This window comes from Scyliorhinus canicula, chromosome 31, assembly GCF_902713615.1.
Source record: "Scyliorhinus canicula chromosome 31, sScyCan1.1, whole genome shotgun sequence".
Taxonomy (NCBI): Eukaryota; Metazoa; Chordata; class Chondrichthyes; order Carcharhiniformes; family Scyliorhinidae; genus Scyliorhinus; species Scyliorhinus canicula.
Genome location: NC_052176.1, coordinates 9,570,558 through 9,632,283, shown reverse-complemented (window position 1 = coordinate 9,632,283; position 61,726 = coordinate 9,570,558). Strand labels below are relative to the sequence as shown.

The 61,726-nt window shown below is 55.5% G+C and overlaps 2 protein-coding genes across 2 annotated transcripts; one reads left to right on the top strand and one right to left on the bottom strand.

The window, feature by feature from the left end:
• Positions 1-1,427: 1,427 nt before the first annotated feature.
• Positions 1,428-4,865, bottom strand: LOC119958856 (acidic phospholipase A2 2-like). Its single transcript, XM_038787359.1, has 2 exons — positions 4,729-4,865; positions 1,428-1,618 (listed from the first exon to the last, which is right to left on the bottom strand). The coding sequence occupies exons 1-2, from the start codon at positions 4,808-4,810 to the stop codon at positions 1,428-1,430; spliced, it is 273 nt and encodes a 90-aa protein (XP_038643287.1). The 5' UTR covers positions 4,811-4,865.
• Positions 4,866-33,135: 28,270 nt separating this feature from the next.
• On the top strand, positions 33,136-55,572 carry LOC119958970 (acidic phospholipase A2 E-like). Its single transcript, XM_038787499.1, has 4 exons — positions 33,136-33,265; positions 44,956-45,121; positions 49,464-49,570; positions 55,188-55,572. The coding sequence occupies exons 1-4, from the start codon at positions 33,184-33,186 to the stop codon at positions 55,337-55,339; spliced, it is 507 nt and encodes a 168-aa protein (XP_038643427.1). The 5' UTR covers positions 33,136-33,183; the 3' UTR covers positions 55,340-55,572.
• The last annotated feature ends 6,154 nt before the right edge of the window (positions 55,573-61,726 follow it).

The window sequence follows — 61,726 nt, the reverse complement described above, 5'->3', positions numbered from 1 at the left end:
ACTTGGGAGTCCTTGTTCACGATTCTCTTAAGGTTTATGTGCAGGTTCAGTCGGCAGTTACGAAGGCAAATGCAACATTCGCATTCATGTCAAGAGGGCTAGAATACAAGACCAGGAATGTACTTCTCAGGCTGTATAAGGCTCTGGTCAGACCCCATTTGGAGCATTGTGAGCAGTTTTGGGCCCGTACCTAAGGAAGGATGTGCTGGCCTTGGAAAGGGTCCAGAGGAGGTTCACAAGACTGATCCTTAGTCTGAAGAGCTTGTCGTATGAGGAATGCTTGAGGACTCTGCGTCTGTACTCATTGGAGTTAGAAGGATGAGGGGGATCTTATTGAAACTTAAAGGATACTGCGAGGCCTGGATAGAGTGGACGTGGAGAGGATGTTTCCACTGTAGGGAGAACTAGAACCAGAGGACATAATCTCAGACTAAATGGATGATCCTTTAAAACAGAGATGAGGAGGAAATTCTTCAGCCAGAGGGTGGTGAATCTGTGGAACTTTGCCGCAGAAGGCTGTGGAGGCCAATTCACTGAGTGTCTTTAAGACAGTGATAGATAGGTTCTTGATTAATACGGGAATCAGGGTTTATGGGGAAAAGGCAGGAGAATGGGGATGAGAAAATATCAGCCATGATTGAATTTTGGAGCAGAGTCGATGGGCCGAGTGGCCTAATTCTCCGATACCTCATGGTCTAATGGTCTATAATTACACCAGTAACTTCTATAAATTACCCCGATTAACCCCAATTAATTATCCTCAGTAACTCCTATGAATTACCTCCAATAACTCCGATAAATTACCCCCAGTAACTCCTGTAAATTACCCCCAGAAAGACCTAAAAATTACCCCGTAACTCTGACTGTGGGCGGCACGGTAGCACAGTGGCTTCCTCCCACAAATACCGAAAGTCGTGCTTGTATGGTGAATTGGACATTCTGAATTATCCCTCAGCGTACCCGAACAGGCGCCGGAGTGTGGTGACTAGGGGATTTTCACAGCAACTTCATTGCAGTATTAGTGTAAACCTACTTGTAACACTAATAAAGATTATAAGTTACCCCCAGTAGCTCCTGTAAATTACCCCCAGTAGCTCCCCTAAATTACCCCAGTAACTTTGAGAAATAACCCTTAGCAGCTCAGCTTGACTGAGCTGGAACTCAGGGTGTCTGTGACAAACAGCACGAGGTGTATTTATCCCTGAACCAACATCAGCAAAATAGATCAACCTGGTCATTATATCATAGCTATTGTGGGATCTTGCTGTTTACAAATTGGCTTCTACATGGAGGCAGTGATAAGGACTATAGAGAAGCAAGTTCTGTCATTCTGAGGAATGGATTCTCTCTGCTTTGTACCAGAGTAAAACCTTGCTGATTCTCAGCCAGCACAAACATCCACAGCTTGGCTTCACGGAGAGAGTTTTTTACACAAGTATAGACTCATTATACCTGTCAAAGCCATCCACTGGCTGGTTTCCATTTCCTCCAATCCTGCAGAAACAGCCGTAGTTCCTGTAGTCCTGGTACTGGAGAGTTGGATTGATGCAGTCAAAAATCATTTGGAATTTTATTATATTTTGCCGATATGTGAATCCCTGAGCAGGGATCCAAATTGCTACAAGAGGAAAATAAAATAAATCACTGTGTCAGAAAGCCCTGGTACAGAGCGAGCAGGGAGACAATTTAACAACACGCCGATTTAGAAAGCAGTAAAAGCTGCAGAAGAATATTTGTGAATTCAGTGGAAATTGTGGGCTGGATTCTCCGATTTTGAGGCTATGTCCGGCGCGTGTGTCTAGTTTCCCAATGAAAAAGTTGGCACCGCCCCCGCAGTGATGCTCCGCCCAGTGGGAGGGGCTAGCAGCCACGCCACATAAAGCCCCCGGCTTCCCCTGCAGGTACGGATGGAGGATTGCCGGGTTCGTGGCCGCGGACGCGCCGCACAACATGGCGCCGGCCACTCGCGGACCTGGCCATTCCAGATAGTGCCCCACTGTAACCCCCTCCCCACCCCCAGTCCACACCCCACCAGTCCCCCCCAGCCCCCGCCGAAGCCCCCCCTCCCCGGCCAGCGGATTGGCTCCCCCTCTCCCCTCCCCGACTGGCGGCGCTGGTCACAGTCCGTAGACACCACGCGAGGTCCCAGAAAACTGTGAGCACACGCGACCGACGCCATCGGGAAGTCCGCCTATCGGGCGGGGGGGGGCTTCGGGTGACATCCCGAGGCTGTCCCAATGGCGTGCGCCGTACTCAGCAATTAAGCCCTTTTTGAGGGGGCGGAGCATCAGAAAAACGGCCTTCGCCGTCAAAACAAATTCTCCAGCAAATCGGCAAACGCGATTTCAGCGTCGGCAATCGGAGAATTCAGCCTGCGTCTCGGAAACAGGCCATTCGACCCAACAATTTTGGGGGCAGCATGGTAACACAAGTGGGTAGCACTGTGGCTTCACAGCGCCAGGGTCCCAGGTTCGATTCCTCGCTGGGTCACTGGCTGTGCAGAGTCTGCACCTTCTCCCCGTGTCTGCGTTGGTTTCCTCCGGCTGCTCCAGTTTCCTCCCACAGTCCAAAGACATGCAGGTTCGGTAGATTGGCCATGATAAATTGCCCCATTGTGTCCAAAACGTTTAGGAGGGGTCATTGGGCTACGGGGATAGGGTGGAAGTGAGGGCTTAAGTGGGTCGGTGCAGACTCGATGGGCTGAACGGCCTCCTTCTGCACTGTATGTTCTATTTTCTATGTTCGAATTCCATGGACCTGCTTCTCCATCACCCGCCACCAATAGCGGAGAATCGAGCGCTGGGCTAAAAGCGAGATCAGCGCACAATGGGCGGGATTCTCCGATTGCAGACGCCGAAATCGCATTTGCCGATTGGCCAGAGAATGGCATTTGATGTTGAAATCGGGGCTCCGCCTGTTTTCAGATGCCTCGCCCCCTACAAAATGGCGTTGCCGGTGAATGCGCCGCACGCCATTAGGACGGCCTTTGGACGTCACCTGAAGGCCGTCCTCCAATGCTCCGCCCCCGATGGGCCGACCTTCCGACGGCGTGGATCACTTGTGACTGTGTCCAGCGCCGCCACAGTCCGGTGGGGGGTGGGAGCCGCTTGCAGAAGAAAGTAGAACCAGAGGACACCATCTCAGACTAAAGGGACGATCCTTTAAAACAGGGATGAGGAGGAATTTCTTCAGCCAGAGGGTGGTGAATCTGTGGAACTCTTTGCCGCAGAAGGCTGTGGAGGCCAATTCACTGAGTGTCTTTAAGACAGAGATAGATGGGTTCTTGATCAATAAGGGGATCAGGGGTTATGGGGAAAAGGCAGGAGAATGAGGATGAGAAATATCAGCCATGATTGAATGATTGAATGGCGGAGCAGACTCAATGGGCTGAGAAGCCTAATTCTGCTCCTTTGTCTTATGGTCTTATACTGAGGTGGAGGGACTCGGAGCCCCCAAAGTCGGGGTGTGGGTTAGCGACATGGCAGTATTTCTCAGACTCCAAAAATTAGATTCGCCTCAAGGGGTTTCCAGGGGTTTGCTCGGAGGGAGCAGCCGCTCATTGATTTCTTCGCAAAAAATTAAGCTGTCAGTAGGGAGGAGAGGGGGGGGTGGAAGTGGTGAAGGGGAGGTATGGGAGGTGATTGGGGAAGGTCATGATGTGGAGATGCCGGCGTTGGACTGGGGTGAGCACAGTAAGAATTCTTACAACACCAGGTTAAAGTCCAACAGGTTTGATTCAAACACGAGCTTTCGGAGCGCAGCTGGGGAAAGTGGCACTGTTTGTGGAAGCCAAGTTGGCTGGGGTTTGTGCCCGAGGGGGTCTGTTTGGTATAATTTTGTGGTTTTGTTGTTATTGAAATTTGATGTTTAAAATTGTTAAAATGATAAATGCCTCAATAAAATAATTTTCAAAAAAAACATACCATTCCTTCCTCCCTCATGTACTTACTGAGCTACCCCTCAAAGCCATCAATAATATCCACATCAAACATTCCCTGTGGTAGTGAGTTTCACAGTCTGACCATCAAACACTCCCAGGACAGTTACAGTACTGGCTTAGATACAGAGTAAAGCTCCCTCTACACCGTCCCCATCAAACATTCCCAGGACAGGTACAGCACGGGGTTAGATACAGAGTAAAGCTTCCTCTACACCGTCCCCATCAAACACTCCCAGGACAGGTACAGCACGGGGTTAGATACAGAGTAAAGCTCCCTCTACACCGTCCCCATCAAACATTCCCAGGACAGTTACAGTACTGGCTTAGATACAGAGTAAAGCTCCCTCTACACTGTCCCCATCACACACTCCCAGGACAGGTACAGCACGGGGTTAGATACAGAGTACAGCTCCCTCTACACTGCCCCATCAAACACTCCCAGGACAGGTACAGCACAGGGTTAGATACAGAGTAAAGCTCCCTCTACACTATCCCTATTAAATACTCCCAGGACAGGTACAGCACGGGTTAGATACAGAGTAAAGCTCCCTCTACACTGTCCCCATCACACACTCCCAGGACAGGTACAGCACTGGGTTAGATACAGAGTAAAGCTCCCTCTACACTGTCCCCATCAAACACTCCCAGGACAGGTATTCACATTTCTTTTAGCTTCTTTCTCATTGACAACTTCTCTGTTCTGAATTCCCCCCAGTGTTGCTGCTGCCTCACTTGCTGTTCCCCCCACTCCTACAGCACATCCCTGAGGTCTCCAGTTGATCACTTACCTCCGAGCACGATGAGGATCGCAGTGAGTTTCGGGGACTCCATGACTTCTCGTTTCCTCCGAGTGATCGATGTTTCTCTCATCGTGGCTCTGCCTCTTTTATTCAGATCTCGGGATGGTTACCACCCAGATTAGCTCAGCAAATGCAAATAGAATGACGGATCCTCGGCTGATTCAAATATTTTGCTGTTGTCCAACGTGTCAGAGGTTTGAGGAACCCGGGGCTGGATTCTCCGATAATGGTGTTGACTCCGCTGTGAAAACCGTGGGTGTAGAGAATGGGGTCTCAGACCTGCCATCGGCTCCGACGCTAGAACACGATTCTCCGGTGACGGTGAATCGCCGCCAGTCGCGCCCACGCTGTTACCGCGTCACCGGTTGGGGGCCGTTGAACAGCTCCCGCGGCGATTCTCCATGGTCGACCGGCCGAGTTCCCGCCGAGTTCCGTCGGCGTGGTTCCCGTATGCTTTCACACGGCGGGCGCACGGACTCAAGGCCGCGGTAGCCGTCCTGGTGGGGGGCGCGCGTCAGTCTCCGGGGGGGTGGGGCCTCCATGACGGCCAGGCCCGTAATCGGGAGTTACCGCTCGGTGGGTGCTTGCGATCCGGGGGTGTCCTACCTTCTTCCGCGCCTGCCCGCTGTGCGGCTCCGCCTTGTTGCACGGGGCCGGCAAGAAAAACGGCCACCGCGCAAATACGCGGACCCGTGGCCGGTAGTGAAGGGCCCCGGATCGGTAACAGGAGCTGCGCGGCACACGCCGGGGCCCTGCCATCCCTCTTGAAGTCAGAATCACTTGGACATTTTGAAAAATATCTGGAGTGATTCCCGCCCGCTTCCCGGCGGGCGTGAGGGCCCAGACCTATTTCCGGGGAATACCGGCCGTGGAGTTCACGGCGGCGTCATCGGGCCCCCAGGTGCAGCTGTTCACCGGCCCACAAAGGGCTAGCATGGGCGTGATGGGAAGGGCCCGAGGGAGCGGAGGCTGAAAAACTTTCTCCCCCCCCCCCACACAGCCGTCGCAGGCAAGATGGCCGCCAGACGAGCAGCCCCGAGATTTAGGGACAGTGAATTGGACACCTTCCTGGCTGCAGTGGAGGAGGGGAGGCTGGTTCTGTACCCCGGGCTGGGTTGCAGGGCATCAGGCGGCATCGTTCGGCGTGCGTGGGGAGAGGTGGCAGCTGCCGTCAGCGCCATTGGGCTGGTGGCCAGGACCGTTGACCAGTGCAGGAAGAAGCTGCACAACCTCCTCAGGGCAGCCAGGGTGAGTACCCAGCACGGTGCCCCTGGCACCAACCCCCTACCCCCCACACACCGTCACTGCAACCCCGCCACCACCCAGCCAAGGGGCGGTTCCACCCCACCCTAACCCACATGGCTGCACCCTCCCATGCCAGCCGCAATGGCTGTGTACCCTGTGCAATGAGATAGGAGCGGAGTTTGGCGATGCAGAGGTCGGAGGCGCGCCACAAGTGAGATCTCCCAGTGTGCATTCGGGCCCCTCACAACATATGTGTGTCCATCCCACCCCCTCACCCTCACCCCCACCCCCTCACCCCCACCGTATAACCCAACCCCCCCCCCACCCCCAACCCCTCACCCCACGCACACCCCAACCCATTCCTCACCCCCACCCACTCACACCACCCCTCACCCTAACCCCCCACCCCCTCACCCAACCCCACCATCCCCCACCCTGACCCGGACCCCCCCCATCACCAACACCCTCCACCCCCTCATATCACCCCATCCCCCTTCCCCCCATCCCCTTCCCCCTCACCCCATCCCCACCACACCCTTGCTCCTCCCAGTCACCACAAACCTCCCTACACCCTCACCCCAATCCCCTTCCCCCATCTCACCCCACTCCTCAGCCTCGCCCCCGTCAGTCTGTTGTGGTTTATCCGTGGTTAGAACCACGTCGGGACTTCAGGCCATCCGGGCAGCAGAATCGCGCAGGCCCCGGAGATCACGGTCATCGGGGGTCACCTCCCGCGATTCTCCGCGCCGCGATTCCTACATTTTGGGGGTGCTGAGAATCGCAAATCGGCGCCAAAACTGCGTCAGAGGCGATTTCGGCGTCGGAGTCGATTCTCCGGACGATCGCGGAGCTTCGGAGAATCCAGCCCCTGTTGTTCTGGTGCGGGGCTTGTCGGCTGGATTCTCTGAGCAGAATACTGAGAAGTGAGGACATGGAGACAAGTGTTCACTTTATAGGTTGCACTCAGCTATCAGCACTCAGACCGAGTCACTCAGCTGTAAGTCCAGCACAATTCCCACTCCAATTTATTCAGTCACAATGATCAGATTAATGATGTCCCTCATCTATCGGAGTGTGAATTTACTGACCGAGTTGTATCGCTCTGCATCCAGTAACTGTGTCCCAGGAAAGGTCCCTATTTTACTGGAGTGAGATTATTGTGAAAACATGAGTCGGGTTGTTGGATTTGGGCCGCTTGTGACAGGTTGGCTTCCGGTGGCGTTATGTAGGGGGGAGGTTGTAGTTATGTAGAGGGGAGCACGATGACAAACAATTAGCACTGCGCCTCACAGCGCCAGGGACCCGGGTTCAGTCCAGGACTTGGGTGACAGCCTGTGTGGAGTCTGCACGTTCTCCCCATGTCTGCGTGGGTTTCCTCCCACAGTCCAAAGACGTGCAGGTTAGGTGGATTGGCCATGCTAAATTGCCGCTTAGTGTCCAGGGATGTAGGGGATAGGTGGGTTATGGAGTTATGGGGACAGGAAACGGGCAGTGGGCCTAGGTAGGTGCCTCTTTTAGAGGGTTGGTGCTGACTCGATGGGCTGAATGGCTCCTTCTGCACTGAGGAATTCTCTGGTTCTAAGACATGTACGAGGTGGCTCCACTCGGGTTCTGGTTCTATTAGTTATTTTCGTTTAGATTCAGGGGGTATCTGTTTAAAACCCACTGGTCTAATGGAATAAGGAACCTACACAGGTGAAATGCCCAGAAATCCCAGGGGGAAAGGCTGAAAGTAGAAGTTCAGCGACTGAATCGGACCCTCCCGGGGCTCGGCGGTGGATAAAAGGCGGAGGCAGCCTCTGTGACTCCGGTCACTCCACTAACGGCCGAGATGCTTCCTCGCACCTTGGCAGCAAATGTAGACAAACACTGGCGGTTTGTGTCGGGGAACCTCCACAAATCGATGGAAGAGGCCTTGGCTCCCATTTGTTTGTAGTTGGAGAGGAACAATGAAACGGTAAAGGCGCACGGTGACACAGTGCGAGGTACGGAGGCAGCCATTTCGAAAGCTCAGCGACCAGATCTCGGGCGGGATTCTCCGACCCCACGCAGGGTCGGAGAATGGGCCGGCAGCGGCGTTATTTCCGCTCCCGCAGGTTTTGAAATCCCCACCGGCCAAAAACCGGCGTTGTGCAAATCCCGCCGGCAGCCTCTGGAAAACAGCTGGCGCCGGCGGGATTTCATTTATTTTTAGATTCCACAAATCTCCGGCCCGGATGGGCCGAAGTGCCGCCGACGTGGCCACGGGTCACGTCGGCGAAAATCAAAGTTGCTTTAAAAACGGCGCAACCATTGATTGATGGTTGACGCCGTTCAGTGTGGGGAGGGGGTTGCAGCATGGGGGGGGGGTGGTTGCGGCATCGGGGGGGGTGTTGCAGCATAGGGGGGGTGTGGTTGCGGCATCGGGGGGTGGGTTGCGGCATCGGGGGGTTGCGGCATCGGGGGGGTGGGTTGCGGCATCGGGGGGTGGGTTGCGGCATCGGGGGTGGGTTGCAGCATTCGGGGGTGGGTTGCGGCATCGGGGGGGGGTGGGTTGCAGCATCCGGGGGTGGGTTGCGGCATCAGGGGGGTGGGTTGCAGCATCCGGGGGGTGGGTTGCGGCATCGGGGGTTGGTTGCGGCATCGGGGGGTGGTGGGTTGCGGCATCGGGGGGGGGGTGGGTTGCGGCATCGGGGGGTGGGTTGCGGCATCGAGGGGGGTGGGTTGCGGCATCGGGGGGTGGGGTTGCGGCATCGGTGGGTGTGGGTTGCGGCATTCAGGGGAGTGGGTTGCGGCATCGGGGGGGTTGTGGCATCGGGGGGGGCATCGGGGGGGGGGGGGTGGGTTTGCGGCATCGGGGGGTGGGTTGCGGCATCCGGGGGGTTGTGGCATCGGGGGGGCATCGTGGGGGGGGGGTTTGGGGCAGCGGCGTGCAGAGAGGGGGGGGCTACGGATGCCCTGGGCCAACGCACAGTCGCCCCCCCTCTGTCCGCCGCTGCCCCCTACCCCAACCACCCCCCTCACCACCACTACCTCCCGCCAACGCCCCTACCCCCTCCCCACCACCCACTACCCCCCTCCCCACCACCCCTACCCCCCCTCCCCACCACCCTACCCCCTCCAACGCCGCCCCCCCCATCTCTCGCAACGCCGCAACCCCCCCTTAACGCCGGGCCCCCCCCTCAACGCCGGGTCCCCCCCCTTCAACGCCGGGTCCCGCCCCCTCAACGCTGGGTCCCCCCCCCTCAATGCCGGGTCCCCCCCCTCAACGCCGGTACCCACACCCCGTCCCCCTCCCTCTGAAGGCCGGTACCCACACCCCCTCCTCTCTCCTCCTCCCCCCCTTCCTTCCTCCGTTAGTGGGGGGGGGTGCGGCGTTAGTGGGGGGTGGGGGGTGGGGGGGGTGCGGCGTTGGAGGGGGGTAGGGGTGGTGAGGGGGGGTTGGGGTAGGGGCAGCGGCGTGCAGAGGAGGGGGCGACGGATGCCCGGGGCCAACGCACCGTCGCTCTGCACGCAGCTGCCCCTACCCCAACCCCCTCCCTCACCACCCCTACCCCTTCACCACCCCTACCCCCTCCAACGCCGCACCCCCCCCCCCACCCCCACCCCCCCCTAATCCCGCACCCCCCCCACACTAACGGAGGAAAGAAGGGGGGAGGAGGAAGGAAGGGGTGGAGGAGGAAGAGGGGGAGGAGGAAGGAGGGGGGAGGAGGAAGGAGGGGGGAGGGGGAGGATGAAGGAGGGGGGGAGAAGGAAGGAGTGGGGAGGAGGAAGGAAGGGGGGGAGGAGGAAGAGGGGGGGAGGAGGAAGGAGGGGGGGGAGAGAAGGAGGGGGGGAGGAGGAAGGAGGGGGGAGAAGGAAGGAAAAGGGGGAGGAGGAGAGGGGGGGGGTGTGTGGGTACCGGCCTTCAGAGGGAGGGGGACGGGGTGGGGTACCGGCGTTGAGGGGGGGGGGACCCGGCCGTTGAGAGGGGGGTGTTGCGGCGATGAGGGGGTGTTGCAGAGTTGAGGTGGGGGGTTGCGGCTTGAGGGTGGGGGGTTGCGGCGTTGCGAGAGATGGGGGCGGCGTTGGAGGGGGGTAGGGTGGTGGGGAGGGAGGTAGAGGGTGGTGGAGAGGGAGGTAGGGGGCGTCGTTGGAGGGAGGTAGGGTGGTGGGGAGGGAGGTAGGGGTGGTGGGGAGGGAGGAGGGGTGGTGGGGGGGAGGGTAGGGGGTGGGGGAGGGGGGTAGGGGTGGTGGGGAGGGGGGTGTGGGTGGTGGGAGGGGGCTAGGGGTGGTGGGAGGTGGTGGGGAGGGAGGTAGGGTGGGAGGGCGGGTGTGGTTGGGGTAGGGCGGCAGCGGCGGTCAGAGGGGGGGGGCGACGGTGCGTTGGCACCCGGGCCATCCGTTCGCCCCCCTCTCTGCACGCCGCGCCCCACAACCCCCCCCCCACAAATGACGGGAAGAACCCCCCCCCAAATGCCAGGAAACCACCCCCCCCCAAATGCCGGACACCCCCCCAAATGCCGGACACCCCCCCCAAATGCGGAAACCCACCCCCCAAATGCCGGACCCCCCCCACCCCAAACCCCAATGCCGGAAACCCCCCCAAAGCCGGAACCCCCCCCCAAATGCCGGAACCCCCCCGGAGATGCCGGGGGGGAAAACCCCCCCCCAAATGCCGGAAACCCCCCCCCCCCAATGCCGGAATCCCCCCCAAATACCGGAACCCCCCCCCCCAAATGCCGGACCCCCCCCCCCCAAATGCCGGGTCTGTCTCTCTCCTCCTCCTCCAAAACACGCCGGGTCTCACCACTTCCGCAGCTGGAGAAACTGACGCGTATCGCGTCAGTCAGCTGCTGGCCCCTCCGGGAACGGAGAATAGCCGCCTAAAAGAAGGCCCCGACGCCGGAGTGATTAACACCGATTTTTCTCGCCGGAAACCCGCGTTACGACGGGCAACGGAGAATCCCGCCCCTCCTCTCTGGAAGCGGAAACGTCTCTGACGGCCGATGTGAATAAAGCGCTGAAGGACAAGGTGAATGATTTGGAGAATCGTTCAGGAGGAAAATGCCCGAATTGTGGGGTTGCCAGAGTGGGTGGAAGGCTCAACACCCATTTATTATTAAGATGGTGAGAGGGCAGAACCATACGCGCCAATCCCCCCCCCCCCACACACCCTCACCCCCCCCCCCCCCCCCCCCCCCCCCCGCCCTGGAGCTGGACCGTGCCCACCGGACTCTCCGACAGAAGCCTCATCCCGGTGAACCACCGCGATCAGTAATCGGGAAGTTTCACAGCTTCCGAGAAAAAGAGCGGGTTCCTGAGATGGGCAAAGGATTATCTTCCCCGTGTTCCTTGTGGAGTCCGAGCTCCCTCGCTAAGGGGGTGGGGGAAACTCAATCTATGTTGTATATAAGGTCGGCCAGTTCAGCACCGACCTGTTAAGTCCTGGCTGGGACTTACCGGGAGCTGTGTATTATAGCCTGTGTATCATTGTCTCCTGAGGTTTAATGCAGCCTCTTTGACTAGGCCTCAATTCAAGACCTGAGGCAGGATTCTCCTGTGCTGGGACCAGGTCCCCTCGCCGGCGGGAAAACCAGCGCAATACCACTCCGGCGTCACCAGCCTCCGAAAGTATGGAATTCTCCGCACTTCCGGGGGCCAGGTGGACGCTGCCGGGGTTGGCACGCACCAGACGGTGCCAAAGGGACTGTGCGAGTTTAACGCATGCACCGAAGGGCGGGGTGATCTCGCGCATGCACGGAAGGGCGGGGTGATCTCGCGCATGCACGGAAGGGCGGGGTGATCTCACGCATGCACCGAAGGGCGGGGTGATCTCGCGCATGCACCGAAGGGCGGGGTGATCTCATGCATGCACCGAAGGGCGGGGTGATCTCGCGCATGCACGGAAGGGCGGGGTGATCTCACGCATGCACCGAAGGGCGGGGTGATCTCGCGCATGCACCGAAGGGCGGGGTGATCTCACGCATGCACCGAAGGGCGGGGTGATCTCGCGCATGCACCGAAGGGCGGGGTGATCTCATGCATGCACCGAAGGGCGGGGTGATCTCGCGCATGCACCGAAGGGCGGGGTGATCTCGCGCATGCACTGAAGGGCGGGGTGATCTCGCGCATGCACCGAAGGGCGGGGTGATCTTGCGCATGCGCTGAAGGGCGGGGTGATCTCGCGCATGCGCTGAAGGGCGGGGTGATCTCATGCATGCACCGAAGGGCAGGGTGATCTCGCGCATGCACCAAAGGGCGGGGTGATCTCGCGCATGCACCGAAGGGCGGGGTGATCTCGCGCATGCACCGAAGGGCGGGGTGATCTTGCGCATGCGCTAAAGGGCGGGGTGATCTCGCGCATGCGCTGAAGGGCGGGGTGATCTCGCGCATGCGCTGAAGGGCGGGGTGATCTCGCGCATGCACTGAAGGGCGGGGTGATCTTGCGCATGCACGGAAGGGCGGGGTGATCTCGCGCATACACCGAAGGGCGGGGTGATCTCGCGCAAGCACCGAAGGGCGGGGTGATCTCGCGCATGCACTGAAGGGCGGGGTGATCTTGCGCATGCACGGAAGGGCGGGGTGATCTCGCGCATGCACCGAAGGGCGGGGTGATCTCATGCATGCACCGAAGGGCGGGGTGATCTCGCGCAAGCACCGAAGGGCGGGGTGATCTCGCGCATTCACCGGAGGGCGGGGTGATCTCGCGCATGCACCGAAGGGCGGGGTGATCTCGCGCATTCACCGGAGGGCGGGGTGATCTCGCGCATGCACTGAAGGGTGGGGTGATCTCATGCATGCACCGAAGGGCAGGGTGATCGCGCGCATGCACTGAAGGGCGGGGTGATCTCATGCATGCACCGAAGGGCAGGGTGATCTCGCGCATGCACCGAAGGGCGGGGTGATCTCATGCATGCACCGAAGGGCGAGGTGATCTCGCGCATGCACCGAAGGGCGGGGTGATCTCGCGTATGCACTGAAGGGCGGGGTGATCTCATGCATGCACCGAAGGGCGGGGTGATCTCGCGTATGCACTGAAGGGCGGGGTGATCTCGCGCATTCACCGGAGGGCGGGTTGATCTCGCGCATGCGCTGACCGGCCGGCGTTTTCTCGCGCATGCGCAGGGGGTTGGCAGGGGGTTGTCTTCTACACTCTGGCCATGACGGAGCCCTACAGGGGCCGGCATTGAAGGAAGGAGTGCCCCCATGGCACAGGCCCGCCGGTAGATCGGTGAGCCCCGATCGCGGGCCAGGCCACCATTGCCCCCCCCCCACCACGGGGCCCCCCGAGGACCGCACCAGCTGCCTTAACTGCCAGGTCCCGCGTGTGGGACAATGTCTAATCCACGCCTGCGGACTGGCCAGAAACGGTCAACCCCTCGGCCCATCGGTTTCCGGTGAATTGTCGCGGGGGGGGGGGCGCTGCAAACAGCCCCCGACCGGCGTGGCGTGAACCCCGTGCCCGGCCAATAACTGGCGCCGGTGAATACGGAAGCCGGCGTCGGGGCGATATTCGCGCCACCCCCCGGGGATTCTCCGACCCGGCGGGGAGGGGGGGTCGGTTAATCCCGTCCCTGATCCCATGAATTTGAAGACAGAGAGAGTGAGAGAGGGAGGGGGACAGGAGTGTGAATGAGAACATTTAAAAACTAAATGAATGGATTGACTTGTAAAGTAAGTGGGAGAAGTTACCGGAGGCTGAACTTAAAGTTGTTTAACACCAGGCTGCATTCTGGATTAATGCGGCTGGTTTCCACACTGCGGTGAATTGAAGCTTCAGTCAAATGCACAGCAATCATTTTGAATTGAGTTTTAGTGAGGTGCTAACTTTGCATTTGTCCTTTGTTCTCTCTCTGTCTCTCTCTTTACCGATCTCTCTCTCTGTCTCCCATTCAGCCTATCTCTCACTGCCTATGTCTCGTTCTGTCTCTTTCTCTCTCTCTCTCTCTCTCTCTCTCTCTCCCTGTCTCTCTCTCTCTGTCAGCCTCTCTCTCTCACTGTCAGCTTCTCTCTGTCTCTCTGTCTCTGTCTCTCTTTTTCTCTCTCTCTCTGTCTCTCTCTCTCTATCCTATCCCCGCCGCATGGAACTCTAGGTATCGTAAGTTCGTCCCTGGCGAGTACAGTGGCAGCCTCATCCCATCCCATCCCCCCCCCCCCCCCCCCCCCCCCCCCCCCCCCCGGCCCAGTCCGGCTCCCCACACCCCCGATGTGATGGAACCATCAATTCACTAGACACGTGGTTTAAGATATGAACAGTGGTTTTAATCTACTTACAACAGAGCCAGCCTGTTGTGCGTTGAACTCTCGATGAACTGAACGACTGGCTCTGAGCATTGGTATTTATACAGCAGTCCAGGAGGAGGAGTCGTGGGCGGAGCCAAGGGTGGAGCCCTGTACAAACTCCTAAGCATTCCCAGCGCTACTCCCCCTAGTGTTCGACAACGCAACTGTGCTTATCAATGGATGGTCTCATGTATGTACAATACAGTGTGATTTATGGAGTTACATTCACCACACGATGCACTGACCATAAAATATTCCCTCTTCCCTACGTTCTACTTGGAACCGGAGAAGGCACCGAAGTTCTGCAAAATACCCAGAATATTCCCGAAAGACGACCCGGGTCCTCAACGTCCAGCAGCAAATTCTCTGCAGATAACACCCTGGGGGGGGGGGGGGCGGGGGCGATTCTCCGAGCCCCGCGCAGGCCGAAGAATCGGAGCTACCTCGCCACAACACCCCAACGCCGGTGCGCTATTCTCCGAGGTGAGGAGAATCGGTGCCATTTGCGCCGACCCGTTTGGTGCAGCGCCGGCCGCGGACCGCTGGAATTGGCTTGGCCGCCGATTCTCCGGCCCGGATGGGCCGAGCGGCCGCTCCGACGTGACAGAGCCCTGCCGGCACCGTTCACCCCTGGTCGCTGCCGGTGGGAACTCTGCGGGAAGGCTCGGGGGGTGGCCTGTGGGGGGGGGAGGAGCCTCCTTCACTGGCGGGGGGCCTCCGAAGGGGTCTGGCCTGCGATCGGGGCTCACCAATCGGTGGGCCGGCCTCTCCCCCACCCCGGGCCTAAATTCCGCTGCAGCCGGCCCTGAACACCGACCCCATGTTGGGTCGGGGCCGGCGCGCGTAAGAAGTTCCCTGCGCATGGGCAGGATGGCGCGGCCCAACTGCGCGTGTGCAGGATGGCGCAGCCCAACTGCGCGTGTGCAGGATGGCGCAGCCCAACTGCGCGTGTGCAGGATGGCGCAGCCCAACTGCGCATTTGCAGGATGGCGTGGCCCAACTTCGCATATGCAGGATGGCGTGGCCCAACTTCGCATATGCAGGATGGCGTGGCCCAACTGCGCGTGTGCAGGATGGCGCGGCCCAACTGCGCTTGGGCAGGCTGGCACGGCCCAACTGCGCATGGGCAGGATGGCGCAACCCAACTGCGCGTGTGCAGGATGGCGAGGCCCAACTGCGCATGGGCAGGATGGCGCGGCCCAACTTCGCATATGCAGGATGGCGTGGCCCAACTGCGCATATGCAGGATGGCAAGGCCCAACTGCGCGTGTGCAGGATGGCGCGGCCCAACTGCGCATGGGCAGGATGGCGCAGCCCAACTGCGCGTGTGCAGGATGGCGAGGCCCAACTGCGCGTGTGCAGGATGGCGCGGCCCAACTGCGCATGGGCAGGATGGCGCAGCCCAACTGCGCATGGGCAGGATGGCGCAGCCCAACTGCGCATGGGCAGGATGGCGAGGCCCAACTGCGCGTGTGCAGGATGGCGCGGCCCAACTGCGCATGGGCAGGATGGCGCAGCCCAACTGCGCATGGGCAGGATGGCGAGGCCCAACTGCGCGTGTGCAGGATGGCGCGGCCCAACTGCGCATGTGCAGGATGGCGCGGCCCAACTGCGCGTGTGCAGGATGGCGCGGCCCAACTGCGCGTGTGCAGGATGGTGCGGCCCAACTGCACGTGTGCAGGATGGCGCGGCCCAACTGCGCGTGTGCAGGATGGCACGGCCCAACTGCGCATGGGCAGGATGGCACGGCGCCCATTTGGTGCCACATACGGAGGCTGGAGTGGCGGGAACCACTCCAGCGCTGTGCTGGCCCCCTGTGGGGGCCAGAATAGGGCGTGCCCGGGCCCTGTCACGACGGCGCGGACACTTGGCCGCCATATCGGTGACTCGCCCCCCCTCTGTTCCTCCCCGTTTCTAATGATCCCACTCCACACATTTGGGGCCCGGTTAGAATTTTATGTTTCTATGTGGTCCCCTCTCAATCTTCTAAACTTTAATGAATAAAATTCTAACCGATTCAGTCTCTCCTCATATGACAGTCCGGCCCTCCCAGGAATCAGCCTGGTAAACCTTCGCTGTCCTCCCTCCATAGCAACAACATCCTTCCTCAGATACAGACACCAAAACTGCCCACAATATTCCAGCTGTGACCTCACCAATGCCGATACAATTGTGGTAAAATATCCCTATTCCTATTCTCAAACCCTCTCGCCATGAAGGCCAACATCCCATTTGCCTTCTTTACTGCCGGCTGTACCTCCGCGCTTACTTTCAGCGACTGATGCACGAGGACACCAAGGTCTCGCTGAGTATCCGCCTCTCTCAATTTACACCTAATTGTGTTTCCATCTCCATTTGACCTGCCCAAGCCTCCCTTCTGCCATTGAATCTCTCCTGCACTCACCCCTTTCAGAGATACCCATTTGTTCTTTTCTCCCTCGCCTCTCCCTGCCTCTGTACTTGCTTAAAACCTATTACATCCCAAATCTTTCCCAGTTCTGGTGAATGGTCATCAACCTGAAATGTTGACTGTCTCCCCCCCCCCCCTCAGATGCTGCCAGATCTGCTGAGGATTTGCAGCATCTTGTTTTATTTCAGCTTTCAAACATTGTTTTGATATTAGTGTTAATTGGTAATTATTAATGACACTGGCTGCAGGGTGTGATTGGAGTACGACAAATTCACAAAAGTCGTTTGCATTATCAAGGATAAAAATGGAGAGATAACAGGATGTATGACCTGAAACAAAGGTTGGATTTACAGCTGAGGTCCTGGCCCAATATCCGCTCAACCTGCTTCACCCAAAAGTGATACTTGGCCATGACTCTCTCGGGTGAAATCCCACAGGGGAAACAATCAAACAATGAATATAGAAACTTCGACTTTTTCAAAGAAGTTAGACATTCCACTTGTTTGAATCTTGAAGATAACATATGGCAACACTGTATGTGCAAGAAAACACAAAATGGTCAATTACCCCAAATGCTGGACTCTGCAAAAACCGGTCTGCAAAACAACCTGCTCGTTCTTTTTCAGTCAAAACAGTAGGAAAATTTCACACACCCATCGTACACTTTACTGACATCATTCAATATGTTCACATTGTAACTTCGATCTATTTTCTACGAAGCTGAATTTCTTCCTAACCACTCAATTCAATAGTTGAGAATATACCCAGAAGTTCTTTTAAAAATCAAACTCGATTCCAGTTCTTTGGTTCCCTGAGCAATCATGTCACAAATGCCAGCTGGTGTTGGGTGCCCTGTCCGTCCGTCCCCTGTGTGTGGGTGCCCTGTCCGTCCGTCCCCTGTGTGTGGGTGCCCTGTCTGTCTGTCCCCGTGTGTGGGTGCCCTGTCCGTCCCCTGTGTGTGGGTGCCCTGTCCTGTCCGTCCCCTGTGTGTGGGTGCCCTGTCTGTCCGTCCCCTGTGTGTGGGTGCCCTGTCCGTCCCCTGTGTGTGGGTGCCCTGTACGTCCATCCCCTGTGTGTGGGTGTCCTGTCTCTCCGTCCCCTGTGTGTGGGTGCCCTGTCCGTCCGTCCCCTGTGTTTGGGTGTCCTGTCTGTCCGTCCCCTGTGTGTGGGTGTCCTGTCCGTCCCCTGTGTGTGGGTGCCCTGTCCTGTCCGTCCCCTGTGTGTGGGTGTCCTGTCCGTCCCCTGTGTGTGGGAGCCCTGTCCGTCCGTCCCCTGTGTGTGGGTGCCCTGTCCGTCCGTCCCCTGTGTGTGGGTGCCCTGTCCGTCCGTCCCCTGTGTGTGGGTGCCCTGTCTGTCCGTCCCCTGTGTGTGGGTGTCCTGTCTGTCCGTCCCCTGTGTGTGGGTGCCCTGTCTGTCTGTCCCCGTGTGTGGGTGCCCTGTCCGTCCCCTGTGTGTGGGTGCCCTGTCCTGTCCGTCCCCTGTGTGTGGGTGCCCTGTCTGTCCGTCCCCTGTGTGTGGGTGCCCTGTCCGTCCCCTGTGTGTGGGTGCCCTGTACGTCCATCCCCTGTGTGTGGGTGTCCTGTCTCTCCGTCCCCTGTGTGTGGGTGCCCTGTCCGTCCGTCCCCTGTGTGTGGGTGTCCTGTCTGTCCGTCCCCTGTGTGTGGGTGTCCTGTCCGTCCCCTGTGTGTGGGTGCCCTGTCCTGTCCGTCCCCTGTGTGTGGGTGTCCTGTCCGTCCCCTGTGTGTGGGAGCCCTGTCCGTCCGTCCTCTGTGTGTGGGTGCCCTGTCCGTCCGTCCCCTGTGTGTGGGTGCCCTGTCCGTCCGTCCCCTGTGTGTGGGTGCCCTGTCTGTCCGTCCCCTGTGTGTGGGTGTCCTGTCTGTCCGTCCCCTGTGTGTGGGTGCCCTGTCTGTCCGTCCCCTGTGTGTGGGTGCCCTGTCCGTCCGTCCCCTGTGTGTGGGTGCCCTGTCTGTCCGTCCCCTGTGTGTGGGTGCCCTGTCTGTCCGCCCCCTGTGTGTGGGTGCCCTGTCCGTCCATCCCCTGTGTGTGGGTGTCCTGTCCGCCGGCCCCTGTGTGTGGATGCCCTGTCCGTCCCCTGTGTGTGGGTGCCCTGTCTGTCCGTCCCCTGTGTGTGGGTGCCCTGTCCGTCCACTGTGTGTGGGTGTCCTGTCTGTCCATCCCCTGTGTGTGGGTGTCCTGTCTGTCCGCCCCCTGTGTGTGGGTGCCCTGTCCGTCCCCTGTGTGTGGGTGCCCTGTCTGTCCCTCCCCTGTGTGTGGGTGCCCTGTCTGTCCGTCCCCTGTGTGTGGGTGTCCTGTCCGTCCCCTGTGTGTGGGTGCTCTGTCTGTCCGTCCCCTGTGTGTGGGTGCCCTGTCTGTCCGTCCCCTGTGTGTGGGTGCCCTGTCCGTCCCCTGTGTGTGGGTGTCCTGTCCGTCCCCTGTGTGTGGGTGCCCTGTCCGTCCGTCCCCTGTGTGTGGGTGCCCTGTCCGTCCGTCCCCTGTGTGTGGGTGCCCTGTCTGTCCGTCCACTGTGTGTGGGTGCCCTGTCTGTCCGTCCCCTGTGTGTGGGTGTCCTGTCTGTCTGTCCCCTGTGTGTGGGTGTCCTGTCTGTCTGTCCCCTGTGTGTGGGTGCCCTGTATGTCCGTCCCCTGTGTGTGGGTGCCCTGCCCGTCCGTCCCCTGTGTGTGGGTGACCTGTCCGTCCCCTGTGTGTGGGTGCCCTGTCTGTCCGTCCCCTGTGTGTGGGTGCCCTGTCCGTCCCCTGTGTGTGGGTGCCCTGTACGTCCATCCCCTGTGTGTGGGTGTCCTGTCTCTCCGTCCCCTGTGTGTGGGTGCCCTGTCCGTCCGTCCCCTGTGTTTGGGTGTCCTGTCTGTCCGTCCCCTGTGTGTGGGTGTCCTGTCCGTCCCCTGTGTGTGGGTGCCCTGTCCTGTCCGTCCCCTGTGTGTGGGTGTCCTGTCCGTCCCCTGTGTGTGGGAGCCCTGTCCGTCCGTCCCCTGTGTGTGGGTGCCCTGTCCGTCCGTCCCCTGTGTGTGGGTGCCCTGTCCGTCCGTCCCCTGTGTGTGGGTGCCCTGTCTGTCCGTCCCCTGTGTGTGGGTGTCCTGTCTGTCCGTCCCCTGTGTGTGGGTGCCCTGTCTGTCTGTCCCCGTGTGTGGGTGCCCTGTCCGTCCCCTGTGTGTGGGTGCCCTGTCCTGTCCGTCCCCTGTGTGTGGGTGCCCTGTCTGTCCGTCCCCTGTGTGTGGGTGCCCTGTCCGTCCCCTGTGTGTGGGTGCCCTGTACGTCCATCCCCTGTGTGTGGGTGTCCTGTCTCTCCGTCCCCTGTGTGTGGGTGCCCTGTCCGTCCGTCCCCTGTGTGTGGGTGTCCTGTCTGTCCGTCCCCTGTGTGTGGGTGTCCTGTCCGTCCCCTGTGTGTGGGTGCCCTGTCCTGTCCGTCCCCTGTGTGTGGGTGTCCTGTCCGTCCCCTGTGTGTGGGAGCCCTGTCCGTCCGTCCTCTGTGTGTGGGTGCCCTGTCCGTCCGTCCCCTGTGTGTGGGTGCCCTGTCCGTCCGTCCCCTGTGTGTGGGTGCCCTGTCTGTCCGTCCCCTGTGTGTGGGTGTCCTGTCTGTCCGTCCCCTGTGTGTGGGTGCCCTGTCTGTCCGTCCCCTGTTTGTGGGTGCCCTGTCCGTCCGTCCCCTGTGTGTGGGTGCCCTGTCTGTCCGTCCCCTGTGTGTGGGTGCCCTGTCTGTCCGCCCCCTGTGTGTGGGTGCCCTGTCCGTCCATCCCCTGTGTGTGGGTGTCCTGTCCGCCGGCCCCTGTGTGTGGATGCCCTGTCCGTCCCCTGTGTGTGGGTGCCCTGTCTGTCCGTCCCCTGTGTGTGGGTGCCCTGTCCGTCCACTGTGTGTGGGTGTCCTGTCTGTCCATCCCCTGTGTGTGGGTGTCCTGTCTGTCCGCCCCCTGTGTGTGGGTGCCCTGTCCGTCCCCTGTGTGTGGGTGCCCTGTCTGTCCCTCCCCTGTGTGTGGGTGCCCTGTCTGTCCGTCCCCTGTGTGTGGGTGTCCTGTCCGTCCCCTGTGTGTGGGTGCTCTGTCTGTCCGTCCCCTGTGTGTGGGTGCCCTGTCTGTCCGTCCCCTGTGTGTGGGTGCCCTGTCCGTCCCCTGTGTGTGGGTGTCCTGTCCGTCCCCTGTGTGTGGGTGCCCTGTCCGTCCGTCCCCTGTGTGTGGGTGCCCTGTCCGTCCGTCCCCTGTGTGTGGGTGCCCTGTCTGTCCGTCCACTGTGTGTGGGTGCCCTGTCTGTCCGTCCCCTGTGTGTGGGTGTCCTGTCTGTCCGTCCCCTGTGTGTGGGTGTCCTGTCTGTCTGTCCCCTGTGTGTGGGTGCCCTGTATGTCCGTCCCCTGTGTGTGGGTGCCCTGCCCAACCGTCCCCTGTGTGTGGGTGACCTGTCCGTCCCCTGTGTGTGGGTGCCCTGTCTGTCCGTCCCCTGTGTGTGGGTGCCCTGTCCGTCCCCTGTGTGTGGGTGTCCTGTCTGTCCATCCCCTGTGTGTGGGTGTCCTTTCCGTCCCCTGTGTGTGGGTGCCCTGTCCGTCCCCTGTGTGTGGGTGTCCTGTCTGTCCGTCCCCTGTGTGTGGGTGTCCTGTCCGTCCCCTGTGTGTGGGTGTCCTGTCCGTCCCCTGTGTGTGGGTGTCCTGTCCGTCCCCTGTGTGTGGGTGCCCTGTCTGTCCGTCCCCTGTGTGTGGGTGCCCTGTCCGTCCCCTGTGTGTGGGTGTCCTGTCCGTCCCCTGTGTGTGGGTTCCCTGTCCGTCCGTCCCCTGTGTGTGGGTGTCCTGTCTGTCCGTCCCCTGTGTGTGGGTGTCCTGTCCGTCCCCTGTGTGTGGGTGCCCTATCCGTCCGTCCCCTGTGTGTGGGTGTCCTGTCTGTCCGTCCCCTGTGTGTGTGTGTCCTGTCCGTCCCCTGTGTGTGGGTGCCCTGTCCGTCCCCTGTGTGTGTGTGTCCTGCCTGTCCGTCCCCTCTGTGTGGGTGCCCTGTCCGTCCCCTGTGTGTGGGTGTCCTGTCCGTCCCCTGTGTGTGGGTGCCCTGTCCGTCCGCTGTGTGTGGGTGCCCTGTCCGTCCCCTGTGTGTGGGTGGCCTGTCCGTCCCCTGTGTGTGGGTGCCCTGTCTGTCCGTCCCCTGTGTGTGGGTGTCCTGTCCGTCCCCTGTGTGTGTGTGTCCTGTCCATCCGTCCCCAGTCTGTGGGTGTCCTGTCCGTCCCCTGTGTGTGGGTGTCCTGTCCGTCCCCTGTGTGTGGGTGTCCTGTCCGTCCCCTGTGTGTGGGTGTCCTGTCCGTCCCCTGTGTGTGGGTGCCCTGTCCGTCCGTCCCTGTGTGTGGGTTCCCTGTCCGTCCGTCCCCTGTGTGTGGGTGCCCTGTCCGTCCCCTGTGTGTGGGTGCCCTGTCCGTCCCCTGTGTGTGGGTGCCCTGTCTGTCCGTCCCCTGTGTGTGGGTGCCCTGTCCGTCCCCTGTGTGTGTGTGTCCTGTCCGTCCGTCCCCTGTGTGTGGGTGCCCTGTCCGTCCCCTGTGTGTGGGTGTCCTGTCCGTCCGTCCCCTGTGTGTGGGTGCCCTGTCCGTCCCCTGTGTGTGTGTGTCCTGTCCGTCCGTCCCCTGTGTGTGGGTGTCCTGTCCGTCCCCTGTGTGTGGGTGCCCTGTCTGTCCGTCCCCTGTGTGTGGGTGTCCTGTCCGTCCCCTGTGTGTGTGTGTCCTGTCCGTCCGTCCCCTGTGTGTGGGTGTCCTGTCCGTCCCCTGTGTGTGTGTGTCCTGTCCGTCCCCTGTGTGTGGGTGCCCTGTCCGTCCGTCCCTGTGTGTGGGTGGCCTGTCCGTCCGTCCCCTGTATGTGGGTGCCCTGTCCGTCCCCTGTGTGTGGGTGTCCTGTCTGTCCGTCCCCTGTGTGTGGGTGCCCTGTCTGTCCGTCCCCTGTGTGTGGGTGTCCTTGGTTTGTGTGTCCTGGGTGTCGGTGTGGGTCCTCTGTATCGTGGTGTCTTGTGGTGACTGGGGCGGGGGGCTGTTGGTGTGGTTGCCCTCCCCTACGGCATGGCTGCACTGGCACTGGATGGGGGCGGTGATGACTGGTGGCCCAGGTTGGTCCATGGCTTGCTGTCGCCCTGGCATCCCCTGGGAGGGGGTGGATCGCTGTGTGGTCCTGCAATACACAATACGGCAATGAATGGTTAGACACGCAGACGGGGCTGAAGGGTGGTGGGGAAGGGGAGGAAAGGGGGCGATGAGCGGAGGGCGGCCTGTAAGGAGGGATGGGAGGTGGGGGGAAGGAGGGATGGGAGGTGGGGGGAAGGAGAGATGGGAGGAGGGTAGAGGGGGGGATGAGAGGAGGGGAGCAGGAGTGGGGGTGGCTGGAGGGGGGGCTGGCAGGGAGGAAAGGGGAATAGGCGGAGGGGGGAAGGAGTGGAGGGGGCAGGCAGGGGGGTCTCACATGGTGCTGCGCCTCCGAACTCCGTAACCTCCCGGTCCTCGGGTCCGCCAGCGAGGCCTTGGGCCCTCTCTTCATGAACGGTGAGGGGGCGCAATTCAGGTGCACCCCCTCCAGTCCCGGCACGTTTCCGGTTGCTGTTGGCACGCTTCTCCTGGGGGTGGGGGGGTGGGGGGATGCCACATGGTGTCAATGACGGCCGCGCCTCTGTGACGCCATTCTGGTTTGCGCGTGGCGATTCCCGTGACGCCCGTCCTGGACTCTTCCGTGGCGCAGAACATAGAACATAGAACAGTACAGCACAGAACAGGCCCTTCGGCCCTCGAGCCATGATCACCCCACTCAACCCACATATCCAACCTATACCCGTAACCCAACAACCCCCCCCCCCCCCAACCTTACATTTTAGGACACTATGGGCAATTTATCATGGCCAATCCACCCAACCCGCACATCTTTGGACTGTGGGAGGAAACCGGAGCACCCGGAGGAAACCCACGCACACAGGGGGAGGACGTGCAGACTCCGCACAGACAGTGACCCAGCCGGGAATCGAACCTGGGACCCTGGAGCTGTGAAACATTTATGCTAACCACCATGCTACCGTGCTGCCCACGAATATGTGCATTATTGAGGCCTCGACGCCGGAGTCGTTTGCGCCGCTATTGATGCCGGCATCAAATCCCGGCCATAAAGTGGCCAATCACACCCGGGTCAAAATTACCCCCAGTAAATATTGTTAAATCTCTCATTCATTCAGACTCCTGCCCCAAGTTATTGCAAAGTGGTTAATTCTTCAGCAATGTGAGACCAAACTGTGTTCGCTACAGGAATCTTCTTACCAGAGACACTGTCAAATATCATAAAAACATCAGAAATGGGAACAGGAGATTGAGAGGGGATTGTCAGGATATGTATATTGACTGGGATGTAAAGGGTTAACAAGTTAATGATAATGATTCAAACCACTACACAGAACCACAGAACACTCATTTATATATCCTGTGACTTTGGGATTCTGGGATCTCAATCTTCTAAACTATAATAAATATAAAAACTTCTGTTTCTTCAAAGAAGTTAGACATTCCACTTGTTTGATTCTTGAAGATAACATATGGCAACATAACTGGTGCTTGGGGAAGGTCTTCTGCTCCAAGTGTGTCTGGATCCCAGGAAAAGTCAGGAAGCCTGAAGCCCGACGTGACGGTTTTCTTCCCATTCCGAGTATTTTCTAAAAGTGCAAATGCAGACATTGCTGAGTTTGTATTTCCAGAATTGTCTGTATTTTTGGGTTGTGTGAACTCCAGCTGGCATTTGTGACATGTTTGCTCAGGGAACCAAAGAACTAGAATCAAGTTAGATTTTTAAAAGAACTTCTGGGTATATTCTCAACTAATTGAATTGAGTAGTTAGGAAGTAATTCAGCTTCGTAGAAAATAGATCGAAGTTCCAATGTGAACATATTGAATGATGTCAGTAAAGTGTACGATGGGTGTGTGAAATTTTCCTACTGTTTTGACTGAAAAAGAACGAGCAGGTTGTTTTGCAGACCGGTTTTTGCAGAGTCCAGCATTTGGGGTAATTGATCATTTTGTGTTTTTTTGCACATACAGTTTGTTAAATTGTTGCCATATGTTATCGTCAAGATTCAAACAAGTGGAATGTCTAACTTCTTTGAAAAAACAGAATTTTTAATATTTATTGTTTGATTGTTTCCCCTGTGGGATTTCCCCCGAGAGAGTCATGGCCAAGTATCAGTTTTGGGTGAAGCAGGTTGAGTGGATATTGGGCCAGGACCTCAGCTGTAATTCCAACCTTTGTTTCAGGTCATACATCCTGTTATCTCTCTATTTCTATTATAGATCTCTCTGCCCACTTTTATAATGCAAATTACTATTGTGAATTTGTTCCAGCCAGTGTCATTAATAATTACCAATTGACACTTACATCAAAGCAATGTTTGAAAGCTGAAATAAAACAAGATGCTGCAAATCCTCAGCAGATCAGGCAGCATCAGAGGGGAGTGGGTGGGGGGGGGGGGGGGGGGGGAGGGGGGGGAGACAGTCAACATTTCAGGTTGATGACCATTCACCAGAACTGGGAAAGGTTTGGGATGTAATAGGTTTTTAGCAAGTACAGAGGCAGGGAGAGGTGAGGGAGAAAAGAACAAATGGGTATCTCTGAAAGGGGTGAGTGCAGGAGAGATTCAATGGCAGAAGGGAGGCTTGGGCAGGTCAAATTGAGATGGAAACACAATTAGGTGTAAATTGAGAGAAGTGGGTACGCAGCGAGACCTTGGTGTCCTCGTGCATCAGTCGCTGAAAGTAAGCGCGCAGGTACAGCCGGCAGTAAAGAAGGCAAATGGGATGTTGGCCTTCATGGCGAGAGGGTTTGAGAATAGGAATAGGGATATTTTACCACAATTGTATCGGCATTGGTGAGGTCACAGCTGGAGTATTGTGGGCAGTTTTGGTGTCTGTATCTGAGGAAGGATGTTGTTGCTATGGAGGGAGGACAGCGAAGGTTTACCAGGCTGATTTCTGGGAGGGCGGGACTCATATGAGGAGAGACTGAATCGGATTGAGTTTTATTCATTAGAGTTTAGAAGATGAGAGGGGATCTCAGAGAAACATAAAATTCTAACAGGGCCCCAAATGTGTGGAGTGGGATCATTAGAAAAGGGGAGGAACAGAGGGTGTTGTTATCTGCAGATGATTTGCTGCTGGACGTTGGGGACCCGGGTCGTCTATAGGGAATATTATGGGTATTTTACAGAACTTCGCTGTCTTCTCCGGTTCCAAGTTGAACATCGGGAAGAGTGAATATTTTGTGGTCAGCGGGGGGTGGAGGCGGGGGGGGGGGGGGGGGGCTGCCATTGTTGTCGGCGGGGACCAGTTTTCGATACTTCGAGTTCCAGGCGGCGGGGATTAGACAGAGAGAGGGAGGGTGACAGAGAGAGACAGAGAAAGAGAGAGAGGGAGGGTGACAGAGAGAGAGAGACAGAGTAAGAGAGAGAGGGAGGGTGACAGAGAAAGAGAGAGAGACCGATAGAGAGAGAGAGAGTGAAACAGAGAGAAAGACAGAGAGAGCAAAACAGAGACAGTCAGATAGAAAGAGACAAAATGAGAGACAGAGAGGCAGAGAGAGATAGGCTGAAGGGGAGACAGAGAGAGAGATCGGTAAAGAGAGAGACAGAGAGAGAACAAAGGGCAAATGCAAAGTCAGCACCTCACTAAAACTCAATTCAAAATGATTGCTGTGCATTTGACTGAAGCCTCATTCACCGCAGTGTGGAAACCGGCCGCATTAATCCAGAATGCAGCCTGGTGTTAAACAACTTTAAGTTCAGCCTCCGGTACCTTCTCCCACTTACTTTACAAGTCAATCCATTCATTTAGTTTTTAAATGTTCTCATTCACACTCCTGTCCCCCTCCCTCTCTCACTCTCTCTGTCTTCAAATTCATGGGGCCCTGAGATTAGGGACAGGATTATCCGAACCCCCCCCCCCCCCCGCCCCGCCGGGTCGGAGAATCCCTGGGGGGGGGGGGGCGGGGGGCGGTGTGAATCCCGCCCCGTCGGGTCGGAGAATCCTGGGGGGGGGGGGGGCGGTGTGAATCCCGCCCCGCCGGGTCGGAGAATCCCTGGGGGGGGGGGGGGCGGTGTGAATCCTGCCCTGAGGCCCCGAGGCCGGCTGCCGTATTCTCCGGCGCCGGTTTTCGGCCGGGGGCGGGGTTCACGCCACACCGGTCGGGGGCCATTTGCAGCAGCCACCCCGGCATTTCTCCGATGGGTCGAGCGGCCGTCCGTTTCTGGCCAGTTCGCCGACATGGATTGGATATGGTCCCACACGTGGGACCTGGCAGGTAAGGCAGCTGGTGCGGTCCTGGGAAGGGGGGGGGGGATCCGACCACGGGGGGAGGGGCCGCGGGGGGATCCGACCACGGGTGGGGGGGGGGCGCGGGGGGATCCGACCACGGGGGGAGGGGCCGCGAGGGGATCCGAGCACGGGTGGGTGGGGGGGGGGGGGCGCGGGGGGATCCGACCACGGGGGGAGGGGCCGCGGGGGGATCCGACCACGGGTGGGGGGGGCGCGGGGGGATCCGACCACGGGTGGGGGGGGGTTCCCCTGGTGGCTTGGCTCATGATCGGGACCCACTGATCTGTGGGCGGGCCTGTGCCATGGGGGCAATCCTTCCTTCTGCAGGGCTCCCTGTAGGGCTCAGCCATGGCTGGCGCAGAGAATACAACCCCCTGCACATGCGCAGAACCATGCCGGCAGTTCTGTGCATGCACGAGATCACGCCGGCCCATCAGTGCATGCGCTAACTCGCACAGTCCCTTTGGCACCGTCTGGTGCGTGCCAACCCCGGCAGCGTCCACCTGGCCCCCGGATGGGTGGAGAATTCCATACTTTCGGAGGCTGGTGACGCCGGAGTGGTTTGCGCCGGTTTTCCCGCCGGCGAGGGGACCTGGTGCCAGCACAGGAGAATCCTGCCTCAGGTCTTGAATTGAGGCCTAGTCAGAGAGGCTGCATTAAACCTCAGGAGACAATGATACACAGGCTATAATACACAGCTCCCGGTAAGTCCCAGCCTGGACTTAACAGGTCGGTGCTGAACTGGCCGACCTTATATACAACATAGATTGAGTTTCCCCCACCCCCTAAGCGAGGGAGCTCGGACTCCACAAGGAACACGGGGAAGATAATCCTTTGCCCATCTCAGGAACCCGCTCTTTTTCTCGGAAGCTGTGAAACTTCCCGATTACTGATCGCGGTGGTTCACCGGGATGAGGCTTCTGTCGGAGAGTCCAGTGGGCACGGTCCAGCTCCAGGGTGGGGGGGGGGGGGGGGCATGTGGATCTACCTACTCATCATTTTCGTTAAAAATGGGTGTTGGGCCTTCCACCCCCTCTGCCATCCCCACAATTCGGGTATTTTGCCTCCTGGAACGATTCTCCAAATCATTCACTTTGGAGCTTGTTCAAGGAACAAATACTGCCTGTCCTTGATAGGTATGTCCCTGTCAGGCAGGGAGGAAATGACCCTGTGAGGGAACCATGGTTCACAAAAGAGGCAGAATGTTTTGTCAAGAGGAAAAAGGAAGAGTATGTAAGGATGAGAAAACAAGGTTCAGTTGGGTGGCTTGAGGGTTACAAGGTAGCAAGGAATGAGCTAAAAAAAAAAGGCTTAGGAGAGCTAGGAGGGGTCATGAGAAGTCCTTGGTGGGTCGGATCGAGGAAAACCCCAAGACTTTTTACTCTTATGTGAGAAATAAAAGAATGACGAGGTGTGAGGTTAGGGCCATTCAAAGACAGTAGTGGGAAATTGTACTTGGAGTCAGAAGAAATAGGAGAGGCGTTGAATGAATTCTTTTCTTCAGTGTCCACCAAGGAGAGGGGCCATGTTTTTGTGGATGAGAGTGTGATACAGACGGGTCGGCTGGAGGAGGTAGATGTTCTGAGGAAGGATGTATTAGGAATTTTGAAAACCCTTAGGGCCGGCAAGTCCCCTAGACCAGATGGGATATATCCAAGGATTCTTTGGGAGGCAATGGATGAGATTGCAGAGCCTTTGGCTTTGATCTTTGGGTCCTCACTGTCCACGGGGATAGTGCCAGAGGACTGGAGAGTGCCGAATGTTGTTCCTCTGTTCAAGAAAGGGAATAGAAATGACCCTGGTAATTATAGGCCAGTTAGGCTTACTTCGGTGGTCGGTAAGTTAATGGAAAAGGTCCTGAAGGATAAGATTTATGACCATTTGGAAAGATGCAGCTTTATCCGGGATAGTCAACACGGATTCGTGAAGGATAAGTCTTTCCTCACAAATCTGATTGAATTCTTTGAGGAGGTAACTAAGTGCTTAGATGAAGGTAGAGCCGTTGATGACGTATACATGGATTTTATTAAGGCGTTTGATAAGGTTCCCCATGGTCGGTTTATGAAGAAAGTAAAGAGGTGTGGGATAGAGGGAAATTTGGCCAATTAGATAAGTAACTGGCTATCACATAGAAGACAGAGTGTGGTGGTGGATGGAAAATTTTCAGACTGGAGACCAGTTACCAGCGGTGTACCACAGGGATCAGTGCTGGGTCCTCTGCTATTTGTGATTTTTATCAATGACTTGGAGGAGGGGGCTGAAGGGTGGGTCAGTAAATTTGCTGATGACACCAAGATTGGTGGAGTAGTGGATGAGGTGGAGGGCTGTTGTAGGCTGCAAAGAGACATTGATAGGATGCAGAGCTGGGCCGAAAAATGGCAGATGGAGTTTAACCCTGATAAGTGCGAGGTGATTCATTTTGGGAGAGAACATTTGAATACGGATTACAGGGTCAATGGCAGGGTTCTGAGGAATGTGAAGGAACAGAGAGATCTTGGGGTTCATGTCCACAGATCCCTGAAGGTTGCCACTCAAGTGAATAGAGCCGTGAAGAAGGCTTATAGTGTGTTAGCGTTTATTAACAGGGGGCTTGAGTTGAAGAGCCGCGGGGTTATGCTGCAACTATACATGACCCTGGTGAGACCATATTTGGAGTATTGTGTGCAGTTCTGGTTACCTCATTATAGGAAGGATCTGGAAGCATTGGAAAGGGTGCAAAGGAGATTTCATAGATATCATAGAATTTGCAGTGCAGAAGGAGGCCATTCGGCCCATCGAGTCTGCACCGGCTTTAGGAAAGAGCACCCTACCCAAGGTCAACAACTCCACCCTATCCCCATAACCCAGTAACCCCACCAAACACTAAGGGCAATTTTGGACACTAAGGGCAATTTAGCATGGCCAATCCACCTAACCTGCACATCTTTGGACTGTGGGGGGAAACCGGAGCACCCGGAGGAAACCCACGCACACACGGGGAGGATATGCAGACTCCGCACAGACAGTGACCCAAGCTGGAATCGAACATGGGACCCTGGAGCTGTGAAACAATTGTGCTATCCACAATGCTACCGTGCTGCCCTTACCAGGATGTTGCCTGGTTTGCAGGATGGGTCTCATGAGGAAAGGGTGAGGGAGCTAGGGCTTTTCACTTTGGAGTGGAGGAGGATGAGAGGTGACTTAATAGAGGTTTATAAGATGATGAGGGGGATAGATATAGTGGACATTCAGAGACTATTTCCTCGGGTGGATGGAGCTGTTATAAGAGGGCATAACTATCAGATTCAGCGCAGGAGATATAGGAGGGATATCCGAGGTAGGTTCTTTACTCAGAGAGTGGTTAGGGTGTGGAATGGACTGCCTGCTGTGATAGTGGAGTCGGACATTTTAGGAAATTTCAAGCAGTTATTGGATAGGCACATGGAGCACACCAGAATGACAGGGAGTGAGATAGCTTGATCTTTGTTTCGGACAATGCTCGGCACAACATCGAGGGCCGAAGGGCCTGTTCTGTGCTGTACTGTTCTATGTTCTATGTCCTTCAGCGCTTTAGTCACATCGGCCGTCAGAGACGTCTCTGCTTCCAGAGAGGAGATCTGATCGCTGAGCCTCGAAATGGCTGCCTCCGTGCCACGCGCTGTGTCACCGTGCGCCTTTACCGTTTCATTGTTCCTCTCCAACATCAAACAAATGGGAGCCAAGGCCTCTTCCATCGATTTGTGGAGGTTCCCTGACACAACCCGCCAGTGTTTGTCACATTCTGCTGCCAAGGTGCGAGGAAGCATCTCGGCCGTTAGTGGAGTGGCCGGAGTCACAGAGGCTGCCTCCGCCATTTTCTCCATCGCCGAGCCCCGAGAGGGTCCAATTCAGTCGCTGAACTTCTACTTTCAGCCTTTTCCCCCTGGGATTTCTGGGCATTTCACCTGTGTAGGTTCCTCATTCCATTAAACAAGTGGGTTTTTAAACAGATGCCCCCTGAAACTAAGTGAAAATAACTAATAGATCAGAACCCGAGCGGGAGCACCTCGTACACGTCTCAGAACAAGAGACTTCCTCAGTGCAGAAGGAGGCCATTCAGCCCATCGAGTCAGCACCAACCCTCTAAAAGAGCACCCTACCTATGCCCACTCCCCCTTCCTATCCCCATAACTCCATTACCCCACCTATCCTCTACATCCCTGGATAATAAGGGGCAATTCAGCGTGGCCAATCCACCTAACCTGCACGTCTTTGGACTGTGGGAGGAAACCCACGCAGACATGGGGAGAACGTGCAGACTCCACACAGGCTGTCACCCAAGTCTGGACTTGAACCCGAGTCCCTGGCGCTGTGAGGCAGCAGTGCTAATTGTTGTGCCATCGTGCTGTCCCCTACATAACATACAACCTCCCCCTACATAACGCCACCGGAAGCCAACCTCTCACAAAGCTGCCCAAATTCAACAACCCTACACATGTTTTCACAATAATCTAACTCCAATAAAATAGGGACCTTTCCTGGGACACGGTTACTGGGACGCAGAGCGATACGACTCAGTCAGTAAATTCACACTCTGATGTCCTGCGACCCAGCCCGGGGTACAGAACCAGCCTCCCCTCCTCCACTGTACCCAGGAAGGTGTCCAATTCACTGTCCCTGAATCTCGGGGCTGCTCGTCTGGCGGCCATCTTGCCTGCGACGGCTGTGTGTGTGGGGGGAGGTGGCGGGGGGGGGGAGAATGTTTTTCAGCCTCCGCTCCCTCGGGCCCTTCCCATCACGCCCATGCTAGCCCTTTATGGGCCGGTGAACAGCTGCACCTGGGGGCCCGATGACACCACCGTGAAACTCCACGGCCGGTATTCCCCGGAAATGGGTCTGGGCCCTCACGCCCGCCGGAAAACGGGCGGGAATCACTCCAGATATTTTTCAAAATGTCCAAAGTGATTCTCTGACTTCAAGAGGGATAGCAGGGCCCCAGCGTGTGCCGCGCAGCTCCTGTTACCGATCCGGGGCCCTTCACTACCGGCCACGGGTCCGCGTATTCGCGCGGTGGCCGTATTTCTTGCCGGCCCCGTGCAACAAGGCGGAGCCACACAGCGGGCAGGCGCGGAAGAAGGTAGGACACCCCCGGATCGCAAGCACCCACCGAGCGGTAACTCCCGATTACGGGCCTGGCCGTCGTGGAGGCCCCCCCCCTCGGAGACTGAACCCCCCGCGCCCCCCACCAGGACGGCCACCGCGGCCTCGAGTCCGTGCGCCCGCCGGGTGAAACCATACGGGAACCACGCCGGCAGAACTCGGCGGGAACTCGGCCGGTCGACCGCGGGAAATCGCCGCGGGAGCTGTTCAACGGCCCCCAACCGGTGACACGGGAACAGCGTGGGCGCGACTCGCGGCGATTCACCGTCGCCGGAGAATCGTGACCTGACACCGGAGCCGATTGCAGGTCTGAGACCTGGGGCGGGATTCTCCACAACCCGGCGTGACGGAGGGTCCCGGAGTATGGGAGTGGCGCCAACCACTCAGGGGTCGGGCCTCCCCGAAGGTAGGGAATTCTCCCCACCTTTGGGGGCTAGCCCCGCGCCGGAGCGGTTGGCACCGGAAGACCGGCGCAAAAAACCGGCGCCCCCGTCAGCGGGGCTGGCCGAAAGGCTTTCGCCGGTCCGCACATGCGCCGGCAGAGACGTCAGCGGCAACTGGCCGTTGACGTCACTGCCGGCGCATGCGCGATGTGGGGTTCTCTTCCGCCTCTGCCATGGTGGAGGTCGTGGCAGACGCGGAAGAACATACTGCAGCCAGGGCACTGGCCCGCAGTCTGAGCGGGGGGGCTCCCGATCGCGGGCCAGGCCACCGTGGGGGCACCCCCCAGGGTTCGATCGACCCCCCGCCCCCCAGGACCCTGGGGGCCTGCTCGTGCCGCAGTGCCTCCCGCCCGCGGCGGGAGAGGCCTCCCAGCGGCGGGACTTCGGCCCATCCGGGCCAGAGAATCACCGCAGGGGCCTCTCCGATCGGAGTGCTGAGATTCCTGCCCCCGCAACTGACCCTGCTGGGGGTCGGAGAATTTTGCCCCACATTCTCTACACCCACATTTTTCACGGCGGAGTCAACACCATTATCGGAGAATCCAGCCCCGGGTTCCTCAAACCTCTCACACGTTGGACAACAGCAAAATATTTGAACCAGCCGAGGACTCTTCACCCTATTTGCATTTGCTGAGGTAATCTGGGTTGGAACCATCCCGAGAGCTGAATAAAAGAGGCAGAGCCACGATGAGACAAACATCGATCACTCGGAGGAAACGAGAAGTCATGGAGTCGCCGAAACTCACTGCGATCCTCATCGTGCTCGGAGGTAAGTGATCATCTGGAGACCTCAGGGATGTGCTGTAGGAGTGGGGGGAACAGCAAGTGAGGCAGCAGCAACACTGGGGGGAATTCAGAACAGAGAAGTTGTCAATGAGAAAGAAGTTAAAAGAAATGTGAATAACTGTCCTGGGAGTGTTTGATGGGGACAGTGTAGAGGGAGCTTTACTCTGTATCTACACCGTGCTGTCCCTGTCCTGGGAGTGTTTGATGGGGACAGTGCAGAGGGAGCTTTACTCTGTATCTGACCCCGTGCTGTCCCTGTCCTGGGAATGTTTGATGGGGACAGTGTAGAGGGAGCTTTACTCTGTATCTAACCCCGTGCTGTACCTGTCCTGGGAATGATTGATGGGGACAGTGTAGAGGGAGCTTTACTCTGTATCTAACCCCATGCTGTACCTGTCCTGGGAGGGTTTGATGGGGACAGTGTAGAGGGAGCTTTACTCTGTACCTAACCCCATGCTGTACCTGTCCTGGGAGTGTTTGATGGGGACAGTGTAGAGGGAGCTTTACTCTGTACCTAACCCCATGCTGTACCTGTCCTGGGAGTGTTTGATGGGGACGGTGTAGAGGGAGCTTTACTCTGAATCTAACCCCGTGCTGTACCTGTTCTGGGAGTGTTTGATGGGGACAGTGTAGAGGGAGCTTTACTCTGTATCTAACCCAGTGCTGTACCTGTCCTGGGAGTGTTTGATGGGGACAGTGTAGAGGGAGCTTTACTCTGTATCTAACCCCATGCTGTACCTGTCCTGGGAGTGTTTGATGGGGACGGTGTAGAGGGAGCTTTACTCTGAATCTAACCCCGTGCTGTACCTGTTCTGGGAGTGTTTGATGGGGACAGTGTAGAGGGAGCTTTACTCTCTATCTAACCCAGTGCTGTACCTGTCCTGGGAGTGTTTGATGGGGACAGTGTAGAGGGAGCTTTACTCTGTATCTAACCCTGTGCTGTACCTGTCCTGGGAGTGTTTGATGGTCAGATTGTGAAACTCACTCCCACAGGGAATGTTTGATGTGAATATTATTGATGGCTTTGAGGGGAAGCTCGGTCAGTACATGAGGGAGCAAGGAATGGAACGTTTATTTTTAGAAATTATTTTATTGAGGCATTTATCATTTTAACAATTTTAAACATCAAAACCACAATATTATACCCAACAAACCCCCTTGAGCACAAACCCCAGCCAACACGGCTCCCACAAACAGTGCCACCTTCCCCAACCACCTCCCATGCCTCCCCTTCCCCCCTTCCTCCACACCCCCCTCCCCTCCCTGCTGACAGCTTAATGTTCCTCGCAGTAATTGTTGAACGGCTGCTCTCTCCGAGCAAACCCCTGGAAACCCCTCGAGGGGAATTTAATTTTTCGAGTCTGAGAACCCCTGCCATGTCGCTCACCCACACCCCCGAATTTGGGGGCTCCGAGTCCCTCCACCTCAGTATAAGACCATAAGACAAAGGAGCAGAATTAGGCTACTTGGCCCATTGAGTCAGCTTCGCCATTCAATCATGGCTGATATTTTCTCATCCCCATTCTCCTGCCTTCTCCCCATAACCCCTGATCCCCTTATTAATCAAGAACCCATCTATCTCTGTCTTAAAGACACTCAGTGATTTGACATCCACAGCCTTCTGCGGCAAAGAGTTTCACAGATTCACCACCCTCTGGCTGAAGAAATTCCTCCTCTTCTCTTTTTTAAAGGATCCTCCCTTTGGTCTAAGATGGTGTCACCTGGTTCTACTTTCTCCGAGAAGTGGAAACATCCTCTCCACGTCCACTCTATCCAGGCCTCACAGTATCTGTGAGTATCAATGAGATCCCCCCTCATCCTTCTAAAATCTAATGAGTACACACCCAGAGTCTTCTTCAGACTTCTTCAAACTTCTTCACTCCAACGGGCGCAGATCCAGAGTCCTCAAACTGTCCCATATATGACAAGTTCTTCATTCCAAGGATAATTCTGGTGAACCTCCTCTGGACCCTTTCCAAGGTCACGATTTCAAGGTGAGAGGGGGAAAGTTTAAGGGAGATGTGCGTGGAAAGTTTTTTACGCAGGGGGTGGTGGGTGCCTGGAACGCTTTACCAGCGGAGGTGGTAGAGGCGGGCACGATAGCATAATTTAAGAGGCATTTAGACAGGTATATGAATGGGTGGCAACAGAGGAAAGTAGACCTTGGAAAATAGGAGACAGGTTTAGATAAAGGATCTGGAGCGGCGCAGGCTGGGAGGGCCGAAGGGCCTGTTCCTGTGCTGTAATTTTCTTTGTTCTTTGTTCTTTTAGCACATCCTCCTTAGATACGGGCCCAAAACGGCTCACAATACTCCAAATGGGGTCTGACCAGAGCCTTATACAGCCTCAGAAGTACATCCCTGGTCTTGTATTCTAGCCCTCTTGTTATGGGCCAGGGTTTAGACAACCCCAAAGTGTATTATGGAGTTTATACACCTTCTGGCTCTGACTGCAGCGATCCAGCTGTGAAAAAAAACTAAAACACACCCTGCAGCAAACAGCCCAAAACGAATGGAAAAAGCTGACAGACAGCCCATCTCCACCCCCTCTCTGACATCATTGCAGTAATAAACACCCATTTCTTAAAGACACCCTCACATGACACTCTTGACATGAATGCTAACATTGCATTTGCCTTCCTAACTGCCGACTGAACCTGCACATTAACCTTAAGAGAATCCTGAACAAGGACTCCCAAGTCCTTTTGTTCTTTTGATTTCCGAAGCATTTCCCCATTTAGAAAATAGTCGATGCCTAATTTCCTCCTTCCAAAGTGCATAATCTCACACATTTCCACATTGTCTTGAATTTCCCACTTCATTGCCCACTCTCTTATCTTATCCAAATCCTTCTGCAGCCCCCCTGCTTCCTCAATACAACCTCCCCCTCTGCAGATCTCTGTGTCATCTGCAAACCTAGCAACAGTGCCTTCAGTTCCTTCTTCCAGATCATTAATGTATATTGTGAAAAGCTGTGGTCCCAGCACAGACCCCTGAGGCACACCACTAGTCACCGGCTGCCATCCTGAAATAGACCCTTTTATCCCCACTCTCTGCGTTCTGCCAGTCAGCCAATCCTCTATCCATGCCAGGATCTTACCATAAACACCTTGTCAAAGGCCTTCTAGAAATCTAAATAAATAACATCCACTGGTTCTCCTTTGTTACCTCCTCAAAGAACTCTAACAGATCTGTCAGACATGACCTCCCTTTGACAAAGCCGTGCTGATTCAATCCTATTTTACCATGCACTTTCAAGTGCTTCGCGATCTCATCTTTAATAACAGACTCTACAATCTTACCAATGACCGAAGTCAGGCTAACCGGCCTATAATTTCCATCTTCTGCTCCTTTCCCTTCTTGAAACGTGATGTTACATTGGCCACTTTCCAGTCCTTTGGGACCCTTCCTGCCTCCAGTGATTCCTGAAAGATCATCACATCCTTCCTTAGATACGGGGCCCAAACTGCTCACAATACTCCAAATGGGGTCTGACCAGAGCCTTATACAGCCTCAGAAGTTACTCCCTGGTCTTGTATTCTAGCCATCTTGACATGAATGCTAACGTTAGAACATAGAACATAGAACGATACAGCGCAGTACAGGCCCTTCGGCCCACGATGTTGCACCGACATGGGAAGTCAAAAACTAAAGGCCATCTAACCTACACTATGCCATTATCATCCATATGCTTATCCAATAAACTTTTAAATGCCCTCAATGTTGGCGAGTTCACTACTGTTGCAGGTAGGGCATTCCACGGCCTCACCACTCTTTGCGTAAAAAACCTACCTCTGACGTCTGTCCCATATCTATTACCCCTCAATTTAAAGCTATGTCCCCTCGTGCCACCACCTCGAGCCACCACCATCCGCGGGAGAAGGCTCTCACTGTCCACCCTATCTAACCCTCTGATCATTTTGTATGCCTCTATTAAGTCACCTCTTAACCTTCTTCTCTCTAACGAAAACAACCTCAAGTCCATGAGCCTTTCCTCCTAAGATTTTCCCTCCATACCAGGCAACATCCTGGTAAATCTCCTCTGCATCCGTTCCAATGCTTCCACGTCCTTCCTATAATGAGGCGACCAGAACTGTACGCAATACTCCAAATGCGGCCGTATCAGAGTTTTGTACAGCTGCAACATGACCTCATGGCTCCGGAACTCAATCCCTCTACCAATAAAGGCCAACACACCATAGGCCTTCTTCACAACCCTATCAACCTGGGTGGCAACTTTCAGGGATCTATGTACATGGACACCGAGATCCCTCTGCTCATCCACACTGCCAAGAATTTTACCATTAGCCAAATATTCCTCATTCCTGTTATTTTTCCAAAGTGAATCGCCTTACACTTCTCTACATTAAACTCCATTTGCCACCTCTCAGCCCAGCTCTGCAGCTTATCTATGTCCCTCTGTAACCTGCAACATCCTTCCACACTGTCTACAACTCCACCGACTTTAGTGTTGTCTGCAAATTTACTCACCCAACCTTCTGTGCCCTCCTCTAGGTCATTTATAAAAATGACAAACAGCAACGGCCCCAGAACAGATCCTTGTGGTACGCAACTCGTAACTGAACTCCATTCTGAACATTTGCCATCAACCACCACCCTCTGTCTTCTTTCAACTAGCCAATTTGTGATCCACATCTCAAAATCACCCTCAATCCCCAGCCTCCGTATTTTCTGCAATAGCCGACCGTGGGGAACCTTATCAAACGCTTTACTGAAATCCATATACACCACATCAACTGCTCTACCCTCGTCTACCTGTTCAGTCACCTTCTCAAAGAACTCGATAAGGTTTGTGAGGCATCACCTACCCTTCACAAAACCATGCTGACTATCCCTAATCATATTATTCCTATCTAGATGATTATAAATCGTATCTCTTATAATCCCCTCCAAGACTTTACCCACAACAGACGTGAGGCTCACCGGCCTATAGTTACCGGAGTTATCTCTACTCCCCTTCTTGAAAAAAAAGGACCACATTTGCTATCCTCCAGCCCTCTGGCACTATTCCTGTAGCCAATGATAACCCAAAAATCAAAGCCAAAGGCTCAGCAATCTCTTCCCTGGCTTCCCAGAGAATCCTAGGATTGATCCCATCAGGCCCCGGGGACTTATATATTTTCACCAGAATTGCCAACACTTCTTCCCTACGCACCTCAATGCCATCTATTCTAATAGCCTGGGTCTCAGCATTCTCCTCCACAACATTATCTTTTTCCCGAGTGAATACTGACGAAAAGTATTCATTTAGTATCTCGGTTATCTCCTCAGCCTCCACACACAACTTCCCACCACTGTCCTTGACTGGCCCTACTCTTACCCTAATCATTCTTTTATTCCTGACGTACCTATAGAAAGCTTTTGGGTTTTCCTTGATCCTACCTGCCAAAGACTTCTCATGTATCCTCCTTGCTCGTCTTAGCTCTCTCTTTAGATCCTTCCTCGCTTCCTTGTAACTATCAAGCGCCCCAACTGAAACTTCACGCCTCATCTTCACATAGGCTTCCTTCTTCCTCTTAACAAGAGATTCCACTTCTTTGGTAAACCACGGTTCCCTCGCTCTACCCCTTCCTCCCTGCCTGACTGGTACATAATTATCAAGAACACGCAATAGCTGTTCCTTGAACAAGCTCCACATATCCAGTGTGCCCAACCCTTGCAGCCTACTCCTCCAACCTACACATCCTAAGTCATGTCTAATGGCATCATAATTGCCTTTCCCCCAGCTATAACTCGTGCCCTGCGGGGTATACATATCCCTTTCCATCACTAACGTAAAGGTTACCGAATTGTGGTCACTATTTCCAAAGTGCTCACCTACCTCCAGATCTAACACCTGGCCTGGTTCATTACCCAAAACCAAATCCAATGTGTCCTCTCCTCTTGTTGGCCTGTCAACATATTGTGTCAGGAAACCCTCCTGCACACATTGTACAAAGAACGACCCATCTAATGTACTCGAACTATATATTTTCCAGTCAATATTTGGAAAGTTAAAGTCTCCCATAACAACTACCCTGTTACTTTCGCTCTTTTCCAGAATCATCTTCGCCATCCTTTCCTCTACATCCCTGGAACTATTAGGTGGCCTATAGAAAACTCCCAACAGGGTGACCTCTCCTTTCCTGTTTCTAACCTCAGCTCATACTACCTCAGAAGAAGAGTCCACATCTAGCATCCTTTCCGCCACCGTAATACTGTCCTTGACTAGCAGCGCCACACCTCCCCCTCTTTTGCCCCCTTCTCTGAGCTTACTAAAACACCTAAACCCCGGAACCTGCAACAACCAGGGGGCAGCAGGGTAGCATGGTGGTTAGCATAAATGCTTCACAGCTCCAGTGTCCCAGGTTCGATTCCCGGCTGGGTCACTGTCTGTGTGGAGTCTGCACGTCCTCCCCCTGTGTGCGTGGGTTTCCTCCGGGTGCTCCGGTTTCCTCCCACAGTCCAAAGATGTGCGGGTTAGGTGGATTGGCCATGATAAATTGCCCGTAGTGTCCTAATAAAAGTAAGGTTAAGGGGGGGGGGGGGTTGTTGGGTTACAGGTATAGGGTGGATACGTGGGTTTGAGTGATCATGGCTCGGCACAACATTGAGGGCCGAAGGGCCTGTTCTGTGCTGTACTGTTCTATGTTCTATAACCATTCCTGTCCCTGCTCTATCCGTGTCTCTGAAATGGCCACAACATCGAAGTCCCAGTATCACCATGCTGCCAGTTCCCCTACCTTATTTCGTATACTCCTGGCATTGAAGTAGACACACTTCAAACCACCTACCTGAACACTGGCACCCTCCTGCGAAGCCAAATCTGTGCTCCTGACCTCTATACTCTCAATCTCCCGTACCCCAAAACTACAATCCAGGTTCCCATGCCCCTGCTGAATTAGTTTAAACCCCCCCAAAGAACACTAACAAATCTCCCCCCCCCCCAAGATATTGGTGCCCCTCAGGTTCAGATGTAGACCATCCTGTCTATAGAGGTCCCACCTTCCCCAGAAAGAGCCCCAGTTACCCAGAAATCTGAATCCCTCCCGCCTGCACCATCCCTGTATCCACATGTTTAATTGCTCTCTCCCTATTCCTCATCTCACTATCACGTGGCACGGGCAACAACCCAGAGATAACAACTCTGTTTGTTCTCACTCTGAGCTTCCATCCTAGCTCCCTAAAGGCCTGCCTGACATCCTTGTCCCCTTTCCTACCTATGTCGTTAGTGCCAATGTGGACTACGACTTGGGGCTGCTCCCCCTCCCCCTTTAGGACCCGGAAAACACGATCCGAGACATCACGTACCCTTGCACCTGGGAGGCAACATACCAAACGTGAGTCTCTCTCGCTCCCACAAAATCTCCTATCTGTGCCCCTGACTATTGAGTCCCCAATTACTAATGTTCTACTCCTTTCCCCCTTCCCTTCTGAGCAACAGGGACAGACTCCGTGCCAGAGGTACGTACCCCATGGCTTACCCCTGGTAAGTCCCCCCCCCCACAAGTATCCAAAACGGTATACTTGTTACTCAGGGGAACGACCGCAGGGGTCCCTGCACTGACTGCTTCTTCCCAGTCCCTCTTACAGTTACCCATCTATCTCCAGTCTTTGGTGTAACTACTTCCCTGAAGCTCCTAACTATGACCCCCTCTGCCTCCCGAATGATCCGAAGTTCATCCAGCTCAAGCTCCAGGTCCCTAACACGGTTTTTGAGGAGCTGGAGTTGGGTGCACTTCCCACAGATGAAATCAGCAGGGACACTGACGTCGTCCCTCACCTCAAACATTCTGCAGGAGGAGCATTGTACTGCCTTCCCTGACATCACCTCTAGATTTAAAAAAAAATAAGAAAAAGAAAAAGAAAGGAAGAGCATACCTGATATTCCCTCAAACCCTGCTCCCGCTGAAAGGTAAGCAAATTTAAAGGCAGTCACTCACCTTCACGACAAGCCCCTGCTCCCGCTTCCCAACAACCGTGGGTTTTTTTTTTGGTTAGAGGGGGAGGTAGGGTGGGAAACACTGACGAAGTGTTTCGGATTTAACTGTCACTTGACAACAGCCTCTCCACAAACCACCTTCAAATTAGGCTGACCGCACTGCACGTATGCAAATTTCCCCAGAACAGCTGATCAGTCGCTCTGCTCTGCTGCCCTCTGCTGGATAGGGGAACATTGCATTTTCCTTCAAAATGCCTCCACAATTAGTCTGGGCCACCAGGGAGGCAAAGGCCAGGACGTCAGCCTCTCTCGCCCCCTGGGCTCCCAGACCTTCCAACACACCAAAGATCACCACCTCTGGACTCGGCACCACCCTCATTTGTAATACCTCTGACATGACATCAGCAAATCCCTGCCAGAAAGCCCGCAGTCTTGCACAAGCCCCAAACATATGGACATGGTTAGCAGAACCCCCCCCCCCCCCCCACAGCGCCCACACCCATCCTCCACCTCCTCAAGTAACCTGCTCATCCGGGCCACAGTCATGTGGGCCCTGTGGACCAACTTAAACTGTATCAGGCTGAGCCTGGCGCACGGCGAGGGTGCATTAACTCTCCTCAGGGACCCCTCCGGTAACCCGGCCTCCAACTCCCCCCTCCCAGCTCTCAGTCCCACTTTCTCTTCACCTCCCCAATCGGGGCTCCCTCCCAATCCGTCAGCTCCTTATAGATCTCTGAGACCTTCTCCTCTCCTACTCCTGTTCCCGACACCACCTTGTCCTGTATCCCCAGGGGAGACAGGTTTGGGAAGGTCGAAACCGGCCTCCGCACAAAATCCTTCACCTGCAGGTAACGGAACCCATTCCCCCGGCAACTCAAACTCCTCCTCCAGCTCCTCCAGGCTTGGGAAACCCTCATCTATAAAGAGATGCCCAAATCTCTCGATTCCCGCCCGCTGCCACCGCCCATCCAGCCCCCCCGGAGTGAACTGGTAATTATCACATATCGGCGCCCACATCGACCCCCCCCCCTCTAACCCCATATGCTACCTCCACTGCCCCCACCCCCCTCAGAGCTGCCACTCCTACCGGACCTGTGCGAGAACGGCAGAAAGGAATGGAAAGTTACGCTGCTAGTGTTAGATGATGATTGATGGGAGGAGTCTGGTGTGGAACAGATTCAGAGCTATGGGACTGAATTCTCCATGCGGGTGACCAAGTTCTCCCGCTGGACTAGAATTTCTCCGGGTCTGCGCTGACACCAGGAGCAGTCCCCAGGAGTGATTCCCTCTCCCTCACTATATAAATTTATGCATGGTGGGAAACCTGTGGGATGCTGTCGGAACCCGGCTAGTGGGCCGCCGCGTGCTTTGCTTTCCTCTGTTTCACAGCACTTAGCTGCCTTTGATGTGGTGAAGGGCTGTCAGTCACACCAAGAAGATGTATTGTGAGGGGCTGGGGGCCATCCATGGACTTTGGGGGGCACGTACATTACATACTTACCACCTTGATCCACCGTGGGGTGCACAGCTTCAGGGCAACGCTGGAAAATACACTCGCCAATCCACACCTGCCTGAATCCCGACTGAGAGGCCTGGAGCATCATGGGGAGGGCAAGGAAATTGGGTTTCCAGCCCGTTAATCAGGTTCTACTGGATGTCGTTGACCCATTTGCTTCCTCCCGCCAGCGCGGGGCGTGTAGCTCACTGCTGCTGCTGGCGGGGTTCGGAACATCGGGCTGGATTCTCCATTTTGAGGCTGTGTCTGGAGCACGTGTCTAGTATTACGACCAAAAGGGCGGCGCCCCCGCACCGATGCTCCACCCGCTGGGGGCCGAGCAGCCACTGCACGTAAACCCCCGGCTTCCCCTGCAGATACGGACGGGCCTGTGGCCGCGCATTGCGCACGGTGAAGACCTGTAGCGGTTGCGCCGTACAACATGGCGCGTCGCGCATGGACCCGGCCTGCCAGATAATCCCCCCAGTAACCCAGCTCGCCAGCCCCAGACTGGCCCCCCAGCCCTGCCAAAGCTGCCCTGGACAGCGGAGCAGCTCCCCCTGAACTCCGACTGTGGCAGGGCTGGACACAGTCACAAGTGATCCACGCCGTCGGGAAGTCGGCCCATCGGGGGCAAGCATCGGGGGAGGGCCTTCAGGTGACGTCCTGAGGCCGTCCTAACGGCGTGCGGCGCACTCACCGACGACGCCGTTTTGGAGGGGGCAGAACATCTGAAAACAGGCGGAGCCGCCGATTTTGGGGTCAAAAGGGATTCTCCGGCCAATCGGTGAATACAATTTCAGAGTCAGCAATCGGAGAATCCCGCCCATTGTGCGCTGATCTCGCTTTTAGCCCAGCGCTCGATTCTCCGCTGATGGTGGCGGGTGACGGAGAACCAAGTCCATGGAATTGTTGGGCCGAATGGCCTGTTTCCGAGACGCAGGGCGGGATTCTCCGATTGGCGACGCTGAATTGTCCGGAGAATCCATTTTGACGCCTAAATCGGGGGGGGGGCGCCATTTTTCAGATGCTCCGCCACCTCAAAAACTGTGTAATCTCTGAGTACGCCGCACGCCATTGGGGCGGCCTTGGGATGTCACCTGAGGTCCCCCACCGATGCCCCCCCCCCCCCACTGAATGAGCCAACTTACTGATGGCGACGGTCGCGTGTGCTCACAGATTTCTGGGACCTCGCATGGGGCCTGCTGACTGTGACCAGCACTGCCACAGTCGGGGGGTGCAGTCATTCCACTGGCTGGGGGGCTTCGGCGGGGTCTGGGGGTACTTGTGGGGGTGGACTCGGGGTGGGGAGGGGATTACAGGGGAGCACTATCTGGCAGGCCGAGTCCACAATTGGCCGGCGCCATGTTGTACGACGTGTCCGCGGTAGGTCGCCGCCATGCGGATGCGCGGCCACGGACCCGGCAATCCTCCATCCGTATCTGCAGGGGAAGCCGGGGGCTTACGTGCTCGCCCCCCCCCCCCCGCCACGAGGCGGAGCATCGCTGAGAGGGCGGCGCCGATTTTTTTATTGTAAAACTAGACACATGCTCTGGCCTGTTGGAACCATCAATTCTATGGACACTTGCTTGTAGGATTAGAATAGCGGTTTTAATATACTTACAACAGAGCCAGCCTGTTAGCCATTGAACTTTCGGTGAACTGGCTGGCTGACCATGTAGCACTGATCTTTATACAGCAGCTCCAGGGGGAGGAGTCCTGGGCGGAGCCAAAGGAGAAGCCCAGTACAATTCTCGAGCATTCCCAGAGCTACTCCCCTGGTGGTCAGGTAGTGCAACTGCACTTACAATATAGACACCACAGTCCAAAGATGTGCGGGTTAGGTGGATTGGCCAGGCTAAATCGCCCGTAGTGTCCTAAAAAGTAAGGTTAAGGGAGGGGGGGGGGGGGGGTTACGGGTATAGGGTGGATACGTGGGTTTGAGTAGGGTGATCATGACTCGGCACAACATCGAGGGCCGAAGGGCCTGTTCTGTGCTGTACTGTTCTCTGTTCTATGTTTTATATATACGCAGATTATAATCCGGTGTGAATCACATTCACCACACAGCCATAGCCTCAAAAGCGGAGAATCCAGCCCGCAATTTCCGCTGAATTCATGAATATTCCTTTGCAGCTTCTTCTGCTTTCTAAACCAACATGTTGTTAAATTGTCTCCCTGCTCACTCTGTACCAGGGCTTTCTGACACAATGATTTATTTTGTTTTCCTCTTGTAGTAATTTGGTTCCCTGCTCAGGGATTCGTTAATTACCCAATGATGATAAACTTCCAAAACATTGTTGACTGCGTCAGTCCAACTCTCCTGGACCAGTTCTACAGTAACTACGGCTGTTTCTGTGGGATTGGAGAATATGGAAACCAGCCAGTGGATGACTTTGACAGGTAAAATGAGACGATACTTATGTAAAAAACTCTCTCCATGAAGCCAAGATGTGGTTGTTTGCGCTGGCTGAGAATCAGCAAGGTTTTGCTCTGGTACAAAGCAGAGAGAAGATATTCCTCAGAACGACAGAACTTGCTTCTCTATAGTCCTCATCACTGCCTCCAGGTAGAACCCAATTTGTACACAGCAAGATTCCATAATAGCTATGATATAATTATCATAGAATTTACAGTGCAGAAGGAGGCAATTCGGCCCATCGAGTCTGCACCGGCTCTTTGAAAGAGCACCCTACCCAAGGTAAACACCTCCACCCTATCCCCATAACTCAGTAGCCCACACAACACTAAGGGCAATTTATCATGGCCAATCCACCTAATCTGCACATCTTTGGACTGTGAGAGGAAACCAGAGCACCCGGAGGAAACCCACGCAGACACGGGGAGGATGTGCAGACTCCGCACAGACAGTGACCCAAGCCGGAATCAAACCTGGGACCCTGGAGCTGTGAAGCAATTGTGCTAACCACAATGCTACCATGCTGCCCATAATGACCAGGTTGATCTATTTTCCTGATGTTGGTTTGGAATAAATACACCTCGTGCTGTTTGTCACTGACACCCTGAGTTCCAGTTCAGTCAAACAGAGCTGCTAAGGGTAATTTCTCAAAGTGAGTGGGGGTCATTTTGTCGGAGTTACTGGGGTTAATTTATAGGAGTTACTGGAGCTATTTTATAGGAGTTACTGGGGGTAATTTATAATCTTTATTGGTGTCACAAGCAGCCTTACACTAACACTGCAATGAAGTTGCTGTGATAACCCCCTTGTCGCCACACTCCGGCGCCTGTTCGGATTCACAGAGGGAGAATTCAGAAAGTCCAATTCACTTAACAAGCACGTATTTCCGGACTTGTGGGAGGAAACTACTGTGCTACCGTGCCGCCCACAATCGGAGTTACACGGTAATATACAGGAGGTACTGAGGGTAATTTACAGGAGCTACTGGTGCAATTTATAGATTATAAGACCAGAAGACACAGGAGCAGAATTAGGCCACTCGGCCCATCGAGTCTGCTCCACCATTCAATCATGGCTGATATTTTCTCATCTCCATTCTCCTGCCTTCTCCCCATAACCCCTGATCCTCTTATTAATCAAGAACCTATATCTCTGTCTTAAAGACACTCAGTGATTTGGCCTCCACAGCCTTCTGCGGCAAAGAGTTCCACAGATTCACCACCCTCTGGCTGAAGAAATTTCTCCTCACGTGTCGGTCGGAGATGATGTCCTCTGGTACTAGTTTTTCCTACAAGTGGAAACATCCTTTCCACGCGTACTCTATCCAGGCCTCACAGTATCTTGTTAATTGCAATAAGATCCTCTCAACCTTCTAAACTCCAATGTGGACAGACCCAGAGTTCTTAAATGTTCCTCACACGACAAGCTCTTCATTCCAGGGATAATTCTTGTGAACCTCGTCTGGACCCTTTCCAAGGCCAGCACATCCTTCCTTAGATACGGGGCCCAAAACTGCTCACAATACTCCAAATGGGGCTGGTTTAGCACAGGGCTAAAGAGATTGCTTTTGAAGCAGACAAAGGCAGGCCAACAGCACGGTTCAATTCCTGTAGCAGCATCCCAGGACAGTCGCCGCAATGTGGCGACTAGGGGCTTTTCACAGTAACTTCATTTGAAGCCTACTCGTGACAATAAGCGATATTCATTTCATTCCATTTTTTTCATTTCATGGGGTCTGACCAGAGCCTTATACAGCCTGAGAAGTCCATCCCTGGTCTTGTATTCTAGCCCTCTTGACATGAATGCTCACATTGCATTTGACTTATTAACTGCCGACTGAAACTGCACATTAACCATTAACTCCCAAATCCCTTTGTGCTTCTGATTTCCTCAGGATTTCCTCATTGAGAAAATCGACTATGCCTCCATTCCTCCTTCCAAATTGCATCACCTCACACTTTTCCACATTCTATTCCATCTGTTTGTTGTGGGCAGGGCTCCATGTTTGTTGTGGGCAGGGCTCCATGTTTGTTGTGGGCAGGGCTCCATGTTTGTTGTGGGCTGGGCTCCATGTTTGTTGTGGGCTGGGCTCCATGTTTGTTGTGGGCAGTGCTCCATGTTTGTTGTGGGCAGGGTGCCATGTTGGTTGTGGGCAGGGCTCCATGTTTGTTATGGGTTGGGCTCCATGTTTGTTGTGGGCTGGGCTCCATGTTCGTTGTGGGCTGGGCTCCATGTTTGTTGTGGGCTGGGCTCCATGTTTGTTGTGGGCAGTGCTCCATGTTTGTTGTGGGCAGGGCTCCATATTTGTTATGGGTTGGGCTCCATGTTTGTTGTGGGCAGGGTGCCATGTTGGTTGTGGGCAGGGCTCCATGTTTGTTGTGGGCTGGGCTCCATGTGTGTTGTGGGTTGGGCTCTGTGTTTGTTGTGGGCCGGGTTCCATGTTTGTTGTGGGCAGGGCTCCATGTTTGTTGTGGGTTGGACTCCATGTTTGTTGTGGGCTGAGCTCCATGTTTGTTGTGGGCAGGGCTCCATGTTTGTTGTGGGTTGGACTCCATGTTTGTTGTGGGCAGGGCTCCATGTTTGTTGTGGGCAGGGCTCCATGTTTGTTGTGGGCTGGGCTCCATGTTTGTTGTGGGCTGGGCTCCATGTTTGTTGTGGGCAGTGCTCCATGTTTGTTGTGGGCAGGGTGCCATGTTGGTTGTGGGCAGGGCTCCATGTTTGTTATGGGTTGGGCTCCATGTTTGTTGTGGGCTGGGCTCCATGTTCGTTGTGGGCTGGGCTCCATGTTTGTTGTGGGCTGGGCTCCATGTTTGTTGTGGGCAGTGCTCCATGTTTGTTGTGGGCAGGGCTCCATATTTGTTATGGGTTGGGCTCCATGTTTGTTGTGGGCAGGGTGCCATGTTGGTTGTGGGCAGGGCTCCATGTTTGTTGTGGGCTGGGCTCCATGTGTGTTGTGGGTTGGGCTCTGTGTTTGTTGTGGGCAGGGCTCCATGTTTGTTGTGGGTTGGACTCCATGTTTGTTGTGGGCTGGGCTCCATGTTTGTTGTGGGCAGGGCTCCATGTTTGTTGTGGGTTGGACTCCATGTTTGTTGTGGGCTGGGCTCCATGTTTGTTGTGGGCAGGGCTCCATGTTTGTTGTGGGCTGGGCTCCATGTTTGTTGTGGGCAGGGCTCCATGTTTGTTGTGGGCAGGGCTCCATGTTTGTTGTGGGCAGGGCTCCATGTTTGTTGTGGGCAGGGCTCCATGATTATTGTGGGCAGGGCTCCATGTTTGGTGTGGGCAGGGCTCCATGTTTGTTGTGGGCAGGGCTCCATGTTTGTTGTGGGTTGGGCTCCAAGTCTGTTGTGGGCTGGGCTCTGTGTTTATTGTGGACAGGGCTCCATGTTTGTTGTGGGCTGGGCTCCATGTTTGTTGTGGGCTGGGCTCCATGTTTGTTGTGGGCAGGGCTCCATGTTTGTTGTGGGCAAGGCTCAATGTTTGCTGTGGGCTGGGCTCCATGGTTGTTGGGGGCAGGGCTCATTGTTTGCTGTGGGCTGGGCTCCATGGTTGTTGGGGGCAGGGCTCAATGTTTGCTGTGGGCTGGGCTCCATGGTTGTTGTGGGCTGGGCTCCATGTTTGTTGTGGACAAGGCTCCATGTTTGTTGTGGGCAGGGCTCCATGTTTGTTGTGGGTTGGGCTCCATGTTTGTTGGGGGCAGGGCTCCATGTTTGTTGGGGGGAGGGCTCCATGTTTGTTGGGGGCTGGGCTCCATGTTTGTTGGGGGCAGGGCTCCATGTTTGTTGGGGGCTGGGCTCCATGTTTGTTGGGGGCTGGGCTCCATGTTTGTTGGGGGCTGGGCTCCATGTTCTTTCACAAAAAAATCATTTGATGATGTCAATACCAAGAACGTTCCTGGAGTGTTCATGATATCACCTCCCACCTCAAACATCCCAGCTCCATGCTGCCATTGGTCTTACATGTCCAATCTCGGGTGCCCACCTTTCCAATCCAATTGGAAAGGGAACAGACTCTTTGTCATCTGATTGGATGTTTTTTCAGAAACAGCTTTTCCCTCCCACCACCAGTTTCTCTCCAATGAACAAATGCGTTGCAATAAAATAGGAGAACACCATGTTGTTAAAGGGCAGCAATGTCCTTATCCCCTCAGTTATGTGAAATGAGTTCCCTGAGGATTCATCTTTTGTTCCTGAAAACTCCAGGACAATTCTTCAGAGTTGGGAACCCAATCTGAGGCTTGTTTGGAATCATTAATCCCCTGACCGTGTTTCAGTCTCTCCATGAAAAACTTACATCTGAAATGATATCTCCTGTTTGTCACCCACTCAGATGCTGTCAAGTGCACGATGACTGTTACAGAGAAGTTGGAAGGACAGGATGTCCCAGATATTATATGTGGCACTCTTCAACTTGTGAAAATGGAATTCGCAAGTGCCGTAAGTAAACACCAAACTAAATCGATGTTGGCCTCGGGAAGTTGCTCTGACTCCCTGTCCTCTCCCTTCCCTCAATAGTTTAACATCAGTAAAGTACAACAACAACTTATATTTATGTGGTGCCTTCAGAGTAATGAAACATCCAAAGTGACTGATCAAAAGCTTTTGTTAAAGATGTTTTAAGGAATGTCTCAATAGAGACGGAAAGGTGGAGGGAGGGAATTTCGGAGCTTGGGACCCAGACACCTGAAGACACGGCCACCAATGGTGATCCGATTAAAATTGGGAATGCTCAAGAGACCAGGCCCGGAACGTTCCGTTTGGGAGACTAAGGGCCGGATTCTCCGTCGCATCGGGAAATCTGCCACCAGCGGCGGGCAGCGGGGAATCCAGAGGGCAGAAAACGGGATTGTCGACGGGGCTGTGTCCCATGTTCTCCGAATTGTCGGGATTCTCCGGTCCTCTGGGCTGGGAATCACATGGGCAGGAATTAGTGCCGGTCTTGACCAGTGTGGCCCTGATGTGGTGGGCCTCATGGTGGGCCAAGGGGGTCACTCTTTCCGGGAGTTGCCCCCAAAGTCCAATGGAGGGCCACCCTCCCCACCCCCCACAATACAAAGCCTGCCCACCCCTCCCCCTCCAGACACCCCCTCACCATAACTAAAGAGACCCCCACCAGAGACCCCCCCAGAAGAGAGACGCCTGCACTGGAAGCCCCTCCATTAGGGATGGGCGGGTCATCCCCGTACTGTGGGGGTGGGACAGGGGGGCTGACCCAAGGGATCCTGGGGCCAGGGGCTGCAATGTGTTGCGGGGGGGGGGGGGGGGCCAGCCACTCAAACTCTCTGTTGTTGTGTCGGCTTAAAATGGCGGCCTGGCAGCAGGATTTGCTGGGGAATCCCTCGCAATCCTCCCCATGCATTAATTTGTACGGTTACGGATTGGGAGTCGCTTCCTTATTTGTGCTCCCAGTGGGAAGCCAATCAGATACAATTCAGCTCTGGCGTGAGAACATGGAGCTGGAATTGCGATCGGCAAAAACCGAAGTTCACGCCCTGCGCTGATTTGGGCACATTGTCCGGACCCCCCCCCCCCCCCCCGGCGGCAAATACAATTTGTGCCCCCACGCCTGGGAGGGGGGGCCTGGGGGAGGGATGGGGGGGGGTTGATGGAGTGGGAGGGAGGGGGAGGGAGGGGGGGCGGGGGGGGGAGGGGGGGAGAGGGAGGGGGGTGGGGGAGGGACGGGGGGGGTGGGGGAGGGATGTGGGGGGTGGGGGAGGGAGGGGTGGGGGATGGAGTGGGAGGGGGGGAGGGAGGGGGAGGGAGGGGTGGGGGATGGAGTGGGAAGGGGGAGGGAGGGGTGGGGGAGGGTGGGGGAGGTACGGGGGGTGGGGGAGGGAGGGGCGGAGGGTGGGGGTTGGGGGAGGGAGGGAGGTGGGGGAGGGAGGTGGGGGAGGGAGGGGAAGGGGGAGGGAGGGGAGGGAGGGAGGGGAGGAAGGTGGGGGAGGGAGGGAGGAGGGAGGGGGAGGGAGAGGGGGAGGGGTGGGGGAGGGGTGGGGGAGGAAGAGGGAGGGGAGGGGAGGGGTGGGGGGGTGGGGGAGGGGGGGGGGAGGGTGGGGGTTGGGGAGGGAGGGGGGGGAGAGAGGGGTGGGGGAGGTGGGGGAGGGAGGAGGGAGGGAGGGGGGAGGGGGGAGGCACGGGGATGAAGAACCGGCATTTGCAGCATTTTAATGTGATTAGCGGCTTGGGCACTTCATTCTCCGTCCTTCCCGCGATGCTCCGGCCCCTCAGGCCGAAGTCTCGGGGACGCGGATTACTACAAGTATTTACAGACGGGGACTGGACGCCAGGCCTGCGGAGGGGGAGCGAGAGGCTAAACAAACACTGAAAACCCCATTGAACATTGTGGGGCTTGCTGGGGGGCAGCTGCCTGGGCCGGGGGCAGGAGCGGGGAGTGACTCGGTGTCGGGTCCGTGGGCTCGGGGTGTTACCCTCAGGATGGGGGTGGCCTGGCTCAGACCCCCATTGCTGCCGTCTGCCTTTTAAACCCACCCCCTTTGCTGCTACTTACAGGCTCCTGGCTGCTCACACTGCTGAGTGCTGCCTGTGTCCTTTAAACACTCAGAAGGCCTCTGGTCATCTGGGAGCCAACCCAGGCCGCCCCTCTGGACACCCTCATACCTCAGCTGGATCATCAAGGGGATATCAACATAGAAGCAGAATTATGGGATGGTGTGGGTCCCGAAGGTCGGTCGGTGTGTGTCCCGAAGGTCGGTCGGTGTGGGTCCCGAAGGTGGGCTGGTGTGGGTCCCGAAGGTCGGTCAGTGTGGGTCCCGAAGGTGGGCTGGTGTGGGTCCCGAAGGTGGGATGGTGTGGGCCCCGAAGGTCGGTCGGTGTGGGTCCCGAAGGTCGGTCGGTGTGGGTCCCGAAGGTCGGTCGGTGTGGGTCCCGAAGGTCGGTCGGTGTGGGTCCCGAAGGCCGGTCGGTGTGGGTCCCGAAGGTGGGCTGGTGTGGGTCCCGAAGGTCGGTCGGTGTGGGTCCCGAAGGTCGGTCAGCGTGGGTCCCGAAGGTCGGTCGGTGTGGGTCCCGAAGGTGGGCTGGTGTGGGTCCCGAAGGTGGGCTGGTGTGGGTCCCGAAGGTGGGCTGGTGTGGGTCCCGAAGGTGGGCTGGTGTGGGTCCCGAAGGTGGGCTGGTGTGGGTCCCGAAGGTCGCTCGGTGTGGGTCCCGAAGGTCGGTCGGTGTGGGTCCCGAAGGTCGGTCGGTGTGGGTCCCGAAGGTGGGCTGGTGTGGGTCCCGAAGGTGGGATGGTGTGGGTCCCGAAGGTCGGTCGGTGTGGGTCCCGAAGGTCGGTCGGTGTGGGTCCCGAAGGTGGGCTGGTGTGGGTCCCGAAGGTGGGATGGTGTGGGTCCCGAAGGTCGGTCGGTGTGGGTCCCGAAGGTGGGCTGGTGTGGGTCCCGAAGGTCGGTCGGTGTGGGTCCCGAAGGTCGCTCGGTGTGGGTGGCGAATCCTCCGCACGTCCAGGGGCTGGGTCGACGCCGGAGGTTTTGGCACCAGGAAACCGGCGCGGAAGGGCCGGCGCGAGTCGGCACATGTGCAGAACCACCTGCGTGGTTTTGCGCTTGCGCAGGCCGGCTGGCGTGTTCCTGGTTGCGGCAATCTTGGGCCAGGCCATCTTGATTCCCCCCCCCCAGGGCCGGATCCCCCCCCCAGGGCCGGATCCCCCCCCCCCAGGGCCGGATCCCCCCCCCCAGGGCCGGATCTCCCCCCCCCAGGGCCGGATCTCCCCCCCCAGGGACGGATCTCCCCCCCCCAGGGCCGGATCTCCCCCCCCCCAGGGCCGGATCCCCCCCCCCCCAGGGCCGGATCTCCACCCCCCCCCCCCAGGGCCGGATCCCCCCGTGCCGCCCGAGGACTCACCTAGCCGGCCTCCAAGCCAGGTCCCACGGTGATGGACCATGTCCATTTTCCACCGGTGGGACAGGCCAGGAAATGACGGCCGTACTGCTCATCGGGGCCCGGAGAATTGCCGGGGGGGGGGGGTCGCTGCCAACGGCCCCCGACCGGCAGGGCGTAAAACCCGCTCCCGCGCAGAAACTGGCACCAGAGAATTCGGCAGCCGGAGAATACGGCAGCCGGAGAATACGGCAGCCGGAGAATACGGCAGCCGGAGAATACGGCGGCCGGAGAATACGGCGGCCGGAGAATACGGCGGCCGGAGAATAAGGCGGCCGGAGAATACGGCAGCCGGAGAATACGGCAGCCGGAGAATACGGCAGCCGGAGAATAAGGCGGCCGGAGAATACGGCAGCCGGAGAATACGGCAGCCGGAGAATACGGCAGCCGGAGAATACGGCAGCCACGTCGGAGCGATGGGGCGGGATTCACTCCGTCCTCCCGGGGATTCTCCGTCCCGGTGGGGGTCAGGGACTCAGCCCCAGATTTCACTTCTAGTATTTTTAAAATTATGAACTGAATGTTTAAATTCCCCCAGCTGCCGTGGTGGGATTTGAACCCGTGTCCCCAGAGCTTTAGTCTGGGTCTCTGCATTACTAATCCACCTCCCACCATTTTGCTCCACAGCCCTGGTCATGTGATTTGCCAGGACCCAGCTCCCAGCGCCGTGCAAGTGAAACCCACCCCAACGTACAGCTCTCTCTGTCCTCAGTACTGATGCCAGTGCCCCATGAATGGTGACCCATTGCTCCCACACCAATCTCTGAGCCACACACTCAACTCCCTGATCTTATTGACCCAATGTCAATTTGTCTGTGGCTCAGAGATTGTTATCTTTGTGGTTCTGCTTTCTAATTGAGTCCCGAGCTGCTCATCCTCCCTGATCAGAACCTCTTTCTTTGTCCTATCTGTATGGTTGGTACCCACCGATACAACAACAACTGAATTCTTCCCCCAGGAGTTACTAACCCTGGCACCGGGCTGGCAACACGGCCCTCGGGGCTCACACTCTCTCGATGCTGAGAACACTGTCTATCCCTCTAACAACACTGCCCCCTGCTATAATCCCATTCCTTTACATTCCTCCCACTTGTCTGTGTCCCTGTCCCCAGGTGCGGTGGTCAATCTGCTCATCCTCCCTGTAGCCCTCGCTCTCGTCCACACAGGCTGCAAAAACCTCCAATCTCTCGGACAAGTGTAAGGGCTGAGTGTCTTCCATTACTACCTCCTGGATCCTCACGTGTAGTCATACTGTCTGTCCCTGATCACGGACCCAATGAAGCAGCTAAGCTAAGGAGTGTGACACAGTGTCCAGGGAACATTATCTCTCCCTGATGCCATTGCCCTGTCTGAAGCTCCGAGTCCAGCTCATTCACTCTGAGCCGCAGTTCCTCGGCTCAGAATCCCCCGCAGATGATGACAGGCCACCCCTTCCTCATCCACGTTAAAGACTCTCCACAGCTTCAGACCCCACCCACCCCCTCAGCACCAAAGTATTAGATTAAAAATTAATGACCATCCAGAACTTGAGGACGGCCATTCGCACATCAGAGACATTCTAAGCCGTTAGCTGCCCCGTTGTTTAGGAAGCTTCAAGAACATTATTGGGCCCCAACCTTTGTGAATCACCCACAACATTAAGGACTCAACAACAATGAAGATTTTTCAACGTTGCGGAATCTCACATCCTAAACCCCACCCACCACATTAGTGTGTACATTAATGCATGTATAGGGGCAGCATGATGACGCAGTGGGTTAGCACTACTGCCTCACGGCGCTGAGGTCCAAGGTTTGATCCTGGCTCTGGGTCACTCTCCATATGGAGTTTGTACATTCTCCCCGTGTTTGCGTGTGTTTAGCTCCCACAACCCAAAAATGTGCAGACTAGGTGGATTGGCCACGCTAAATTGCACCTTAATTGGAAAAAATTAATTGGATACTCTAAATTTATTTCAAAAAATGCGTGTATATTCCAGTGTGTATATTAATGTGTGTATATTCCAGTGTGTATATTAATGTGTGTATATTCCAGTGTGTATATTAATGTGTGTATATTCCAGTGGGTATATTAATCTGTGTATATTCCAGTGTCTGTTTCCATGTATACATTACGGTGCATATTTTACACTGTGTATGTTGAGTTGTTCTCTCCTCTTTTTCAGCTGACTTCTCGGTGATGTCTCGCTACGCTGAGTGTGTTCAGAAAATGTGTGACTGTGACATTGAAGTTGCCCTGTGCTTCAAGGAGAATAAGGACAAGCGTAACCCAAAGTTTGTGGATTATGATCGAAATCTGTGCAAGACCGTCCCATAGCTCCAGCTCGCAATGAAGCGATGGTGATGTGACCGAGGGTCACACTGACAAGAATCTGTCCAATAGAATATTCCGGGTGTGATTGATGGGATTTCTCTCTCGCCGTCTCACTGATTTCTAATTGCTCACTGAGTGTCTCTCAGATCTCGCTTTTTTTGCTGTTTAACCTTTAATTCATTTAAAATGTACTTTACAATTCTGGTGAAATAAAATACACTGATTGAAGCATGGAATGCTGGGAGTGGGAGTGTTTATTCATTATTGATACAGGGGGCATGTCCAATTAGTTTCTGCACAGACATTCTGATCTTTCACAGTCAGTATGGGATCCTGCTGTTCTCTTTGTACTTTGTGGTGCGACACTGCCACCTGCTGGTGTAACAGCAGCAGCAGCCGTCACGTCTCTGCTCTCAAATGATGATAGAGGCACCCCTGGTGTCACAGTCTGAAACTGCCAGCTTCATTGAGCCAAATGCTGCAACTCGGGGGGTAATTTCGACATTGCTGCAGTCAGTGTGAATAAAAATTGGGAGAGATATAAAGTGGGCTATCACACCCGGGTCAAAATTACCCCCAGTAAATATTGTTAAATCTCTCATTCATTCAGACTCCTGCCCCAAGTTATTGCAAAGTGTTTAATTCTTCAGCAATCTGAGACCAAACTGTGTTCATTACAGGAATCTTCTTACCAGAGACACTGTCAAATATCATAAAAACATGAGAAATGGGAACAGGAGGAGGCCACTCGGCCCCTCGATCATTCAAAATGACCAGGGTTTATCCTGGTTCAGCACACTGGGCTAAATCGCTGGCTTTTAAAGCAGACCAAGCAGGCCAGCAGCACGGTTCGATTCCCGTACCAGCCTCCCCGACAGGCGCCGGAATGTGGCGACTAGGGGCTTTTCACAGTAACTTCATTGAAGCTTACTCGTGACAATAAGCAATTTTCTTCTTTTCTTCTTATCCTTGGACTCAATTATTCTTTTCTGCTCCTTTCCCACATCCTTGATTCCCTGAGTGACCAAAACTCTGCCCATCTCAGCCTCAGGACCAATGGATACAGGAGAGACTCCCAACAATGTCAGGGTGGTGACCTCCTCTCCTGTTGGTCACCCTGCTCCAGGGCAGCTGGTTAGTTGACCTCCTGCTGAGGGTCATTTCCTGGCCCTTTCCAAACTCTTGCAGAGATGGGGCTGTGGGTGGGTCAGGTGACTGAGATTCAATTGGAGGGTAAAGGCGTCTTCCCCGTGATGCCATCCTTCCAGCTCCGGAATGTCACCATGGCAGCCGGATCAGAGAGAGCTTGCTGTTTCTGGGGCCCGGTTAGAAGCTGAAGCGATGAGAAATTGCCCTTTGCTGTTTGACCATCAGTTCATTGAAAGATGAGGTTGTAGTGAAATAAAGCAGAGTGAGGTAGCCTCTCTGCTGCTCTCACTGATTGGATCCTGCAAAGCTGGCAGTGCGAATGTTTGTTAATTACTGACACAGAAATCGCTCTGGGCTCCAGTTGTCAGGACCCCGGGGAAGATGAACAACAATGTGGCAACAGGCAGACCCAGACAAGGCTTGTCATTCAAATTTGTTATCCTGAAATATAGAACATAGAACAGAACAGGCCCTTCGGCCCTCGAGCAATGACCACCCTACTGAAACCCACGTATCCACCCTATACCCGTAACCCAACAACCCCCATTAACCTTACTATTTAGGACACTTTAGCATGGCCAATCCACCTAACCCACACATCTTTGGACTGTGGGAGGAAACCGGAGCACCCGGAGGAAACCCACGCACACACGGGGAGGACGTGCAGACTCCGCACAGACACTGACCCAGCCGGGAATCGAACCTGGGACCCTGGAGCTGTGAAGCATTTATGCTAACAACCATGCTACCGTGCTGCCTGAATCATTGCCAATTCCAAAGCAGATATCTTCAATTGTTGCATCCACGCTCCTCCAGACACACCCAGACACACAAAGAACGAGACACACAAACACTCACACACACATGCAGACACATACCGAGACACCCACACACACACATCAGATGTTCTGGGCCAGCGAGAATCAGCATCTCCTCAAACTCCTGACAAATTCTCAGTTCAGCTCCACACTTGACAACATTCCTAATACCAGTGATCATTGTTCACAGGAGCTACAAATCCAGGTTTTCTTTATCAGCTTCTGTTCCTACAGATGGTAACTTTTTCTGAGATCCACTTTCTGCGGGTGCTGTCTCTCACTGGGAGACAGTTCCTGAAGGTGCTGATTCTCACTGGGGTACAGTTCCTGAAGGTGCTGATTCTCACTGGGGTACAGTTCCTGAAGGTGCTGATTCTCACTGGGGTACAGTTCCTGAAGGTGCTGATTCTCACTGGGATACAGTTCCTGAAGGTGCTGATTCTCACTGGGGTACAGTTCCTGAAGGTGCTGACTCTCACTGGGGTACAGTTCCTGAAGGTGCTGATTCTCACTGGGGTACAGTTCCTGAAGATGCTGACTCTCACTGGGGTACAGTTCCTGAAGGTGCTGACTCTCACTGGGGTACAGTTCCTGAAGGTGTGGACTCTCATTGGGGTACAGTTCCTGAAGGTGCTGATTCTCACTGGGGTACAGATCCTGAAGGTGCTGATTCTCATTGGGGTACAGTTCCTGAAGGTGCTGATTCTCACTGGGGTACAGTTCCTGAAGGTGCTGATTCTCACTGGGGTACAGTTCCTGAAGGTGCTGATTCTCACTGGGGTACAGTTCCTGAAGGTGCTGATTCTCACTGGGATACAGTTCCTGAAGGTGCTGATTCTCACTGGGGTACAGTTCCTGAAGGTGCTGACTCTCACTGGGGTACAGTTCCTGAAGGTGCTGATTCTCACTGGGGTACAGTTCCTGAAGATGCTGACTCTCACTGGGGTACAGTTCCTGAAGGTGCTGACTCTCACTGGGGTACAGTTCCTGAAGGTGTGGACTCTCATTGGGGTACAGTTCCTGAAGGTGCTGATTCTCACTGGGGTACAGATCCTGAAGGTGCTGATTCTCACTGGGATACAGTTCCTGAAGGTGCTGACTCTCACTGGGAGAGAGTTCCTGATGGCGCTGATTCTCACTGGGGTACAGTTCCTGAAGGTGCTGACTCTCACTGGGGTACAGTTCCTGAAGGTGCTGATTCTCACTGGGATACAGTTCCTGATGGCGCTGATTCTCACTGGGGTACAGTTCCTGAAGGTGCTGACTCTCACTGGGGTACAGTTCCTGAAGGTGCTGATTCTCACTGGGACACAGTTCCTGATGGTGTTAACTCTCACTGGGGGACAGTTCCTGAAGGTGCTGATTCTCACTGGGGTACAGTTCCTGAAGGTGCTGACTCTCACTGGGGTACAGTTCCTGAAGGTGCTGATTCTCACTGGGATACAGTTCCTGATGGCGCTGATTCTCACTGGGGTACAGTTCCTGAAGGTGCTGACTCTCACTGGGGTACAGTTCCTGAAGGTGCTGATTCTCACTGGGACACAGTTCCTGATGGTGTTAACTCTCACTGGGGTACAGTTCCTGAAGGTGCTGACTCTCACTGGGGTACAGTTCTTGAAGGTTTGGACTCTTCCTAGTTCACACATAGGAATTTCCCATCTTTCTGTGTGAGCCGCTGTGCCAATTGTGGCAGGATATTTAACCTTGTGGTGCAAAACTTTTTAAATAAAATATATTTTTGCAAATTTTTCATTATAAACAATGTAATATAAAACATTTCATTCAAATTACAATGACGAAGAACATAACAATCAAAAATTAAAATTAACTAACCCCCCAACACAAAACGAAATCCCTGAACAACTGACGGTGACTTGATCTTGAAAAAGTAAATGGGCAGCACAGTATCACAGTGGTTAGCACAGTTGCTTCATAGCTCCAAGATCCCAGGTTTGATTCCCGGCTTGGGTCACTGTCTATGCTGAGTCTGCACGTTCTCTCCGTGTCTGCGTGGGTTTCCTCCGGGTGCTCTGGTTTCCTCCCATTGTCCAAAGATGTGCAGCTCAGATGAAGTGACCATGCTGAATTGTCCCATAGTGTCCAAAGAAAGGTTTGGGTGGGGTTACTGAGTTACGGGGATAGTTTGGAGATGTGGCTTGGGTGGGGAGCTCCTTTCCAAGGGCCGATGCAGACTCGATGGGCCGAATGGCCTCCTACTGCACTGTGAATTATATGATTCCGTGATTGGCTGCGTTTGATCCCTTCTCTCCCCCCCCCCCCCCGCCTCATGTTGAACTTGACCTTCTCAAATGTATGAAATGAAATGAAATGAAATGAAAATCGCTTATTTTCATGAGTAGGCTTCAATGAAGTTACTGTGAAAAGCCCCTAGTCGCCACATTCCGGCGCCTGTCCGGGGAGGCTGGTACGGGAACAACATGAGGTCACGCAACCAGGCTGAGGTACTGGGCGGAGTAGGAATCCTTCACTCAATCAGAACACGTCTCTGGTTATTAGCGAGGAAAATGCGATGACATCTGCCTTCACCCCCGACCTCAGCACCGGCGAGTCCGATACCCTGAAAATGGCCACCAGCGGACATGGCTCCAGATCAACATTGAGTATCTCTGACATGGTGTTGAAGAAAGAGACCCAAAAACTGACTAACTTGGGAAAAGACCAGAACATATGAGTGTGGTTAGCTGGCCCCCCGAGAACGACACTCATTCCTGTCCCCCACCCCAGAGAAAAATCCACTCATCCTCGCCCTGGTCAGATGAACCCTGTCCACCACCTTGAACTGGATCAGACTAAGCCGAGCGCAAGAGGAGGTGGAGCTGACCCTGTGAAGAGCCTCACTCCACACCCCCTCATCCAGAATAGGACCCAATTCACCCCCATTTCACCTTTACCTCATCCAACGGAGCCGACTCCACTGATAGGATCTGGCCGTTTCTGCACAAAATAATCCTCCCACCAGACCCGACCAAAGACAAAATCCTCTTCAACAGGGAGGAGGGTGGTGTCAAGGGGAAAGAGGGTGAAGTGTTGGGCACTGTGGATCCGTGAAGCAGACATAGGCCACTAACACTGAAGATGGTTCAACACTATTTTATTAACTCTTATAAAATGCTAGACGTACTATAACTGTGGGTTTAAACGATGCTAGATTAACTAGAGACCTGTGCCTGTCCGAACCAGTTGAATCTCTCAGCCCGTGGTGAGAGTCTGTACTGTACTTGATGAGCTCTTGTGCTTCTGAGAGGCAGCATCCAGAATGAGCAGGAAAAGTGATGACCTCTGTCTGGTGATTGGCTGCAGTGTTTGTGCATGTTGATTGGTCCTAGTGTATGTCCATCAGTGGGTGTCTCTGCACCATGATATACTGGTCTATATTATGACATTCCCCCACTTTAAAAAAAAAATTGAGGTGAATGTGTGACAATAAATAGTGTGGGTGTGTGAATAATGTTCCTAACTACATGTGAGGTGCAAAGACATATGTACAAATCTATATACAGGAAAATGAAGCTATGTACAAGGGAAGGTGCCTGGGGAAGGTGATTAGTGTGCAACAAATTGAACAAGAACAGTGCTATATACAAACCAATAGAAAACAATTTAACAAGGAAGGAAACATCTCAGAGAGACCATAAATTTGCAAAGCTCATAAATTCAGTCTCCGAGATGGCCAACGAATTCTGGTTGATCGCATCAAGGGTGGGTCGAGAGCCGCTAGGTCAGGAGCTGGGTGGGCTGCAGCACAGTCAGGGGAAGGCAGAGTGACCGGAAGCTCTGCACAGTCCATGGCAGGGTCAGCAGGGGGAGGCAGAGTGACCGGAAGTTCTGCACAGTCCGTGGCTGGGTCAGCAGAGAGAGGCAGAGTGACCGGAAGCTCTGCACAGTCCATGGCAGGGTCAGCAGGGGGAGGCAGAGTGACTGGAGGCTCTGCACAGTCCATGGCAGGGTCAGCAGGGGGAGGAAGAGTGAGCGGAAGCTCTGCACAGTCTATGGCAGGGTCAGCAGGGGGAGGCAGAGTGACCGGAGGCTCTGCACAGTCCATGGCAGGGTCAGCAGAGGGGCTGGGTGGGCTGCAGCCCAGTCAGGGGGAGGCAGAGTGACCGGAAGCTCTGCACAGTCCATGGCTGGGTCAGCAGAGGAGCTGGGTGGGCTGCAGCACAGTTAGGGGGAGGCAGAGTGACCGGGAGCTCTGCACAGTCCATGGCAGGGTCAGCAGGGGGAGGCAGAGTGACCGGAAGCTCTGCACAGTCCATGGCAGGGTCAGCAGGGGGAGGCAGAGTGACCGGAGGCTCTGCACAGTCCATGGCAGGGTCAGCAGGGGGAGGCAGAGTGACCGGAAGCTCTGCGCAGTCCATGGCAGGGTCAGCAGAGGGGCTGGGTGGGTTGCAGCACAGTAAGGGGG

Coding starts and splice junctions, on each gene's coding strand:
- LOC119958856 (XM_038787359.1), bottom strand. CDS start 4,810: ATGAGAGAAACATCGATCACTCGGAGGAAACGAGAAGTCATGGAGTCC. Junction 1,619..4,728: donor GATCCTCATCGTGCTCGGAG/GTAAGTGATCAA, acceptor TTCCTCTTGTAG/CAATTTGGATCCCTGCTCAG.
- LOC119958970 (XM_038787499.1), top strand. CDS start 33,184: ATGAGACAAACATCGATCACTCGGAGGAAACGAGAAGTCATGGAGTCG. Junction 33,266..44,955: donor GATCCTCATCGTGCTCGGAG/GTAAGTGATCAT, acceptor TTCCTCTTGTAG/TAATTTGGTTCCCTGCTCAG. Junction 45,122..49,463: donor CCAGTGGATGACTTTGACAG/GTAAAATGAGAC, acceptor TCACCCACTCAG/ATGCTGTCAAGTGCACGATG.